This window comes from Oryza glaberrima, chromosome 12 (assembly GCF_000147395.1).
Source record: "Oryza glaberrima chromosome 12, OglaRS2, whole genome shotgun sequence".
Lineage (NCBI taxonomy): Eukaryota > Viridiplantae > Streptophyta > Magnoliopsida > Poales > Poaceae > Oryza > Oryza glaberrima.
The window spans coordinates 856,150-919,199 of NC_068337.1; the positions used below are offsets into that span (position 1 = coordinate 856,150).

Sequence of the window (63,050 nt, forward strand, 5' to 3'; positions counted from 1 at the left end):
ATCACTTCAAATGATAACTAGCTATAATACGGAGTAATTAGCTACTAGACTAGATCAGATTAGACAGTCCAGAAATTGTAGCTACTTACTGCTCAATTCTTTTGAGTCCTACAATAGTTGCCAAGCTTTACTCGATGTAATTGAACCCTTAAATATAATGCAACATAGAAAGCAGCCATCACAAATTCAGAATGAAGTGGCTAGTCTTGTTTCAAGAAAGATAACAATGAGAGGAGTAGTTGTATTGCCGTTTAGATCTTCAGAACATTCAATTATGCAAAAAAGAGATTTAATTTTGAAAATAAGAGATGGTCAACTGAAGGCTGAAGTAAGCTGAGTCTTTTCAAAAGAGAATTGTTGGTTCTTCAAGATGACAAACATGGCAGCTAAATACGCAATCAATACGGGCCGCCCGGTACAGATGAAATTCAGAACAACAATAATACCCATGTGTAGGGATAGAAGTGGTTGATGGGGAAATTGTTGTCAATTCACAAGTTGAATTGGTTTAGTCTTCCTAGTTAATCAATCAATTATTAGTTTAGCATTGTGCAAGTAGCTAGCAGCCATCAAGAAATAAGCTTAGCTAGATACACGACAGTCTTGGCAATTTTCATATACTAATTATAGTATTATGACGATCGATGCAGGTCGCAGTCCGTCCAACTATATTATATGGATACTCTAATTAATACTAACTTGGTCTATATTTACTCGTATTATTGTACGGGGGATGAGAAGGATGTGGTGGAATTTTTAGCATGAAAAAGAAGTTTAAGTTGGGAGGGATTAACTTACACAGATAAACACAAAGTATGAGATGATGGTTTGGACACAGACGTCAAAAAAGAACTGTTTATTGCTCGGTCTTGTTTGTAAATTGTGATTAAGATAGCCAGCTAATCGGTGAAGGTTGCCGGAGTTGATTAGCTATATATATGCATCAGTTTTCATTGCATTATTTTCCGTTAGTCTATAATTTTTTCCTACCATTTTTCTGCACCGCTTGGAGCCTGGACGTATTACCCGGAGTTATTTCTGTTCGGAATAAGTTCACCGGCCGTCCCTCAACTTTACACCGAGATTTTTTAGGTCCCTTAACCACAAAACCAGAAATCTCCACCCCTAAACTATACAAAACCGTTCACTCAAGGTCCCTAGACAGTATATACGAGTGGTTTTGCTGACGTGGCATCCTAGTCAGCAAAAAAAAATTAAAATTAATATGTGTGGCCCACATGTAAGTGAGACAATGGTGTGGGTCCCACATTTCTCTGTTTTTTTTCTTTTTCTCTTCTCTTCTCTCCGAAATCTCTCGAGTCTCGAGCAGGCGCAGCGACCGAGGGGGAGAGAGGTGGCCGGCGGCGGAGCGGGGACGGCGGCGGCGGGAGAGGGAGAGAGAGGCGGTCGACGCGACGGCGGTGGCGGGAAAGGAGGAGAGGTGGCGGCCGGCGCGACGGTGAGCTCGGCGTCGAAGATGTTCGAACGTGCCGGGTGCTCGACTACGGGCCCCGCCGCCGCCCGCCGGGCGAGCGGCGCGCTCTCCCTGTCGACCCTCTCTCCCTCCCCAAGGCGATGGGGCTGCTCCGCTGCCGAAAGAGCTGCTGCCTCCACTGGATGAACTACCTCAGCCCCGACCTCAAGTGCAGCAACTTCACCGACGACGACGACGAGCTCACCATCAAGCTCCACGCCCTTCTCGGCAACAAGTAAGCAAAACAAATTTCAACGTGTTGTCATCTACTCCGGTTAGCTCTTCTTGTGTTCTTGGTGCTGATTGATTGGTTCTGCAGGTGGAACACGCACATCAAGCGCAAGCTCATGAGCCAGGGCATCGATCCGCAGACACATCAGCCGGTTAGCGCCAGGACCAGCGTTGCCGCGGCAAGCGAGCTGACCACGACGGCCAGCATTGTCGGCTTCCCATCCCTGCAGGCGCCGGCGCCGGCGTGAGGGAGCTCGAGGAGGAAGGAGGGAAGGCTGGGAGGGGTCTTTCCTCGTAGTCGTCGTTGGCGGCGGAGGTGTCTCCGGCGGAGGCCGAGTCAGCGGCGGAGGTGAGCTTGAGCTCCGCATCGAGGAGCACCGCGAAGTCATCGCTGCCGCTTGACGACGACGGGGAGGACGGCGACGGCGACTTGGCGGCGGGGCTTATGGCCGAGGGCAAAGGGCGTGCTTTGGTCGGTTGGGGTGGGCTGGATGCGCCTCCGCGCTCGCCCACCTCCGCTCTGCTGCCACGCTCGCCCTCCGCCACTCCACCCGCCGCCGCGCTGGCTGACTAGGATGCCACGTCAGCGAAACCACCCATATATACTGCCTAGGGACCTTGAGTGAACGGTTTTGTATAGTTTAGGGGTGAAGATTTCTTGTTTTGTGGTTAAGGGATCTCAAAAAATCTCGCTGTTAAGTTGAGGGACCTCCGGTGAACTTATTCCTTTCTGTTCTAATTTCTAAATGGGCTTAAATGTACATGGTTTAAGTAGGAAAACGTGGTTTCCTTTCATTTGGGGCTCTTGCGATCCATAGGTAGGCGCCTAAGGCCTAGGCCCATCGCATAGAGGCCCAATTAAAGCCCAGGATATAGCCCACTCAGCCACATGGAAGTTTTGCAATTAGGATCCTTGATTCCTGAATTCCTGATGATGATAACTGATAAGGAATTTTGTAAATTGGACCCTATTTTGTACTTCAGTATTTACGGGCTGATTTGGTCTGTGGCCTAAATTAGACTTACCAATATTTACAATTTTAATAGTGTTTAGTGTCTATTCAATTTAAAGCCAAATTTTGGCATGCTTAAAAAAATGACAAAATTTGCTTCAGGACACTCAAAAGATGTGTAATTAGCCGTGGGACATCGTAAAAACGTAAATTGGCTGTAGGACACTGAAAAAAGTGATAATTAGTTACTAGACACCGAAGGCATTATTTTATTATTTCCAAACAACAGGGAGAGAGAAACAATCGTAAAAGACCAAATTGCCCTATGGGTCTAGCCAGGTCAATGATTATGTGGGTCAAGGATGTCAGCCTCTCTTCTATTTTCTTGTTCTCTTCCTCCCGACGAGACACACTGTGCTGCAGCGCCGCCGATGCCGTCCTTCTTCGTCACACCAACGCACGCCTCGCCGTCACGCGGTTCGTCTCCGTTGCATGAACGGAGCAGACACAACTTTGGGCGGGCCACATGACGACGAAGAACTGCTGCCCATCGGCTGTGCCTTGCACGGCACTGCACCGCGAGCTGCTGGCCACTAGCCGCTGCCTGCACCCACGCGCCCCTTCGCTGCCACAAGTTGCCGCAAGCTGCTGCACACCCAGCGCAACGCCATCTCGCACGGCCAGTGCACTACCTATCCGAGCAGCCCCGCACGACGCCGACCACCGTGCCTGCGCCACAGCACGGCCGTCGTCGCCAGCCACACCGCAATCGCGTCGCTTCCGCACCACGCCGCACTCGGGCCCGCAGTCGGCCGTGCCTGCACCCGAATCCAGCACCGGCAACCCCTTCCTCACCCAGGCATGGCCTCCGCGCACCCGTATCGTGCCGCTCGGCCGCGGTGCTCTTTTCTCGCGCGCACTGTCCTTCTCCGTCGCGCCGTCACGCAGCGTCGCTCCAGGTCCACCTTCTCGTTGTGCTGTGCCGCACTCTCCGCCTGCTCCCTCGCCACCGCCGCCGCGGACACCCGCGCTGCGCAGTAGCTCGACGTCAAGGACCAGAAACTGGAGCAAAACGACACGGGGGCATTTATGTACTTTTACCGTTCTTTTTCTTCCCGTTTCCATCAAAAATAATAAAATAATGTCACCGGTGTCTAGTAGCTAATTACCACTTTTTTCGGTGTCCTACAGACAATTCACGTTTTTACGGTGTCCTATGGCTAATTACACATTTTTTGAGTGTCCTATAGCAAATTTTGCCAAAAAAAATAGGCCATTTCAATAGTGAATTTAGGCTATTTTAGCTTCAATCCAAACACAACTTTGTCTTACCAAAATTAGTCATACCAAAACTTGCCAAAATTTAGTATTGATAAACTTTGGCCAGGCCTATTTTCAGTCCTTGTATTTGTATATCTTCTTCGGCTGCAGTCCTTCCTTCCCCGTCGGTGCCGCGCCATGTTGCTCGCGCCTTCTCCGCCGCCAAGACCAACCCTACCGCTTGCCTTCCGCCGCGCGCTCCTCCCCGTCTTCCCTGCCACCGAGGAACCCACCCCGCCTCTACTCTCTCGGCACCAAACCCTTCTACCCACCGCCCACAATTGGCCTTCTCACCCAGCTCAGGCGACAACTACGATTTTGGGGGTGAATGCCCGCATCCCATCTCTGCCTACTGTGGCATATAACAACAGTTTCTGTGTGCATCGGATTCATGAACCGTATAGGTAGGGTGGAGCAGATTCGACCTTGCCGGCGGTGCTCATCTTTTCCGGCGGATACACAGGTGGATGGAGAGAACGAACAGTAATGGAAGGAGTCTTTTTGGTGCTGCTACCTTTGGTGGGCAAGTACAAGAGCATGGGAACACTCACTCCATCCATCCAGGTACGTAATTACGATAGCTTTGTCTGATTTCTGAATAATTTTAGTAGTACCCACTATTCAGTACTGCTTTGACTATGCACGGGCCCTCACCTGATAACAATATATCATCTAGAATTGTACCTGCTAAAAGAAAATCATCACTTTTTTTTAATGTAAAGAAGAAAAACCATCTCGATAGGGACAATGGAGAAATAGAAATCGATTTTAACAGAACGTCGCAAATTTTGCACAAGTATTCCCCTGCCTGATTAAAAATCGCTGTGCTAAATAGTGAACAGTTCAACTCCAAGCTCTAGTGATTATTGTTGGAAGCGATGAAAATGAATGCAAGGGTGTCCCAACAATCTGGAGTATCTTTCTACTAGTTTATTTCCAACATATGTGTGTGCTGATTAATTGAGCAACCGTTTAAGCAGACAAAGATAAAACACTGAAGCTCTCTCATCCTTTTTTCCTGTATCTCTGTGTATACAGGATATCTTCCATCCATTGTCAACAAACACCTGTCTACTTGCACTCTAGCTAGCTACTATTGACCGATGAAAGGAAATTGGACTTGATACCAACATGCGTTACACGCTAGTGGTTGCGTTTGCATCCAGTATTGCCATCTCGTGCATGTGAAATTTAGATGAATGCACACACAAGTTCTTGCAACTGCCTTTTCAATTCATTTTAAAGAAGCAATCCATGAAATATATTGGTGACTGTGACTCTAGCTTTTCTCTTTCTTTTTTTTTTTTTGGGTGGGGGTCTGGGGGACTGTGACTCTAGCTATCAGTTGGTTGTATTACACTGGAGAAACAGTGTGGAGCTGGAAAATTATACAAGGGGAAAAATATATATGAAAAAAGATTTTACGCCTAAAATTGAAGGTTTGCATATATATGTCTTTTGTATCCACATTTCCACAATACCATTAATGTATTATTCAGAATTTCAAGTATTTTGCGTGATACAGAAATAACTGCCAAACTCACTCAGAATCACTTTTCCATATCCAGCACTGCATTGGCATTGCAACATATGTATCTACCACATAGGATTTCTAATTTGAGATATTAACTAGAAAAAATACCTGTGTGTTGCAACGGGTGAAGTCTATTTTAATCTTATTATTGTTATATGGTTTAGTTAGGATGAAATTCACTGTGGGGGTTCGCTTGGATATATATATTTTTAGAAAATCACGAGCTGCAGTTAGGAGTGCGATCACCTCAAGTTAGCATGCAAGTTTTTTTAAACAGATTTCTTATATGATTCCTTCTAGATTACCAAAAGTGAACGATCTTAAAAACCGACTCAAATACGGATATGTATTTTCAAAAGAAAAAGAACTTAAAAACCGACTCATACATGGATGACGTACCAAAATAGTGACAAAAACATCTTCAATTTTTATAATAGTAGAGATAGAGATAGAGAAGAGAAGAGATATAGATTAAAACCAAAACATAAAATTAAAACCGACTCAAACACGGATGACGAACCGCGGAAACATCTTCAATTTTTATAACCGACTCAAACACGAATGACGGACCGCGGAAACATCTTCAATTTTTATAATAGTAATAATAGATTATACACATGCTTCTTAATTTCAGGTTTACTTCTTAGTCATGAGCAAAATGCTATGTATTTTTACCAGGTCACAACTTATCATTACAGCACATCCTGGAAGAAACTCCAAGCTAGCTTATAGCTAACATCAAGTCATCATCCCCATATGCATATTGGACTGTGCTCACATCTTATTGAATCATCGAACGTCCAATGCTCAGAACCCAATGGTGAGTTCATAATAAACTCGAAGGCTCTCTCCAATTCAAAATCTATCAAATACTCTGGCATATTTTGTACCATACACAAGTTTTCAAATCTTTCATCTTGAACTTCATGGGCTTCGTGTTCAAGTGTAGGGCTATTGCATTCGTTTTGATTGATAGGTTCCATACTGTGATGGGCTGTGTCGACAACATATGGATTGGCTATGCCATCTCCCTTGCATGTGTGTTGGCCATAGTAGTCAACATTGAACAACTTTGATGTTCCATTTCCACTGGAATCCATTTGTTGCACTGTCTTTGTAGCAGGACAGCCTTGCACTTTACTATTGGCACACCTGTAGTAGCTCCTGCTTAAGAAAATGAGCTCATTAGATGTATATATTTTTCTGTTATATAAAACCAATATGCTTCGAGGAATGGAAATAAACAGGAGTTCATATGCTCATTTATACCTGGAATGTTTTGCTCTAGAGATCCATTTCTGACCATACTTCCTCCATTGATGTCCATCATTGTGAGGTGCTTGAGCCACAGTTGAACCTGTGTGTTCTGCATTCTTTCTATCATAATCAAGAGGATCAATCAAATTTCGTTAGCAATGAATGATAAGCTAGTGGACATTCCTCTAGTGGCATGTAATATATACATATACCTTCTCTTGCTAACACTTTCTTTGGCTTCCTCCTCCAAGTTGTGGTTGTCCATGCTATGCTTGTCACCTTTTCTCTTACCTCCAACAAGATTGGTCAGCTTGTTAGTGTCTCCACCAAGTTCTAGCATGGAGATAGCCTTATCTGAGCAACTCAATATATCTCCCAAGAGTTGAAGAGCAAGCTTAGCTTGTTCATTGTCGCTCGGAAGTATTGGCATGACCATGCCACGCAGCTCCACCATGAGAGCCTTTTGGTGCTCTATCATGTTGATCACTACTTGACAGTCACTATGACCAAAAGATTCAAGAATTTTCATCTTGTGAGTTTGTCTATTATGGAGATGTGGCTATGATAGTCAGGGCAGAAGGTGTTAGCTAACTGCAGCTTTAGGCATATATTTATACCGGTAGCAAGCAGCAGCACCATGATGGGAGGAATTGAGATTGTTCAAATGTTCTCACAACAAAAGTCTAGCGAAGTGAGGTCATTATCAAATACCAGTACAATTTTATGACTGAGAGCCAGATGTAACTCTAAAAAATTGCAAAAATGGGTTCTATTCTAGGATGTCTCTCCTGAGTTACATATATCTTATGTCAGAGCCTGCATCAGTGTTTTCTTTTATTAGTGAAAGTACCTAAAAGGTTAAGTTTTTGCTCAGAACTTCATCCTAAAAGAAGTTTGGAGAAAATTACTCCAGGAACATCGTAATCGAGTAGAGGAACAAACAAATTTCCCTTTTCCGGAACAAAGAAAATTTGTATTGTATATTAGGTGACTATAATCCCATTGAGATTGCATGTCTATTATATTTTCTTCTATGGAGTATTTAGCATATTATCACTGTGAAGAGGTGTATATAAACAATTGTAAACATAAATCCCAGCGGACCCAGCCCAAGAAAAAAAGCGATTTATCAATAACCTGAGCATATCATTAAAAAAAATATCTGTGTATGAAATTACAACATCCAACCATAACTGATAGGTGAAAAACGTTTCTGTTTGTACTTGATGATCAGGAGGATATGGATGGGGTCACTTGTGGCTAGGAATGATTCCTGTGATTGTTGGCTGACAGACCTAGTTACCATAATATAAATGTGCGAGCAGCTGCTTCATTCCACATCATATGTGGATGCAAAAAATTGCTCTGGTTTTCTGGTGGTTGTAGAGAGAAGATATATGGAGACCACAAATTGTCCCTCGTTACTGGTCCCTGAATAGGGACATGCTTGCTTTGACTCCAATGGAACGCAATCAATTGTTCCAACCGGCTGGCCAGCAGGTTCAATTTTAGTTTAACTCAAGCATGTTTGTTCTTTCCAATTAAAACACCTATCTGGTAATCTGGATCGAGTGGATTATTACTAGCTTGGTGAATCTGTTGGATTAATCTTGTGGAGCAAAGTAACGTGTATCTTAGCCTTGATTAATTGTGCCAATATTAACTTTAATCAAGCTATAGAGCAATGGCAGATCTTCTTGTAATATCTGTCCAAGCCAACCATCTAAGAAGGGGAAAAAATATAAAAGGGGAAATTCAATCCAGCTATGGCTTTATCTTTTGCTATTCTGTTTGTATGGAGAACTTGTAATAAATTATAGTAACAATATCTTTTCCTTATTTGAATTTAGTGACCGGGATGTTTTACTCCATCAAAAACACGGCGTGACCGTGCGAGTCAAGAAGGAACACGCCAATACCTTATGTTCAGTTTGACAGCACGCTCGGATGGATGTACTCCAGTACCGTGCCATTTTTTGTTTCCTGTAGTGTTCTGAGCAGCCGGTCGGCGACAAACATACACAGTCAAGGTGTTCTGCCGCTTCGTTCTGTCCGCCTAAGGTTCGGCATGTTCTGTTTCCTCTTTGGCTTCTGAAATTCTGAATTCTAGCTTGATAATTCAACTGAAAAGTCGATATCGATGTTACAGTCTTGGTGTTTATAGAAGAAAATTGCTCACCATGTTGTAGTTGTGAAATATGTGTGAAATCGATCTCCTATCATCAATGGTAGAATCAAATTTTCTCAAAGAGTTATAAACATTATGTAGTTATGTTCAGGGGTTCAGAGCGGCAGAGGATCTGTCAACAAAATTGAACAAGGTTAAGGTTAAGGTTAAGGTTGCAACTAAACCAGTCCAAGGGGCATATCTATAGTTTCGGGCTAGATGTTTCCTGCGTAGCCCAGATTGAGAAGAGCCCCTATCTCTCAAAAAAAAGGTGGCTCAAGGAATCCAGACACTAATACAGTACTATCACAAAGACATGGTGACGCTGCCTTGCATAAGCCACATGCCCAAAATCCTCAATCCAATTTGACAGTTTTATAAATTTCTTTCCATATATGATGGTATGATCGATGTCCAGCCGGGTCCATTGAATCACTATCAGAACCTGAATATTACCTATATATTAATTGTTAGGTTTAGTTGATGGGATCGATTATTTCTTCATTCTTGAATTGAATGGTCCAGTGGATGACCCATATACTGAGCTAGGTACAAATCATTGCGGTATTGATGATCTCACTATGTTTTACATATAATGTTTTGCATATAATAATGCCCATCAAATTGACAGGTAAAAACATAATGGAGCTGATTTTGAAAAGAGAACTACTGCCGGGCGAGGATGGTCTGGATGGATGGATCAACTTTGAAAAGAAATAAGATGTGTGTTAAACATCTCATTCTTTTGCTGATGCGCTGAAACGAGGTAAAGCTTGGATGCTCTTTTGTTAATTTCTTATAACTTTAGGAGAGGAGATATTTTCAAGACTCAAGAGCACCTGTAACTATGAAGATGCTTTAATTTTAGGTAGAAAAAACATCGACTTCTATCTTACGAATTCTGCTTGGGGTATATTTTATGCACTGAACAAAGAAAAAGTTTATTTTTACCGTGAACTTCAAAAACTGTACGAGTAATGCCTTAAAACCCTTTTCCATGATTGTTTCAACTGGCATAGAGATGGTTTTCACTGATATTTCTAGCAGGTCCCACATAGATAATTTCCATCTCCCTCCTAGCTAGTGGCTTAACTGGTATCTAGTCTCATAAGCATGTGCAGTAGTACACTTACAATGTGCTTAGTGAAGCTTCTCTTTGTGAGTCGGGTAATTTTACCATCCTTGATAAGGTACCAGGAGGTACCATATTTTCTAGTATAAAATTTGGTACCTCTAGATACTAAAAGTTTTAGTGTAAAATTTAGACACCTCCATGTATTTTTCTTCAAGGACAATGCAATTTCTCTTGTGAGTCAGTGTGACTTCTTGAAAAACTGATTCAACAAAGAGTGCTAAGGTACAGATCTGTGATCGTCACAAAATTCATACTGAAGCTAGATGGTCTAGCAATGTTTTTTTTTTTGAGATATAGTCTAGCAATGTTGATATGATATTCATATGGCTCGATCAAATTAAAAAACTGAACGAATATTATAAATGATAGACTACAACACGCTCAACCTTCAGCAGCAGAATAATGGAGGCATATATCGTCATCAGTACATATATTCATTAATATTTCTGGGTGTCCAAATAATTAAAGGTATGTCGAATACTAGAAAATATATGGCCGAGATATATGTAATACGATATTCACTTTTGCTTACTGCCTACTCCATTATATTTGTTGGCTGAAGGGGCATATTCAACAATGCAAATGGATGTAATAAACGTGGATGTAATAAACGCAGTCATTGTCTCTCTTAGATCCTGTCAGGTGTTTGGTGAAATGGCAGGTGATTTAGTAACTAATTGATCCATCCATAGTAAGCACCTCGTAGGCTAATGAGATTCTGTTAACTATTTATAGCAGATGAAATTTCCCCATCACAGAATCCAATTTGCACACTTGAATAAATATAGGGCACCATGATTTATGTACAACGTAAGTAGATGTGGGTGTCATGTCCAGACACTGGCCAGGTAGCTAGTATAATCTGTAGCTGCAACTTCAATTCTGCAAGTGCATATATTTATGTACAGAGTGCATGTTTAACTACAATACTAGTATATAAGCAGTGGATATAGATTCATGGTATTCAAGTGCATATGCGACAAACCTGTGGCGGCTGTGGGTCAGATCCCCTGCTTATTTAATCGCATATACGTCATTGTACAATAATTAATTAGTACATGGTGCTGATCAGCTAGCAGCAGCTAAAGCTGTTAACCACTGGTCGTTGTTGCTTGCTGTTAAGTGTGCACCTAATGCATGGTACTCTAATCATATGATTTCCCAAATAAGGTATTGTTATAGCGTCCTATAAACAGAGCACGATTAATTTATGCATGCCTGAAGAAGATAAGCAGTAGATCGATCTGGAGCAGGCAGCATCCGATGCACTCTGACTATTCCAAGAGATAAGACACTTCAATTGAATTAAGCTGATATATATAGTTTTTTTTAATCTAGATCTTTTATTCCGGTTGATTAATGCTGCTCTCTGAAGGAAAACAAAGCTTATTTGTGTTGTGTATCTACTAGTACGCTGATCAAACCGGCTACGAAGAAATAATTTTCAGTACTTGCAAAAGGGTATAGATAAATTTAACTCGTTTGTTGACGTGTTACAGATAGATCAGTTTAATTACAAAACTTTTTCAAGCCCACAGAGCATTTGTATCCATTTCCCAGTTGATATCCAAATCTAAAGGTGCATATGCAGTCATGTCGAACAACAAGACATCAGTGGTCAGTTCATCAGCAGCTGGCAGCATGTCAAGAAGCTTATTGCAATCCTCAACGACGACTGATGATGAACAGGTGACGGAGATGTTGCTGCACTGGCTGCTGTCACCGGCGTGTGCCGCAGCCTGCAGCTCGCTGCTGCTGCTGCCCGGACTCTGGCAATGGCTGTCGGTGCTAATCTGTGATGCTTCGACGACGACATGATCATCAGCTGATGCCGCAGGGCCCTTGCAGCAGGTGTGCTGGCCGTAGTAGACCACCGTGTACATGACGGGATGATCGCCATTGTAGCTGTTGGCATGGTGCAGGTCTTCTCGCTGCTGCACCGTCTTTGTAGCCTTGCACTTCTCTTCCTGCCTGTAGGTGCATCTGTAGTAGCTCCTGCTCAATTCAGATTGATGCAGATATATATATTAGTTGGTGTTTATACTGATTAGATCTTGATAACACGATTAATCAAGGGTGTAATTAATTGAATGAAACTATTGATTCATGAATGTCTGATTACATACCTTGGGTGTTTGGAGTTGTTGATGTGCTTCTGCCCGTATTTCCTCCATTGGTGGCCATCGTAGTGTGGCACTGGAGTTTCAAGCGACACCGAATCACCAAACCTCCTGTTGTTTGTAATTGATTGGAGATGATACAATCAGTAAAACCAAGAACAGAAATCGTTGATGAATTCAAATGTTTGTGAAACCAGAGGACTGAAAAACATGAGAAATGAAATTTATTTACAGAAGTAGATATAATTTGTACCTTCTCTTGTGTTGGCGAAGAGGCTTGGCGTTGTGATCCTCAGCTGCCTTGCTGCTGCAGTGATCATCATCATCAGAAGAAGAGGAAACAATCTTCCTGACTCTCCTTTTGTCATCAAGATGGCCATCATCATCATGCGGAGAATCAGAAGAGAGCTGAAGCTGTAGCTCAGAGATGGCTTTCCTGGAGCAGTCGAGGATGCCCTCCAACATCTGAGCGGCGAGGTCGCCTCGCTCGTCGGAGTGAAGCGCCGGCAACACGATGGCCCGGAGCTGCGTCACCAGAGACTGCCCCCTGGCTATCTCCCTCAACGCCGCCCGGTGGTCGCAGCAAACAGAAGAAGGATGCCATTGATCAGCAACTAGTGGCCTCTTGTTGCTGCTGTTCTTCATCTCCTTGATTCCTAATTAAGATATCAAGCTCTCTGATTAAGATAGCTGCTGTTCTTAATCGGTGCTAGCTAGATAGTTGTGGAAGAATTAATGGAAGCTGATTAAGGGAGATGATCACCTGGCTTTGCGGCAGTGTGGTTAATCAGGTTTGTCACAAGTGTGTACTTTAATGTGGCTATATATATACACACACGAGATATGCAGGATGATGGTGCGTGTATGCAGTGCTGTTCAATATGGCCCTACAATTACCTCAGCTAAGACAACTTGTACCCTAATATAATCGGCTCAGGCAACTGCAGGGGAAGATCGATAGATCTCATGGATTGATATGATGCATGTAGCACATGCTTATTGGACTATCAGTAGAATAAGTTGGACTTAGACTAATTTGCAAGTTGCAACCACTAGCTCTCTCTCTCTCTCTAGCTAGATTAATTAATATACATATATAGGAGAAGAAGAACCTTCATGCATCTTGCAGTGTGACGCATAAAAACTAAATTAAACTCCTACCACACGCATGCTGAATGGAGCTCATATATATGCATGGACTCAGTTTCTTCCTTAGTGCTAGCTTGATAGATCATCAGGTAGTACGTTCAACACCAAGTTCTAATTAATCACCTGAGCTTTTTACGCGGTTCAGTTTTAGACCACTAATTTGTCATGAATCACTACGCAGATTATACTCCAACCGTGTGGTATATATATAGTTTGCACCTAAACTACGTACTACTACTAATTACTCAATTCTCTACTAAAACTATACTAGCTACTACTAGTTACTAGAACTATACTAGCTACTAGTGAATTCTACAGTTGTATTCAACTCCACTCCACACATTGTACTACATAGTTGTCTATGTAGGATGGGAGTAAGTTTTCAGGATTAATTGGGCTGGTGGTAATTAAAATTTAAGACGAGTACACTGCACTTTTAAATGGTAAAACTTGCACAGTCTGCCCATCGATATGTTCACTGTCATGCCCACTGAATCAAGTTGACGTCACCACAATCTCGTCACCTAGACATATGCTGGCATAGTGGTATGCATGGTAAATTAATTCACAGTCCCTAGGTAGCCCCCTAATTATTTATGGGCCAGTAGCATTTAATTGAGAAACAGTAATTAGGGCCTCAGAACATGTACATCACTTTTAGCGGCTCTATATTTGATCTCACCACTATTTATTTTTCAGCTACCCAAATGTATTTCTTTTTCAGCTTCGGTTGAACAAAAACCGATACTAATAGGGGTTTTCCGACCTCCAAACATGCAAACACTCTCACAAGGACAAAAAGGCACATAAAAAAAACCTGCGACAGGAGGAGAACACAAGTTAGCATTCTCAAAGTCTGCTAATTAGACTTTTTTTTGCGTGAGCTAATTAAACTTTAATATTGAAAAATCAAAAAAATCTGGTACTTGATCGAAAGAAAAGGCATTTCTATACCCCTCTAAAAACCTATAGTGATGGTGATAGTAAATCCGTCACTCCATTTTGCTTTTGTAAATGTTACAAATTGTCCATTGATTTTTTAATATTATGAAATAGTCCAACATTTGATTCAAATAAGTGAATAACAGGTAATTAAATTAGCAAACAAGTCATACTACTATATTTGATAAACAAATATATTTTGTTGTGACATATTATGATATTTTATTCTTTTTGTTACATCAAAGCATTGGCATTTGCTAGGTATGTTAAGAGAAGGAATTTGATGGTCAAATATATGCAAGTATGTTACTCTCTAATCAAACCCTAAACAAGGAAGACATTAATCTGACACAAATTAAATATGTACTAACAAGTACTCCCTCCGTTTCATATTATAAGTTGCTTTAATTTTTTTCTAAGCCAAACTCATGTAATTTTGACCCAAGTTTTTAGAGAAATATAGTAACTCTTATATTATCAAATTAGCTTCATTAAAACTAAATGTAAATATATTTTAATAGTATATTTGTTTGATATTATTTTCTATGTTTTTATATAATTTGGTTAATAATAAAAAAATTGACTAAGAAAAAATTTAAAACGACTTATAATATAAATAATGAATAAGAGAGAATATGTTCTACGTGTACATTTGCTGGGTCAAAGAAGGAGAAGGTACGTGCTGTTCTAAAAAAAAAGAAAAAAAAAAGGTACATGCCAAGAGTTGATTCAACCAGAAGTCAAAGACAACGACAGGTGCAACAATCTTGAACACTTACATGCTCATACCAGTATGTTGGAACAAACAAAATAGGGTGTATATATGTTTGTTCTAAATCAAACCAAATTTAAGAAGAATATTAATAACCTAGCTAGCAGTCTTATTTTTCCTGTCTTTGTCCTTTGGCAATGGCCGCCTAGCCGGTTGCGTCGTGTAACTTAAACTCTGTTTTTTTTCTAATATATTGACGTATAATCCTTTTGTGTGTGTTTGCGAAAAAATTGTGACGTGAATATCTATATATTCTAGCTAGCCAATAATAATTAATTTAGTGCTGGTTGAGGCAACGGTGATTCCTGTTGGGAGGCTAACAGGCTATTAGACACATAGTTTAGCTTAGTTTTGTTTCTCTCACCTATCTCATAGGAGTCGCACTTAGTTTAGCCAGCTTTTTAGTGTCACGCTATACCCTCCTACCCCCGGCCTTAACCGCCTAAGCTATCGATGTATGCTACTCTTTTTCTAATATATTGACATATAAAGCTTTTACGCGTTCATGAAAAATAAGTTCTAATTGATTTGAATTAGATATATATGATGTGAATGTTGTCGATGTTTGAAGAAAACCCATAGAGGCACAGACGCAGTGAGTAGATAGATAATAGGAGTACAATATATGTGAGTTGTGCGTGTACATGTGTAGATCGTGCAGTTCATTGTTGGACTGCTCAGGGAGGGAACATACGATTGAGAATCCGATGGGTCCACACACAAATTAATTGATTAGTGGGCCGGGGGCATACGACTAATGAAATTGACACGTACGGCTAGCTAGCCGACTGTGGAGTACATGAACAAGTGAAATGGTAGAAAAGTCAAACGGTGGCGGATCTAGAAATATTTGCGAGCTGGACAAGTCTAATTAACAACGCCGACGGATATATAACAAATCCCAAATAACTCCATACACTATGCACCACATAACATTTTTTTATCGTATTCTAATTTAGAGGAAAACAATGGTTGTGTTTTTGCAGACTATGGTACTTAGTAATTTATTATCTTGAAAAGAAAAAAATATATATAATGGGTGCTAGAAAATTTACTTTGCCTTCAGGTTGCAAACGTCTAATAGCTTACACTCAAGTAACGAATAAAACGATCTAGTAAACAATCATGGTGCTTCAGGTTACTCTAGATGATTGTGTATGTAACATCTATTAACAGATTATTAAAACACACTTATATTGCTTCATGCTGGCTACTGCATGCTGTGGCTAAGCACCGTGATTTTAGAACTAATCTAATGATGCATGCGGCGCCGGAGCCCGGGCAGCTGCCTAGGGTCGCCGGGTCCTAACTCCGCCTATGAGATCAAATATAGTCCGTGTAAGATTAAGGGACTGTTTAGGGTAGTTTTACATTATGAGAAGCAGCTGTTTGGTAGCCAGCTTCTGAGAATCTGGAAAAGCTCTGAACCCAGCTTCTTCAGCTTCTGGTTTCTTAGTTTATTTTTCAGAATCTGTAACTACAGATTCTCAGTAGCTGTGAACTATTTGGGACAGCTTCTAGCAGAAGCAGCTTTTAGAAAAAGCTGCAGCTAGGACAAGCTCCCCCAACCAGGGCCTAAAGCTACTATATTTGTCCCAAAATATTATTATCTATAATACTATGGTATTACTGTTTAGATTCATCTATCGTTACAGGATAGTTCACATCCCAAGATTTCCAGACAGAGGGGACGAGACAAAATTAATTCTGCTGTGACAAGGAAGCTGCAACCTGCAATCGACAGCAAGGTGACGTCACGGGTGGTGATGTCATGGGCAAAATCGTGCTGCTCGTGTGTGAGAGTGACCGCTATATTGACAGGCATGCATATGCTTTTGTTTGACTGGCAGCTGCGCGCTTTTGTTTCGATCGATCTGTACTTCAGCCCGGCCGCATTTAATCCTTCACAATTAGTTTACTCCGTGTATCTTGATATAGAGTTTTAGTTGGGCTAATGGACTGGCTTCAAAACACAATTACTTGTTAGAGTGCAAATTCATGTGTATACATGAGTTCGCCCATCAATGTATAATGTAGTTGGTTAAGTGGTTTACATCCTAAATTAAGATGGCAATCTTTTCTGGGTGGTAGTTTTATGTTCGTCGGTTCAATTTCGTAGGAATAATTAAGTTTTGAATGCTTTAAGAGCTAACTCTTTTTTACGGGTAATTTTTAGAGGGACACACAAAACTCGTCAGTGGTGACTATTGCTTTAAAAAAAAGATAGTAATTGGGTGAAGCATGGCTGGCAAGCTTTTGGAGGCTAGAATGATGGAATTCTTCTCAAGAATTTGGATGGAACTTGAGGAAGATGTTGCAGGTTTAGTTTTACATGTTGAATGCTCTTCGATGTTTACCTTCAATTCTTGTTAGCTGTTTGAGTCTTAGAGCTCTTTTTATGATAGGGTGTTTTGGTGTGAAAATTGTGTAAGGTGTAAGCTTAGTTCTAGACACGATTTGTTCAGGCTGTGTACATCCAAGTTAGATGTAGGGGTCGGATTTCTAATTATTTTCAAAAGAAAAAAAAAAGAGTTGGTCCATCTGTTGGAATTAATGAATGGGCCTTAGCCCACTCGAAGATTAATTCTTTGGAAAATCACAAAAGCCCACCTCATGGGATGGCATGCATGTGGAGTTTAGTACCACCTTGCTTATTCTAGGAAAGGGGGACCTTCTTAAAAGGGAGGATGCCCTCCTAGCCACTTGAAGCATGTGTGGTGGAGAGAAGAGGGGGAACACGCGCGCGCGCTCGCTGGCCTGGCCGGGCCGGCGGCGCGCGTGCACGACGTACGCGTCGAATGGTCTGTCAAAATTGGTTCCTCACCTTGCGCAGATGCCAGCCTCCTTTTGCAGTTTTGTTTCCGAAAAATCCAGTGCGTCCAAACGGCGTGGAGTCCGGATAAGTTACGCGCAGTGGAGATAGCCGCCGCCTTCACGCAACACACGCGAAATCAATCTAGGGTTTGCCTCCTACTCTGTGCTGCGCCGTCGCTCGTAGGTTACTCCATCCCGCTCGCCGGCGTGCACCTGCGATCGGGAGAGCAGGTCTCCGGAACCTCTGCCTTCGACATCCTGCACCGGGAGAAGGCGCTTTGCGCGACTGCTCCCTGTTCGTCTTCGGTGCGTGCAAATGGCGTGGAGTCCGGATAAGTTACGCGCAATGGAGATAGCCGCCGCCTTCACGCAACACACGCGAAATCAATCTAGGGTTTGTCTCCTACTCTGTGCTGCGCTGTCGCTCGTAGATTACTCCATCCTGCTCGCCGGCATGCACCTGCGATCGGGAGAGTAGGTCTCCGGAACCTCTGCCTTCGACGTCCTGCACCGGGAGAAGGCGCTTTGCGCGACTGCTCCCTGTTCGTCCGCGACGGCTCGTCTTCCTCTTCGCTCGCGTGCTGCGTGCCTTCGTAGACGCCTGCGAAAAGTTTCGACCGAGCAGCCGGTCTTTCCGCCACCTCGGTACGTGTTCAATATGTTGCGCATGTTTGATCTATTCATGTTATACTGTGTAGTTTACATGTGTAGATCTAATGATGTGTTCATGCTAGTTTTTATCTTTAATATCATGATTTATTTATGGAATAGATTAAATCATTATATGTCTATAATCTCAACATCATCATGCAAAATTCATAAGCAACATCTAATACATATAGCAGAGATGTGTATGAGTGTATTTAGAAACTGAACAAATGGGTGATGTTAGCGCTGGATATGTCGATAAGCCCATCACCAACAAGAAGCAAATCGTCCACCCAATTCCCGTCCGCCGCGATGTGCAGCGGCGACCTGATGGGCCCGCTCATCAAGTCTATCTCCTGATCGGCACAAGTACTACTGTTACCACCATCAGAACCAGAGGTGGTCGTCGTCGCCGGAGTGTCCCAGCAGCAGTACTCTTCATCGGCGGCGATCATCTGTCGACGGCACGCGTAGGCGCCGTGCTGACCGCTCCAATTACCAGTCTCGCTACTAGTACTGCTAGTACTCGTCATCATCATATCCGACGACGACGATGTCGCCGCCGCCGCCGGTGATTGAGCAGCACAAGAAGAAGAGGCTGCAGGCGGGTGGTGGTTGTTGGTAGCACGGACGGTGGTGTCGAGGATGACCGGAGGCAGCGATGGTTCGATGGACTTGCAAGTATGCTCTGAGATGTAGGCCACCGTGTACCCTGCTGCTCCGCCGCCGCCATTGCGCTGCACCGTCTTCTTGGCGAGGCAGCCCTGGTTTGTGCTGTTGGTGCACCGGTAGTAGCTCCTGCATGCGTCCATCGATCTATGTTAATTACAGTAATTAATTAGTCACACATCCATATATCATTACAAACTTGCAACCTAGCTAATTACTATATGATCTTGCATTTTTCACTTCAGTTTTTCAGCTTTTATATGTGGATAATTAATTCTAGTGGAATCAATCACACATATGTAGGATCTGTTGTAACATACCCCAACAATGTGTATCGCGCGACGATGCGTGCAATTAATCATTCACCTAGTAATGGGCTTGTGGGCCCTACACGTACGTACTGTACGACCAATTCACAAAGGTTGCATGCATATGTTACGCGTATCCGAGTGAAAGGACTGATCGATTGTCTGCGCATGCCACGTCATAACCAAAAGGGCTTAATTTCTGATCTCTCGTGAGGCTTGTTTAGTTGATAAAATAAAATTATTTTGGTGTCACATCGAACGTTTGACCAGATGTCGGAAGGGGTTTTCGGACACGAATGAAAAAACTAATTTTATAACTCGCCTGGAAACTGCGAGATGAATCTTTTGAGCCTAATTAATCTGTCATTAGCACAAGTGGGTTACTGTAGCACTTATGGCTAATCATGACCTAATTAGGCTCAAAAGATTCGTCTCGCGTTTTACATGCAGACAATGTAATTAGTTTTTCTTTTTATCTATATTTAATGCTCTATATACGTGTCCAAAGATTTGATATGATGTTTTTAGAAAAAGTTTATGGGGAACTAAACAAGCCTATTTTGAGATAGATGGTCTCATTAATTTCTTGCATAGGGAGAGTTTCAAGGCTGCAGTTTCTTGATTTTATAACATTAATGATTCCATCTCAGAGCATGCTTGCAAGTCGGAACCGGCTGCTCTGACTTAGCTCGTTCTAAGTCAGAGGCGCACAGTAATCTGTCTTGTGCTACAGTGTTCTGACGTAGCACTGTAGCAACAGTGCTAAACAGTGCGATTTATGACACTGATGTAGCAGTAGTGACGATACATACATATGTAAATATGGAATGATATGGTACCTGGGGTACATGGCACCTTCAATTTGCTTCTGACCATACTTCCTCCATTGATACCCATCGAAATCTGGCACCGTCGTTACCATCGTTGATGTTGTCGTCTGCTGCTTCCTCCTGCTGCATATACATAACTAGCTAGATGTAATCAAAATTTCTAAATCCATGATGAACCGAACCGTTCGTGCATTATATTGATTATATTTGCTTTCAGAAATATAACAAAAAAGAAAGCAGGTGCGGTGTGCAGTGTTCTTGTTATTGATGGACACCTAGAAATTAATTAAGCTTGATGCATGGATATATTAATTAGCACCTTGTTTTGGTGAAATTAGGAAGAGGCTTGGCATTTGCATCGCCATGAACAGCTGCTGCTAGGACCTCCTGATCATCATCTGCCTGAAGCAGCTTGAGATTATCATTGTCGCGGCGGACTCTCTTCCTCCCCCGCCGCCGTCCTCCACCACCGGACACCGTCGTCGTCGTTGTCAGCCCTGGCGGCAAGCACTCGTCGTCGCCGGCGAGCGCAGTAGTAGAGTGGCTCGCGGGGGTGGTCGGAGACGGAGAAGGGAAGAGGAGGTGACGCAGCTCAGCCACGAGCTCCCTCTCCCTCCCCACCATCATCATGCAGTAGGCCTCCTCCATCGATCGATCGCCGCCGCTGCGTCGTCGTGTCGTCGTTGGATAATAATGGAGATCGATATCAATCGATTTCTCTAGCTGTAGCTGCTTGATTTGCTAGCTTTAAATTTGGCTGGAATATTTCTGATAATAGTACTTATTTTGGTTTGAATTTCTAGCTAGCTAGTATACGTGTTAGCTAGGTTTGGTGCTTGTAGTACGTATATATAGTTGCAGCAGCCATATCGATCCCGGCCAGCGGCCTGATCGATCGAGTGGTCCTGTAGCTGTCGTTCGGTTGTCGTTCCTCACGTGGCTGGTGTCTGCAGGCAGCTGCATGTATTATATTAGTTCATGCGCTAATTAGCTAACTTCTCCATAATATAATATATGGTGGTGTTTGAATCTCCTGAAGTTGAAGATAAAAATTAAGTACGTTTCACGCAAAATGAGGTGGTAATAACATGTGATTAATTGAGTTTTAATTATTAAAAACTTAAAAAATTGATTAATCTGATACTTCATTTCAGAACAACTTTTATATAGAAAGTTTTCGCACGAAATACACTGTTTAGCAGTTTGAAAAGTGTGCCACGAAAATCCAAAACTTTATCCACTTCTTTTCTCTCCTCCTTTTCTGCCAGCCGAGACATCAACTGCATGCATACCTGCTCACTGCTCACATGCATGCATGATCAACGATTAACATCTTAGGATCTTTCAAAAATCAATTAGCTGGCTAGTAACCAAGAAAACTAAAGTCTCGCTCTTTCAGTGAGTACAGGGAGTAATAAGCAAGCTAGTTTGGGCCTTTGAGTCAACTATTAAGTCTCTCCATCTCTTTCAAAATTTCAATAAGTCGTTCTTACAGGTACTGTGTGCTACCAGCTCCTACATTATGGTTATGGGTACACAGATCGACAGGTGAGGGCCACATAACCATGACGTCATGCCCCCTGACATAAGCTACCAGGCACAGTGCACATGCAACATGCCAATTGGCCGTCAATCTAGAGCTTTTCGGTCAAGACTTCCGTCCATACTCACGCCGTCCACAAAGACCTTGTATGGTCTTATAATATTAAAAAGAACATTTAATGCTGGTGTTTGAGTCAAATAGTAAATCTACATATAGCATAATAGTTAGTACTATATATATATATATATATATATATATATATATATATATATATATATATATATATATATGTTAATCAACTGTTTGGAATCTATTCAAATGGGTACTCCCTCCATCTCAAAATAAAAGTATTTTTAAATCTCGACACGGTCTCCAACATGCTACTTTAACTAACAATATCTACAAAAATAAAATATTTTAAATAAAAAGAGTTGCATATTATGATAGTTCGTTTAATGATAAATATAGTACATCAAGTTTAAGAAGATGGAGATGGATATGGAAAACATGATGGCGGTGGCATAGTCCTAATTTTGTAAATTTTTAATGGCACGGCTACGAATAGATAAATTGCAGTGGCATTTATCTGAATCGGCATATTTACAATGGCATGGATCCAATCAACCCATATTTGTTTTTTTTGAACGATACTCTAGCACGCTCTTGTGCTCTCTTCCTCCTAATTAGGCCACATACATTGGGTATGTATTCTATTGACATAAACCCACACACATCTAGAAGCATTATCGTATCAACTAATACATTTAACTTGGACTCCAGCATGAATATAAATTGGTATTTATTAATTTCAAATATTTAAATTATTGCATTAGATGGAGCTCCATCTAAAAAACCAATGTCCGAAGATAAATCTAGACAAGTCATTGCAGAAGTTGATTTTTTTTTTCTGGGATGGAGTAGACAGTAGTAGAAGTAATAATATTTGAGAGTATTCCTTCTATAATATTTTTGAATAATTTGAATAGTAGTCGGTTCACTAATTTTTTGAATAACTTTTATATGGTACCATATAAAAGTTCAAATATAGGCGACTTATATATATTTTTCGTGTGGGCTGAAGTCTGTGGCTGACGTGTTACTGTGTGCATGCATATGTGTCAATATCAATATGTCATGACAAGAATATATAATTAATGTTCACATGGAAATTATTTGCGTCCGATGGATATTTTGCCATCTGTCTATATGGTTAATTAATAAGGAAGACTAGAAAGCTGAAAACAATTTATGAATAGCACGTTCTCTGTTATATTCATGGTCAGCTAACCGGTCTATCACTCTCGATCGGTCAGTGTGATTCACGTACTAGTAGATCCACTAGCTAACTAGTTTTGTACTCCCTTCGTCCATAAAAGAATCAAACTAGAAGGGGATGTGACCCCTTCTAATTACTGGACACCCTCATATTCACATATACTATCTTAGGAGGGACCCTCCTAGATTGATTCTTTTTTGGACGAAAGGAGTATGCAGGTGAGGACCGAGGAAAGTAAAAGTCATGATATCGGAGCCGCCACGGAATGATTAAAAATCAATCAATCCCACTCCTTGTGTGTTAAGATAAGGAGAAAACTACAAATCGGATCAACTATTTTCTAAAAAAAAAATCAAAGATAGTCAGATCACCTAATAATACATTAAATTATATATATAATAAAATACACGTATTTAAATATTTAAAACAATTTATAAAACATAGTAAAAACATATGTTAAAACGGGTCGTTATCACGTATAAAACAATAAGTCTTAATGGTTCAAAACATGTACTTTTTATTAGTATATAATCCTGCGATATCTTATTGTAAAGATTAAATTACAATAAATAAAGTATGATCGGATTATAGATCGGATACCTAGTTTAGGAAAAAATATTTTAAGTATCCTTATAGGCATGCATGTGCATGATGGGGTGGAGAGGGAGTAAGTAGTATGGCAGGACGCAGGAGAGAGAGAGTGATGATAGGTACTACTTCTCTAGAGTTTAAATTTTATCTTAAAAAAAATCAACTTCTACCATCCTACATACTCTCAGCATGTAAAATGAGAACTTTTATTTCTTCAATACTCTTTACCTACCTATCACCATTACTACTTTTTTTCAATAATGAAGGGCATTTGGTCATTTTAACTCTCCACTAATTTTGCATTGAGATGCTAGGGTTGGATTTTATATAGGATAGAGAGAGTAGGTATGTGGCTTTGCTGGTCAATAATGAAACATTATGTTATACATGTATGATGGAAAGAAATACCCTATGAAACATTTAAATAATTTTGTGAAACACAGTAAAAACACAGGTTGATACATATTGCTATCACGTTTGAAAATTGAGTTTTAGCGTTTTGAAATATTTTTTATCAGAATATAATTATGTGATAGTTTATTGTAAAGATCTAACTATAACAAATATAATGATGTGATTGGATCATATATCGGATAAATAATTTAGAAGAAAAAATATTTTTAAAGATTACTACATGCATACATACATGGATAGGGTAAAGAGAAAAAAAGAGTAAGATAATAATAGAGAATTGGTGGTTGCATGGAGTGTCCCCACCGATCAGCGTTCTCCATCTCTATATGCATGGATATTAATTGGGCCATAAAGATTTTACGGAACTATTATAGAAATTAGTTTCATCTTTTTATTGATTACTCCAAAGATCCATCGTACGGGAGTCTTACATATGCATGATGTGTACATCTACATCGTATTTCAACTATTATAATAGTATGCTTTTTCTTTAAAAAAAGAATTATAGAGAATGAAAGCAACGACAGCCATATCCCCATATTATATTCCACAATCTCAGTCCACTATTATAATAGTATGTTTTTCTTTAAAAAAAAGAAAAAGAGATCGGTAGTTCTTTCAAATCTGGATACAAGACACAGTCAGCTTACCAGTTTTAATCATAAACCCTATGGGCTAGATGCAACATGTGACAGTACACTGTGCCCAACAAAAGACTAAGGCTACTTTCCTATGTGCTGGATGGGAACTCGTTCTCTACGCACGTAAAACGGAGCGGTCTATTAACGTGTGATTAATTAATTAGTATTAGCTAATTTTTTTTAAAAATGGATTAATTTGATTTTTTAAGCAACTTTTGTATAGAATCTTTTTTGGTAAAAAACACACCGTTTAGGAGTTTGAAAAGCGTGCACGCGGAAAACGAGGGAGAGAGGTTGGGATTAAGTGATGCCGAACACAGCCTAAGGCCTCTTTAATTTGGAATGGAGGCATTCACAAGAATTTGGGAGGAAATGAATTGTTTTCTTGTAAATATCTTGTGAAATTTCTGCTTTCCAAACTAATCCTAAACTTTATAACACAAGCCAAATAATCAACAACAGTATGGCACCCAGTAGGCACTGGCCCATATGGCCTATGGAGTGAGGCAAGCGTTGGATTATTCTGGCCTTGTCAACTCTCGTTGTTATTCTTGTGCGATCACACGGAGCTCGATCAGGGCGCTGCTCTCCGGCGGCAACAACGACGAATCCTGGTGGAGCTCTGCCAAGCTTGTGGGCCCAAGAGGGAAGAAGAGAGAGAATGGCATCCATCTTGGTACTTATGTGGATGTTACATTAGCACAAGTTGACCGGTGAATGTGGGTTCGGTAGTTGAGGAATGGAAATCGAACACGAGCAACTACTAGGGAGTAATGTAGACTTTTCTGCTTTGTAATGCATGAGATTAATTGGGCCTGACCTGCTTTGAGGAATTTCATCCACAGTGATCTCGGCCCACTACATTAGACCGGTACTATAAATACATCCAACTATATTTCCCTGAAAACATAATGTTGATTGATTGTTTCTGAGCACTAATGGCAAAACATTTTTTGCGATGAGAAATTATGTATGGAAAATTTAAACAAAAATTTGGAAGCCTAATTCTCCATCGATCATCCGCTCTCGCTGCTGCACCGGCAATGGAAAATTAGGCAGCTAAAACTAATAGTAAGAGAGACGAGAATCATTTCCCAGCAAAGTATATGTTATCAGTGTACAATGCCACCGGAAACCACTAGGAATGCCTGACTGTTTGCTGTCAACAGCATGCCTAACCCGGCACAATCACATAGAAAAATCTGGTCCAATATGTAGTATCCATATCCAATTTACAAAATTACAATGATGAGCGACAGCAAAAGATGCATCTCATAGTCTCATGCAAAGACAAACCACATGGTCCGTTACACCTAACAAATAATGGTTTACATTCAGAGTTGTTGTCTTCTTGTGCTGTCCAACTTACTCACACAAAACATCATAAGCACTCATTGTGCCGCTCTATTTGGTGTCTGCAAATGCCTCCAATGTATACAAAATTACAAAGTTAAGAAACACCATGTATTAACAAACATCTGGCAATAACTGTTATACAATCTTATCCCACCAAATATACACAACTTTACAACAAGAATAACGAATTACTGTACCTTGATTGAAGAATGACTAACCAAAGAACTTCAGAATTAAAATCCCAAAATCTTCTGAAAGACAAAAAAATATAATAACTTGCAGGCAAGGTGTCCATTTCTTGTACATAATCACAAAATTGCTGATCCTTCCTATCCTGCTTGGTAGGAATCAAAAGGCTACATAAGTATCTCACAAATTCTTTCTTCTGGATACTCTGTTTGATACTGGCACCATGGATTCAAAACTGTCATATCCATCGTCAAATGCTCTGCTCCGCCGTAACAACTGGCTTGCTGAATCATACCCCATGAGCCGATGAAGTGCCGAGTCTGACACCTTTTTTCCACTTCCTGATGCAGCAACAGCTGCTCTAGTTCTACCAGAGAAGCTTCTTGAGATTGAAGCTCCACATTCTTCACTTATGCTCACAGGATCCCCTCGTGAGCATTCAGCAGAAAAAGAATAGCCACCCTCCATACCAACAACACTATTGTGGACAGGCTTGTTTGGTTTTCGATTTACTTCCTTATTACTGAGCTTTGCATCTTCACTATTTGTAGCAGGAAATGATAACATAAGGGCCTTGGAGCACCGACCGCACTGGAACTTAGCGATCTTCTTTTTCGATATATAGATGTCTGATGGCACTTGAACCAAATTGAAACAGCCATTGCAGATGGTAAATGGGGAAGCACCAGACAGAGACCGCAGAATGCTTTTCCTCACTGCACGTTTCTGCTCCTTGTAGCTCGAGCGAAGTGACTCGTGTTCAAGAACCGTACTTCCCGCATATGAGGACTGATAATATGAATTAAACTCCCATGCACTGCAGTTATATGGGATATGGGGTTGCCCATGTCCACAATGATAGTGCGAATGAGTTGGGGAGAACGGATCTGGTGGTGGGTACCTTGGTGGATTTCCTTGATCATAATAGGAATCGATAATATCAGAATCCAGGATAGAATCACCATCAAAACCACAAGGATGTTGTTCAAGGTGTCTGTAGCTAATCTGCTCCTGAAGGAGTCCAGGGCCTTTGTTCTTGTACCTATTTTCCAAACCTTTCTGGCTAGAAAGCCTATTTAACTGATCTCTTAGATCATCCATCTTCCTCAGGCGCTCAAGTCGATCAATTTTCTTGAATCTGTTTGATCTATTATGTTCCAGGTCACCATGACTTGGAGAGCCACTTGAAAGAGAACTTGAGGTCCCATCCATTTGAGACTCGATAAAATTTTGGATTGATCGGAAGTCTACAGAATCAAGTGAAAATCCTTGACAGAGTTCTCTACCTCTATGTATGTTAGATTTTTCTTCTTTTCTCCCATCACAGCTAGGTGGTAATATGGCACAAAATTTATCGTTTGACAAATTTGAAAGAACAGCAGCAATTCCACTGTTTGCTTCAGCATGGTTAGCCATGTTGGTTTCTTCTAGATGCCCCTCATCCTTTTCTGCCATGTTAACAGCAGCCAGCTCACATTGTTGGAAACTTTGTCCAGATTTGAGAAGCCCGTCATCTGATGGCAATATTCTTTCTTCATATGAATTAGCACCACCTGCATCCAAAGTGTCCTCGCCGCCCTTATCCAAAATGAGGTTTTCCTTATCATCCTCATTCAAAATGTGGTTTTCTTTACCATCCTCGTCCAAAATGTGGTTTTGTTTACCATCCACGTCCAAAATGTGACTTTCTTTACCATCCACGTCCAAAATGTGACTTTCTTTACCATCCTCCTCCAAAATGTGATTTTCTTTACTGACCTCATCCAAAATAGGCTTTTCTATGTCATTGAGGGAGACCATAATATTTTGGTCTAGTGGTTCTTCAGCATCACTGAAAGACATCTCTAATTCTTCGATTAACCGGCCATGAGGATCAGTTCGAGGGCCATTATTCATTTTGCTCCCCAATGAAAATCTGCAGCTGCCCATTTGAGAACGTAAAGCATCATTAAGTTCACTGTTTTCTGCTATATCGACAAACTCTTCTTCGTCGTCACTGAGTGAAAGAGACCTCACCAATTCTTCAATCAGATCTTCATGTGATTCAACATGAAAACCTTCATATAGCTGAACCCTTTCTTTTGTGCCAACAGAAATGTTATCAGGTTGGCAAATCGCAACTATCTCTTGTGAGTCCAGATTAGCATCGCTAAGTGTACACTTCCCCTCAGCTGCACTCTGTACTTCTGTAAAATTATTATCAGAACCAGCTCCATCCATGTGGACCATGCTTTGGGTGGTAGCAACTTCATTGCTGATGCTCCCATCATCCGTAAAGGAACCTTTTTCATTTCCATCGGTTTCAACATTCTCTACTTTCCTCACTAAATCAAGAGTTGAATTAGACACAGTGACTTTATCTTCATCATTTATGCCTTCAGTCCTCACATCATGATTGCTGGCATCCCCATCAAATAAGGAACACTCGATGTTAACATGCTCATTGGAGTCGATACTATTGCTAGTGGACACAGTTTTTTCCTCGCTAGCAAAGGTAATCTTCTCCTGCACCACACCAGGTTGTGCATTGGAGGATGGTGAAATTTTCTGCCCATCTGTACAGATCAATTTGTTGTTCTGAGAATCCCCTGTTGAAATATTTGAAAATTCATTGTGCTCACCAGATTCTGCATTAGTATTAGTTGCTGGCGCGACTCGATTTTTCGCTGCACAGTAGATACCACTAGTCATCAAAACTGTACATGAGAAACAGAAATATATGTAACGAGGAAACTGAAAGGAAGACTAAATGATTGTTACCTCTAAGAACAGTACCACAGCCACCACACTGGTAGACAGCAATGGTTGGGTACTCCACAAGAAGCTGGAGGCATCCTGGGCATCTGACGAAACGAAGCTTAGGAGCTTCCATGGAAATGTTGTTTCTTGGGCAACTGGTCAAATATAGGAACTAGATGCAGTTGGGCAAAATGGTAACCACCATTGTTGAGTTACTGATCCAATGCATGGAGTTTGCTCGAATGATTGGATTACAGGAACTCCATGGTAATGGAATGGTCGTGCTTCTTACATGCTAGGCGCAGCTATCTACACAGGCAACAAGATAAATTCTTGAGTGGATCACATGAGGAACACCACAGCGATAGTATGGTCTAGAAAATAAAATAAAATAAAAACAATTATTTTGGGGGATCAATTAGTCCACAGAAACTAATCTGGATTAAGTTGACGGATCAATAATGATTGTCAACTGAGGCCAGAAATCAGCAAGCATTTCGCAACCGCAAAGATAGGCAATACATGGATTAATTAAGTTGATGGAAAGATCTAGAGGAAGTGTTATTTGAGGTTCAGGGGGGATGAAAGCAGATGCGAGAAAGAGGGGGGGGGGGGGGGGGGGGGGAATCGCACCTTTCTTGCGCAGATCCTCCGGAACTGGTCATTCAAGACTGGATCATCCTTTGCCTCCTTCTGTTGGGCGGGCGAGTCCTCAAAGAAAGAGGCAAGAACCAACAGTGGCAAGGTGAGGAAAAGAAGTGGATTTTCGTGGGGGCGGGGCGCACAGGGAAGGGAAGCAAAGCAGAGCAGAGCAGGAGGACTAGGAAGGAGGAAGAGAAGAGAAGGTTAATTTACCATTACCAGGGACCATTAATGGGCAGGCCAAAGTTAGGAGAAACGAGGAGCAGTCAGCCCAGCCACAGCCAGCGTGGTAGTATTGGAGAGGAGGGCTGCTTGTTCTTGTTCGTGTCGTACTCGTGTGTGTTCTTCTTTGTGTGGGGAATGCAAAGGAAAGAGACAGCTCTCTCTCTCTCTCTCATCTCAAGTCTCAACTGTAGATGGATTTGGACTTGATAAAAGATGATTAGTAGCCCAGGCGTGGGCATTAGTTAGTACAGTGGGTAAGTAACCTGCGCACTGGTGCGCTGTGGCCGTGGGTATCAGGCACCAGTCAAAGTTGAGAAACAATACTACAAGAAGAAAAATCTCAAGGTTTCGTTTGTTCGGTTGGAAAAAAATCTTAACTTTCCAACGTTGATGATGCCTTGCCTTGTTGACTAGGCAGTCAAGCTCAATTCCATTGGTGGACATGACAGCCATTTTTTTGTTTTTTAATCGGCTATTTCTAGATTTCAAGTCTAGATAAGTGGTTCTGCGCAAAAACGAAAATCTAGACGTGGATCAATTTTAGCAAAAGAAAAAGTATTATTACTCCCTCCATTTTTAATATACGATATCGTTAACTTTTTAGATATATTTTACAATTCATCTTATATGTAATTATTATTTATTTTGTTCTGACTTAATTTATCGTTAAAGTTTTTATAAACATGAATTATGACTTATTTTTTTTATATTTGCAAAAAAATTAAATAAATGAATGGTCAAACATATTATTTTTGAAAGTCAATGACGTTATATATAAAGAGATAGATGTAGTATTATCTTGTATACGGCCCCATCTTTTCGCTTATGCTTATACTTATCAGCCAAAATTTGAATTTTCAACCTTAAATTTAAAGTTGATTTTGAGGTTTTTCCATTGAAGAAATTTGAATTTTTAACCTTAAATTCAAAGTTGATTTTGAGGTTTTTTTTCATTGAAGTTTATTTTTCAGCTTTGGTTTTTAGATTGCTAAGAACACTGTATAAATGTTTTATTCACAAATTATTTTTTATTTGTAAAAATGTCGTTTCGCTTATGCTTAAAATAAGCCAAACGATGGCTTCCTTAGTTTCACAATAATTAAGCGGAGAAGTACATTTGATGACAGAATTAATCGACCGGGTTGGTGTCAGTTGGTTTGAAGGATTAAACAAGTTCACCTTTGTAGGAGCGAGTAATCCATAAGCAAAATGGTAAGAGAAACAAAAGGTAAAGAAGATTACTAGAGCATTAATGGGTAGCTCAAGTTGGTCTATCTGGTAAGGACTAAATGAGGATTGATCAGATTGAGAATTGGAGGAGAGAAAATTAAATGAGAAGATTGGACCAGGAAAATGGAGAAGACAAGGAGAGGTATTATTGGGGATGAGACAAAACGCGATGCTCATGAATGGCCATCAGTTTTCTCTATGCGGTTCAAAGGACACAAACATCTCACAGTTAAGTTCACTCAACAGTAGCAAAATTCCTACTCTTTTTAGCAGGTAAGCACACGTGCTGATTCCTATGGACAATTGGACATGGTAGACCTGTTGCTCCTTGTTCTCTTCTTGGTCACAGATCGATTGAATGATTGATAGGTTGTTGCTTGGGCTTGGCCTCCTTTTTATCAAAAAGAAGAAGATAGGTTGTTGCCGACACTAAATTTTGTACAAGTTGTGGGAGAATAATGCGTTTCATTAAGTTTGTGTACGTACTGTTCACGTCCTTAACCATCTCTAGCTTCTCAAGATTTTGGTGAGCTTGACGTTTCAACCATCCATCCGACGATAGCTAGTTCATGCCCACCTTTTGGTTGCAGAGGAAATTAATTTTATTTCAGTGAGTACTACTTATCTAGCTAGTTCATGTCAAATATGTACTCCTTCCATCCTAAAATATAAGCATTTTTAGCTCTGAATCTGGACACACTTAATAACTAAAAGTTGCTATATTTTAGGACGGAGGTAGTATACATCAGTACATGTTTAATGTCTCTGAAATGAAATGGGCCTAATTTGGCCCTTCTCATTCCAGCCTCAAATTGCTGACCAAGCCAAGCCCATTAAACCCTATCAGGCCGAATGGGCCAAAGACAATTACTAGTTTATTACTACTAGATCAAACGAATAAGTTCAGTCTAGGTCTCTTTTGACAGCGAGTTCGATTTTCGTTCTTAAACCATAATACCAAATACAACAGGTCCTCAACTATTAAAACCTAATACCAAATACAACCCAAATACAACATGTCCTCAATTGTTAAAACCGGTGCAATATAGGTCCCAAGGTGGTTTCAACCGGCGTGGCGCTTATATGACTAATTTGACTCGGTTTTCATCTGACGTGTCACATGAAATAAAATATGACAATTTAAAAATTAAAACAAAATATATGGACCCATATGTCAGTCAAACAATGAGATTAAAAAATAGTAGTGAGACCCACATGTCAGTGGACCCCACTTCCTCCACCTCATCCTCTCTCTTCTCTATCTCCTCCCCTTCTCCCTTTTTTCCCTTCTTCTTCCCCGGATGTGGCCGGTGGGTGGTGGCATTTCCTTCCCCTTCTCCCCTCTTCCTCCCCAGATGCGGTCGGCGGCGGATGTCAATCTCGAGCATCGTCACCGTCACCCTCCAGCACAACCCCTCCCTCTCCCTTGGCCGCGCACAGCTGACAGTGGCTATTGTAGGTGACAGGCGAGGAGGGGGTAGCTAAGGAGGAGGCCAAGCGGAGCTCGCAAAGGAGAAGGAAGGTGTGTCGGAGGCCGAATCAGAACTTCACTGGTCCAGCCTCTTCGCGCGTTGCACTGCCCGCCACTACTGAGCCACGGGCGACACGCTTGCCTGTCTGCTTCCAGCCCGTGCACGAGGAGCCCCAACGTACAGCGAGCTCCGAGCGAGGAGAGGGAAGAGAGGGTAGGAGCGGTGCGTGTCCTTGTTGTCGTCGTTGTTGCCGCCGTGGCTGCATGGCGTGGAGGTGGAGGCGAAGGGGGAGGAGGGCGATGCGTCAGAGTTGCGCTTCGCGGGATAGTTGTCCGAGCTACCAAGGACCTTCGAGGTGATGACCATGGTCGCCGCTCTCCAACACTCTCACTGTTGTGCTCAAGCGGGCGCATACACGTACCACCGCCGCACCAGCAGCGGCTGCGTCGAGGCAAAGCATCGGCTTCGAGACGAAGAGGGAGAAAAGAGAAGAGGGATGTGTCGCTTACATGTGAGGCCAGAGCGGCTCGGCCTCATAGCCGCGTGGTCGCTGGCAATGGCGTCATCATCAACAATGGCTCCAGCCTGCCCCCTTTGTCATCCTCCTCAGTCCTCATCGACATGGACGCCCTCTCCGTCTAGGTGAAGAGAACGAGAGATAGATGAAGAGAGTGAGAGGAGTGAAGAGGCCCTGATACGTGGGGTTCACGTTAGCTCAACGCTGTTGACTCGGGTCAAATTGCCACATCGGACAAAACCACTCTGTATACTGTTATGGGACCTATATTGCACTGGTTTTGAGAAATCCGTTGTATCTGGTATTACGGTTCAAGAACGAAAATCGAACTTGCTATCAAATTAAGGGACCAAAAATTAACTTATTCCTATATCATGATCAATCATCAGGACATGCATGTTGGGCTAAACTTGAGCCAACTTTCGGCCATGTCTCGTGTTTCTTGCAGTTTTTCTTCTTCTCGATGAGATGATGAAACAATGTTCAAAGTCAAGACGCAAGATCCGTTTATCTCGTTGCATCGTCGCCATCTGATATAAACGATGAAATGACGCAGTGTCAACGTCTCAGTAGTAAGCAGGTAGGATGTATATACGTGCAAGAAAGAGCAAGTTTGACAAAACCAAACCAGCTCTACTGTATTTCATAGTAGGAGGAAAGAAAAAGCAAGGACCTTGCCGGCCGCGTCCAGCTGCTGCAAGCTCTCCATAAACACAAACGCTAGTAGTATTTTATACCTCGGAATTGCAGGTTATATCCATATCTTATTTGGAATAATTCAATCTTTTTTTTGTGTAATATGCTTATTATATGCTCCCTCAATTCAGGGGTAGATCTGCTGGTTGACTTTGCAGGAACAGGAAAAAAAAAACTAAGCTCTACACTCTGCTAGCCCTGAGTTGACACAAGGTAAATTCTTAATCCTTTTTTCTTACAAATGAATCAATCAATGTGAATTGGCGAAATCTCCAATCAAAGGTGACCAAGAAAGAAGGTAAAAATTAAACGGATACCAAAGTTTAGATTGGGCTTCAAAACCGTAAGTTTATAGTCATACTACTACCTAACAAAAGTTTGACAAAAATTTTCAGAATATACAATAACATAAGTACGTGTTTGGTTCAGAAGCACCATCTAATATGCAGGCGATGTTTGGCAGCTAAGGCCGTATTTAGTTGTTTAGCCAAAATTTGTTTTAAGTATACGGACATATATTTAAATTATTAAACGTAGATTAATAACAAAATGAATTACAGATTTCACATGTAAACTATGAGACGGATTTATTAAGTTTAAATAATCTGTCATTAGTAAATATTTATTGTAGAATCACATTGTCAAATCATGACACAATTAGGTTCAAAAGATTCATCTCGCAATTTACATCTAAACTGTGCAATTGTTTTTTTTTTCGTCCACATTTAATGCTCCATGCATGTGCCTAAATATTTGATGTGACATTTTTGACTAAAAATTTTTGGGATCTAAACACACCCTAAATCAAATCCATGGCAGCCAGCTTGCATATCTTGTCATTTAAAAGTGTCTTGATTTCATGACGTACTACGTGTATAAAGTTATAAACAGCACAGGAGTAGAGACACAGGAGCAAACAATCAAGCGTGTCAGGTTGCGACTTGTGACAAACATGCATACGGACGCAGGCGACGACTTTTCCGAGAGTTGCAGGAGCACGGAGCACTTCGTCCTTGTGCACGGCGCCGGCCATGGCGCCTGGTGCTGGTTCAGGCTCCTCTGCCTGCTCCAAGACTCCGGCCACCGTGTCTCCGCCGTCGACCTCGCCGGCGCGGCCGGCAGCCTCGTCGATCCCAACGACGTCCGCTCTTTCGACGACTACAACGCGCCGCTCCTTGACCTCATGGCCAGCTTACCGGCCGGCGACAAGGTAGGTGATTCAGATTATGGTTCACTGTTTTCCCTTCAGAAAAAAAAAATGATTATGGTTCACTGTTCCATCAACATCTTTTACTCAAAGTCCAACTTCAGATCAATATGTTTTACGTCAGTGGTCAACCATTTAACCTGATGCACACTTCTCTTCTTTGTCAGGTAATTTTGGTTGGACACAGTGCAGGAGGTCTAAGCGTTGTCCATGCAATGCATTTGTTTGGGGACAGAATTAAGCAGGCAATCTTCATCGCAGCAACCATGCTTCAGTTCGGCTACCAAACTGAACAAGACATCAAAGATGTGATTCATCTTTCCACTTTGCAATGACTACAGTAGAAGCATTTGTATGTCCTTCATTGAAAAAATTGAGTAGAAAATTAACAGGGTGTACCTGATTTATCCGAGCATGGAGATGTGTATGACCTGACATTTGGTCTAGGAGCTGATCATCCGCCTACAGCTGTGGAATTAAGAAAGGAGTTCCAACGCATGATTCTCTATCAACAAAGCCCCCAAGAGGTACTACTGTAAGCAGCATGGTCTCTTCTGAATAAATCTTGTTGCACAAGGATTGCCTGCTTACTGTTTCTTCAGGACTCTGCACTTGCTTCCATTCTACTCCGGCCATGGCCAACGGCGCTCAGCACGGCCAGATTCACCGGCGACGATGGAGGAGTTGAGAGCTTCATCGACAGGGTCCGCCGCGTCTACATAAAGACGGAGAACGACCGGATGGTGCAGCCGGAGCAACAGGAGGCAATGATCCGCCGGTGGCCGCCAAGCAAGGTGATGGTCATGGACACCGACCACAGCCCCTTCTTTTCCGCGCCGGAGCTTCTCTTCAACCTCATCCTTAAGTCGCTGTGACCGCACCATGCATATTCACATTCCAAGCTAGAAGACGCTTCTCTCCTGCATGATGTACCTGCTGATCGCCAACGACTTCCTTGATTCTACAATATGTGCTGTGTGTTTATACATGTAAGATTAGACAGTTACCAAGCAAATCAACAAGGGTCTAGTGTTTTTCTTCCGCCTCAAAATATACGCTCAAATCAGTGTACATTAACAGGACCTATATCACATGGAAAATATGAATACAGGAATAATAACAGGATATATATTCCGCGGAGTTTTTTTTTTTTAGTAAAGTGCATTGGCGGTCATTAATCTTATAGGGTTGTGTCATATAGATCCCTAGACTCTCAAAATGCATATCCAGATCTCAGAACTTGTCAAAATGTATCATCTAGGTCCCAAATCGACACATCCCCTCTAGGATCCTACGTGGCGCTGATATGGCATGCCACATGGACCGATGGACGTGACGTGTCCTTTTCTTTTTCTTCTTTCTTTTTCTTTTTCTTTTCCGTTTTCTTCTTATTCTTCTTTTTTTCCTTTCTTCTGCTCAAGTCACAAAGAAAGGAGAATAAAGGGGGAAAAAGAGAAGAAAAAAGAAAAGGAAAAAATTTAAATGGGTCCTATTTGTCAGTCAAAATAATACCACGTCATGTCCGTGTGACATACCACATCAACGCCACGTAGGATCCTGAAGTGGTTGTGGCGATTTGGGACCTAGATGACACACTATGACAAGTTTTGGGACTTGGATATGCATTTTGAGAGTTTAGGGACCTAGATGGCACACCCCTACAAGTTTAAGGACCGCCCATACACTTTACTCAAGAGAGAGAGAGAGAGAGAGAATACCTCCTCCGATAAGTTAGTTCGTCCATCAGGGAAAAAGGCCAAACACCAAGCGCAATGCAGGGAGAAAAACAAGCTGGCCCACAAGCTATTTCTTGCATCATATAACATATTTTCAGCCATTTCACATGCCAGAAATGTAGACATCTCCTATGAGACAATCATTTAAAATAGAACCCACTGGACGACCTGCTTGGTTTGGCATTTGGAATTGACAGCGCAAATGTAGTTGTCCTGGAGGATATCAATCAAATAATCCCCCTCCATCCTTCAGTAATTGGCCTCCAAACACAGAGCCCGAATGAGCATGGCAAGGGAGCACTTTGTGCTTGTTCATGGAGAAGGGCATGGATCCTGGTGTTGGTTCAAGCTTCGTTGGCTCCTTGAGAGCTCTGGTTACCAAGTAACATGCATAGACCTTGCTGGAGCTGGTGTTGACCCTACCGACCCCAACACAGTTCGATCATTTGAGCAGTATGACAAGCCGCTCCTGGACCTCATCTCAGCCATACCAGAGGATGAGAAGGTATATCTCTTGTGTGTTCATGCAATTTACATTAATTTATAAGACCGTCCAGTTCAACCTAAGTGGCATGTTATTACTGCTAGCATACCACCACATTTCCATGGAAATGATCAAAAGATAATTGCTCCATGCATTTTTCAGTAAAATGGAGATATTGGACTAAATGAAAGGCCACAGTTATGCTAGTTTCAGGTGGAACTTGTTTGTATTAAATCTCAGTGCTCTTTGCATTTACAACAACGATGAATCAAAGACCTTATAGAGAACAGATCTACATTGATTCATACCTTCACCTGAAGTGGTAAAATTTATGTTGATTAGAAATTCACTACACATTCAATTCTGATGCCTACAAAATGCTAAGGTAGTCTCGAAGCTACATAAGGAAAAACTATCAAAGTTGCAACATGTTAATTGCAGATACAGATCAAAGGTACTTTTGGTTACCTAGCTAACTCAACTCAATCTAATTTCAGGTGATTTTGGTTGGACATGGTTCAGGAGGGTTGAGTCTTATTCATGCAATGCACCAATTCGTTGACAGGATTAGACAAGCAATTTTTGTGGCAGCTACGATGCTACCATTTGGACTTCAAACTGACGAAGATAAGAAAGATGTGATGTTCATAAGCATAATTTTTGTGTTTCTTTATTCAATATTCTGTTATTTTCAATCGCATATCATAATTATAAGCTCATATGTATAACTAAAGGCAACCTCTGAATAATAATGTTTAACAGGGTTTACCAACATTGCCTGAGAATGAGATCAATTTGATATTCGGCACAGGAGCAGATGATCCTCCAACAACTGCTGTCCTGAGACCAGAATTCCAGAGAGAGAGATTATCCCAACAGAGTCCTGAAGAGGTATTATACCATATGGCTATACCATAATGTGTTTTAGAGGATTGAGAAGCAAGAATAGAAAAATATCTAAGGGTGCTAGTGCACATACTCAGCATAGGTGGCACTGGGCAATGTGCCTCAAAAACATAATTACTGATTTTGTCAACGCAATCTGAGCCTGGTATTATCATAATACATTATAGCTAATTCCTGGAAAAAATATTATTATTCCCCATTCCAATCTCTTGAGAAACCAATTCCTCAACAACTAAACATCATAGTAAAATGAAGAAGAAAACAATGATTACAGATATACTTATACATACCTGTTTTTATCTGGTCAGGAATCAGTACTCGCTTCAATGCTGATGCGTCCATGGCCTGTGACAGCTATTAGCACTGCAAGCTTTGAAGGAGATGATGAGAGACTAAATCGAATCAAACGGGTTTTCATAAAGACAGAACGTGACCATATGCTGAACCCTCAGCAGCAAGATTCCATGATCAAGAAGTGGCCACCCAGTGAGGTTTTGGAAATAGATACGGATCATAGCCCCTTTTTTTCAGCACCAGAACAACTCTTTAATCTAATAGTCAAATCCCTATGATGTAAATCTGCATACAACTCAAACATCCAAGGAGACTTCTCCAAATTATTGTACCATTGCATATACACAACAACTTTAAACTGATTTAGAGCCACATCTTTGTGAATCATGCTCCTCAGGAGATCATGGCATGTCTGCATGGTATAAGGGTGGCAGATTGCAAGCAAAGCAAAGTTAATGAAAAACAATTGCACTCTAATCAGCACATCATTAAAAAGTAAAATATATATAGTTGTCAGTACAAACAACAATTTTGAGGCTACTTAAGTGCATAATGGAACGAAGGAATTGCATTTAAACATCGAATATTTATCTTTCATTTGCATGACATCATGCTGTCCTGTAAAAATGGAAGACCGGCACTAGGGCCTTACAAGTTAAAATTAAAACATTTGTTCGACTTTACAGAAATGGTCTTTGCTTTACAAATATAGTAAAACAGACACTATCATATACTACCTCCGTTTCAGGTTATAAGACTTTCTAGCATTGTCCCATTCATATAGATGTTAATGAATAGACACACACATATGTCTAGATTTATTAACATGTATATGAATGTGGACAATGCTAGAAAGTCTTATAATATGAAACGGAGGAAGTACAAAGAAGGGAAACACCACTTTGAGTCTCAACATTCCAGACACCTTAAGTGATTTGCAAGTAAGCTTAATGTGGATGGTGATTTTGCAAAAATAACTGCATAACCATCATCCATGTGCTCTGCTCCTTCAGGGAAAAGCTGCCAAAGAAGGCAACCTCCTCCAATCACTCCTTCCTTCCAAGAACTCAAGAAAATTCTGTAAACTGTCTTCATGAAATCTTCACGGAATTCATTGCCAAACTTCCCATCCTTAACTGATACCCCAAACTCCCCAACCACAATTGGCATCCCAAGTAAATTGGCTGCATCATGAATATGTTGTTGCATCCATTTATCCACAAATTGAAGGTGATTTTCCTTTATCGAGTGAGGCAGCCTAGGAAAAGATCTCAGTCCAGTTATGATATTTTTTAGGCAGTCCACTCATGATAATAGACTACGTTTCAATAATGCACTAAATTCATCTTTCATGGCTGCTCAACTATGTAACTATAAGAACATGGAATTGGGTGCGAGGATTTACCAAGTGTCAGAGTAAACATGAATAGACGCCAGGTCAATTCTAGGTGCTTGATGGTTCCTGATGAAGTCTGTTCCAGCATGCCCTGAATACTCATCTGGGTTAACAGGCAGAAGTTCTGGAGTGGATAGGCCATAAAAGCCTTCAATACCAATCTCCAAGAGATGCACAAGGTCTATACTCTTCACATAAGATGCCATCTCTTCTATCCATGCCTACAACAAACCCTTATCCTCAAAATGCGTTGCAGCCAAACAGAATATAGAAGACCCGAAATTTTACCCAAAAACACAGAATGTAATGAAGACCTGCAAAGTATCTCCAGATGGATCTGAAGGGCAGCGTGGCTCATTAATTAGCTCCCAGGCAAGAATAGTAGGATCATCTTTGTAGGTTTCATTCGTAACCGTGTTTATTCTTGTCACAACAGCTTAAAAGAATGATGTTAAAATTGTGTCATGTGTACAATGATACAATCCAATGAAAATTAGTAGTTGTTGCCCGTCATTTTATACAGGGATAATACGAGCAGAACATTTACCTCAACAAAAGCTTTGTAGTAGCTCTTAATTGTTGGGTCAAAGAAGAAGTCATCTTCAGAAGTAAGATCTAGACCAGCCTCTTTTCCCCATCTCACATATTGTGCCTTGCCTCCATAATCTTCCCAGTTGTTACAAAGTGACAGTATCAACCTCATGTTATGCCTTTTTGCCTCGCTAACCACAAAGTCTAAAGCCTGAAAAAAAAATGGCATGGAAACTAGTAGATGTAAGTAATGTGAAGCAAAAAAAGAAAAGAAAAGAAAAGAAAAAAGGCAGAGACCAAAGGTTTTAAAGCAGTGCAGAGAATTTGGCACCGGCAATCTATGATAGGCATCCAGTTGGGAAAAAGGGAGTAACTTTTAGAACGAGCAACATGAAAACTTCTCCTGCATGCAAACGAGACAAGCATTTCATCAAATGCCTGCCGCGCACAACACAAGACTGCTGAAATCTAAGGGCAAGACATAGAATTGTCTGATGATCTAACATGCACGACAAGTGCATCTCGACCACGCATTTCATCAAACACCTGGCGTGCTGCCCGCGCACACGCCAAGGAGAATGAGGTACCATGCACCATGTTATAATTAGCTCACCTGGAAGACATCCTCGTCGTAGTGGAAGGGTACGGTCTGCAGCGCGCGGTAACCGCCGTCACTAAAGGCCCAGGTGCGGCAGACGTTGAGGCCGGCCTCGGCGGCCTCGGCGATGGCGGCGGTGACCCGCGGGCGCGTGGCTTGGTCAGCGGCGAATGACATGAGCCAGTAGGTGTTGAAGCCGTGGATGATGAAGGGGCGGCCGGAGGCCCAGAGCTGAGTTCCGCTGCGCTCCACCATTGTCCAGTGGTGGTGGTGGTGGTGGTGGTGGTGGTGGGCGTCTTCCATGTCGGAGGCGAGGGCGAGGAGGAGGAGGAGCAGGTGGTGGTGGAGGGGAAGGCGAGGCGTCGCGGCGCTCCAGCTCGGCGGGATGGGGCACATGCCCATCGCACGGGCATTCATGTGCATGTGCGCTTCCATTTTCAACGTCGGTGGTCAACGCCACAGCCGACTTCACCGCTCTTATGGTGAGTATGAGACCGACACGTGGGTCCCACTGCGCGCCGCACCCGGAAAGCTTGAGACGGCGTCACTCATGGCGACTGCAGCGGTGGACGCATGAGAAGCCGGACGTGTATGGTGTTCTCCGGCGAAGGCTGGTGCGTCCCAACGCCGGCGAGGTTCGCCGCCACTGGTCGCTGCCGTGGAAAAAGAGAGAGACGGGGAAGAAGATGACGGTACGGTAAGTTTCAGGAGGGGTTATATAATGCCCACACAAGGGCCCCACCTGTCATTCACACTATTACATATATTTGTTCGTGATACGCTTATCTTCCTCGATAGCGTAATATCAGTTCCCGTTTTGCTCTGCTCGCTCTCTACTCTGTTTCGCCTGTCGTAACCGCCGGTGTGATAAAGGTACATACGGAGTAGTTCAATTTAGAGGAAGTGAAAAAGGATTAATTGTTTTGACTTTTGACCAATCCAATCCAAGCATTAGTTCGTTTTTGCGGACACAAACTTACAATTTACAGTAGACTACACAAGAACAGTCATGTTTCTTGCGAATAACCAATCAATCAATATACACTTATTGACAACACATATATGTAGCTAGCACGAGATGACATGGATCATCTCAACACTAAGCTAGCCTAGCTAATGGAGAACCTCCTCCTCTTGGGCTTGACGGAATTCATGGCGCCCGTCTTCCCGTCGACGATGCCCGACGTGTCCTTGCCCCAGATGCCGGCCTTGAACGGGTTCAGCCGGCTCAACGTCCGCAACCACAAGCTCGCTATCCCACCCTTCTTCCCCCTCGATGACGGCCCCTTGCTCTGCTGCATCCCCGACACGTACGCCCGCATCCGCGCCAGCTCCGACCGCAGCGCCTCGTTCTCCCTCGCCAGTGACGCCTCCTCCTTCGCCTGCTCCCGCGCCGACCCCGCCGCCGACGACCTCATCACTCCATTCCCATACGCGTCCCACCCGCCGCCGCTGCGGAGCTTGAGCTGGTCGTAGTAGAGCGCGCTCAGCACGGCCTGCAGCGGGAGCCGATTGTTCTGCGACGCGTGGAGGCGACCCTGGTACGACAGCTTCAGCGGGTCCATGACACTGCACACCTTCTCCCTCTCCATCTCGTCCAGCGCCGGGTGCGCCTTCAGGTAGATGTCGACGGCGCGGTACAGGCCGTCGTGCGTTGCCCGCGCCTCCTTCGGCACCGCGCCGGCGAGCCCCACGAACTTGGAGATCGGCAGCGACTCCTCCGTCGCGATCTCCGCCGCGACCTCGTCCACGGTCTTCGCCACCGTCTGCATCGCGCCACCGTGCAGTGATGTAACCTCACCTCAGATATAGTGAAGATATTTTGCTGGCTGGCGCCCGTGGTTTTTTTCTCTCCTATTTTGGGAGGGTTTTCCACGTTAAATCTCGTGTCTTTTGTGATTGATCTATTGTTTTTTATCGTTTGTTCGCCTATCGTTTCCTAACATTATCAAGGTTTGCAGTACAGTTAGCTTACCTTCAGGTATATGTCAATGGCACGGTAGAGTCCGTCATCAACAATTCTCGCATAGTCCGGTAAGAGTTCGATGAGAGCCATAAACTTCTGCAGTTTCAGATATGGATCTGGTGCTATTTCTGCAAGGTAACCATCCATCAGTCTTCCAACCTTCAGAACCGAGCTGTGGCTCGGAGACTTTAGTCCATCATCAGACTCATATCCGCAAGGTGATAAGTTCCCTGAATCATCTTCCTCTATCCTTTGCAAGAAGTTCACCAATATGCGATGGACAGTGTCGACATCAAACATCGAGTCGCTCGTCTGCGTTGCAGGGATCAGAAGATCATCAAGTGATGCCATCTCAAGCTGAAGTCCAATCCTTTTCTCAACTTCAATCCTATAATCTAGTCCTGCATCAACTTCTATTGCCATTCTCAGCATGCCAAACAAGAATGACAAGGTAACCGATGTGATCTTTTCTGTTGCCAACAGATCAATGAGCGTCTCCACAATCACTCGTTGGTTGTCTCCAACAAGAGGACCTGAGTCCCATACATGGCGCCTTTCGATACCCTTCAGAGCTGTTTGAGCATAGTGCACAATGGATGTGCCAATACTCTCTGGCCTCACCCCAGTTCTTCTCATTGCGACGATAACACGCTGATAATAGTCAATTCTTAGTGCAGAAAGATCCTCAACCCACCAATCTTGACAATGCATGCGCAACTTTCCTGATCCGACATCACATTCCAAATGAGCCAAGCCTGAAACCAGCTGCTCCTTGCTTGCATTCATCGCAATTGCATCGACGCACATGTCTACAAGTCCGACGTCTTCCACTGTTGGATCCAATCCATCACAAGCACATAGGACTTCTAGGGATTTATCAAGGTTCTTGACTACAATCTCATTCAAGTATGTCTCCGTCCGAACAATGAGATTCTCCTCTTGGTACTCTTCTGTCATTTCCAAATACTCTGCAATGCACCGGAGATGAGCCACATTGACAGTATTAATTTCAAAATTACTCCCATAACAGAACTTGGCAGCAAGTTCAAATGCTAAAGCTCCCCCTGGTACATTTACTAGCTCCAACTTTGAGAGATCTGGATCCTTGGATTCAGCTACCATTCTTCGTATTCTTCCACACCTAGAGACTAGAGGGAACTGCAAAATTGGTACAGAAGTATACTATGATCCCATTTTGCAACTTTACTTCAGACTATATAATCTTATATTAATTATGCAGAGATAAATATGAAATACATTTTCCTTGCTAATACCTTCCTATGAAAGCTCCTTTTCACAAAAAAAAAAACCTCCATATGAAAGCTCAAAAAGCATTACTAATGTACAAAAGAACATATACAACCCTGATTTTCCCGTTAACCAATTACTGCTTTGTCTCCAATTACACACTCTTATATTGACTAACACCTTCAGCCTATATGATCAGAAATCCCTGTCGACCCCCACTAAGAAAGATATATGCCTTTTGCAGAGCGCTACATTTAAGAAATTGTGAATATTGAACACTAACCTACAGTACAAAAAATTATATGCTTGTATAATTATCACATCAGTAAGGATATACATTATGATTTTTATGTCCCCAAATTGTAATAAGGTGTTCACTTCAATCACATTGGTTCTCATGTTAAGCAAATTAATATGGAAGTCCTACTCCACTTATAACATTGTCAGGTAATTAATCTTCCTGCAAAGACAATCCAACTGCCCAACTGAGCAATAGCCCCCCAAAATATACTTGGCAGGCTTGTGCAGTAGTTGATGACTAATGATAAAAAAAAATGCAACAGAAAAAATGACAGGCTACAGAGAATGGGTAAGATGAAGCTATTGAAATAGATAAGGCACCTTGTGTAGTAGAAAAGATTGTCCATCCACCGATACTGTTAAATCTCCAGCAACATCAGAAAATATCCTGCACAACAAGGAACATTCTTGAAGTTTTAGACACCAAGAACTGCATTTGCATTTGCAGCATGTGAATATCAAGTTTGATATGCTTCTCATGGTAGTTTTGCTACACTCTTCTGGGAACACATAAGAATTGATCACATCCCTTTTTACAGAGGAATGGAACAAAGCCATGGTAACTGCTACAGAAATCACATAGCTGGTGCAGATTATTTCAGTCCACTAAGACATACTACCAATGTAGGTTCCAATCACAATTCACAAATCAATCAAACATTTCGTCCAAACAAATCACATAAGAAGTAGATCCTTTGAGTTAAATTGCTAACGTTTGCAATTTTTTTCTCCCAAAATTGACTGCATTTTCTTTTAGGAAAGAGAGACAGAGAAGGGGGGAAAAAACCTTCATTGACTTGTTCAGAGGTTGAGAACCAGATGCAGCATAAGAAAGAGAATGCTGAGGTAGGGACCTGAATCTAGACAAGTGACGGGACGAGATAAAAAAAAAAAAGTGCAGACGTTTTGTGATGCCCGGGACCATCCGATATTCCGATGAACATTTTTAAGGCTTGCCATTGCTTTCTTCAGTAATACAGGGGATAACTTCAGATGTCATCTGATAATCTGAACTCTGAAGGTAGCATTTGCGAGAAACCAGTATTTCAGCGGGTTCGGAGAAATGAACTCCGACCCCCACCTCCCGATTCCAGTATTTCAGGGGTTCGGAGAATTCGACTCCAACCCCCTGTTATTTTTCAAGGGATTTGGAGAATTAAACTCCGACCCCACTTGGCCGAGCTCGAACACCTCCGGCGTGGCGGGGCTGAGATTCTCCTACCACCATTACACAAGGCAAGTGACCCTCTCCAATCTCCTCTCCTCATGGAGTGGCTGCACCTGCACCTGCACCTGCACTGCAGCCAGCAGGGTCTATGCCTTTCTCTGCTTCTTTCAGAGTCCCAGAGAAATGTAACATGAACAATCCAAACTTGCGCAGCAAAATGAACAAAAACTAGTTGCAACTGATCTGAACTGACAAAGGACAAGTTTTTGCCAAAACTAGCAAACTATAGGAACACCAGCATGCACTCGCCATTGCATTTTGTGCAAAAGAATAAACCGCGGCAAAACCACACCCGAGCTCAGAAATGGAAGGGAAAGGAACAGCATTGGTACAAGTTACCTCCTGCTGATGGGGTTGCAGAAGCGCGGCGAGGCGGCGAGCTTGGCGGCGGAGAAGGGGAACGACGCAGGGCTGTCGCTGGCCAGCCCCATTGCTCAGCCTCAGATACCAAACCCTCCTGCTTCTTCTTTCCCTTCCCTTTGTGTAGAAAAGAAAAGCTCTGGGCAATGGCGGAGCGGCGATGAGTGAGGACGAAACAAAAGAATAACGGATGTGTGGCCTGCCATCATTAAGATACTAGTAATATTTTAAACAAATCATTAAGATACTAATAATTCAATTCAATGACAGACATTCTTCCAAAAATCCATTCTTTAATTCTTTCGTCTACTTTTCTTCTTGCACATTGCACATTTGCCAAATTTGCCAATAGGCCCCCCTGTCTGGCTGTCTCTGCTTTCCCTTTCTTCTACAGGCCACTCAGCTGCATGACTGCATGTCTGCAGATAGGAAGAATTGCATCTTTCAAGGTGTAAATTAGCAAAGAGGGTCTGTGTGTTGGATTAGCTGAGAAAGTGACACTGATGGAGGAACAGTTGGCTGACTAGGGGACAAAGGCTGGTCTACTGTCAGCTTGTGGATGCTTCAAGAATTCAGTCTTCATCTTATGTGGCCATACTACTATTGCCATTGCTTCTTTTTTTTTTTTTGGTATTTTGGATGTATCACATACTAACATTTATTCTTTCTTTTCTCCTTAACAACTAAATTATGGCTCCCAAGTATGTTATGCTCTGTATCTGTTTTAGGAGGTGAAATTTCACAATGTTTCAAGTGCCATGTAACTCTAGAAAATCCATGCTACTGCAATATGTAGCAGCATGCAGTAGAGAGTGGAGAGAGGAGTGGGGTTGAAGGCTGTCGGTGAAGGAAATGATTCGGATGCTTTGGCTGCCATGGCTCCTTGTCCACTGATCTACTCGGACTAGAGTAGAGAGAATGGACAGCTCTAACTTTTCTTCCTTTGGCTTTTGCTTTTGCTTTTGCAGAGAGGATATCGAGGAGAAGAGCTACTAGCTTTGATCGGGCTTTGTTTGGTCAGGTCCACCATGAGAAAGCCACAAGACAACCCGACTCGATTACTCAGCAGCCTATACTGCTTGTTCATACTCCATTGCCGGTCAGAAGCACGAACCGTGCCATTGATCATTTCCTCTCACAGATTCTTTGCATTCATGCTTGGCTGCCTACAGATTTTGCACATCAAGCAAGCATCCAGGCTACTGTTGCGCTCGTGCAAAACTTACCCTGTCATTTGATCATCGAGAATACATATGATCCAAGCAGTGATTATGATTCACTTGATCATCAGTCTCTCTGTCCGTGTGTGTTATTTCCCTCCCTCCAAACTTTCTTTGTGAAAAATTTCTTTTCAGAGATGAGATAGATCAAATGGGGAAAGGACAGCAAAGTAAAATGCAAATGTGCTAAAGCTTTGAGCTGTTTTTGCTGCTGATTGATCGATGCTTTCAAATTCCTTTCTGAAAAGCAATTTACATTTGCTACAAATACTAATAGCGCTCTGTGAGGGTCATAGCTCTTTTAGGGCCTGTTCACTTTGATGCCATTTTCAACCTTACCAAATTTTGGTAAAGTTACTAAAAAAATAGCTACATTTAGTTTGCTACCAAATTTTGATAACTATATAAAATATCCTACCACAATTTTGGTAAGTTGCCAAAATTTTGACAACTATGCCAAACTTTTGGCTATGCCAAAATTCGGTAAGGTTTTTTTTAGCATCAAAGTGAACACGTCTATGGCTGGCACCATGTAATATCACAAACTGCATATACTACTATAACATGCCTGCGCGTGGTTGACTGTCTCCTTGGCATGCAGGCACAAGTTGATCATGGCAGTGGGGAGTAAAATGTTAGTGGGCTGGACACGTTGAGACATGTTGGCACAAAATTCGATGAAAGTAAGAGCATATTCAGTAGTATATTATAAGGAAATGTGTAAATTACTTTATAAACTATTGCGACGATACGAATTACTCCTCTAAATTACAAAACTAAATATTTTTCACCCTTAATTTTTTATACCAGATATTCTTCTACCTTTATAAGAATGACAAAATAAAAAAATATCTCGATGTATTTCTAGCCTGTTCCATTCCTTCAAAATTGATATTACTCTACTATGCAAGAAAAGGGGGTCGAAGCGTGGAAGCTTCATGTGTATCGTCTTTACATGCACGGTATAAAGTTAGTAGTATAGATTTGAGCTGCATGCTTTAACGACCTCGAAATTGGATCAAAGGCTTGCTTTCACTATCTACTCTTGCATAGTAGTATGTGATTAATTGCACTTTTGTGTAGCTCGGGATCTGAGATTATATATAGTTTTTCTGTATGTAGTGCAGTCGTTCATGCAGTACCGCGTGTGTATAGGAGAAAATCGGTGCATCCATTGGCGTGCATATGTCCTAGAATTTACGTATATTACAGTGAAATTGGTTACTTTTGCCTAGATGTACATTCAGAAATCCATTCTTTGTCACAGCTTATAATCTTATCAAAATTAGGGAACGGAGTCCTATAGACATCAGATAACTTCTCCTAGTAAATATCTAGCCCTCTCTTTTCACACCATCGATTCAATCTTATCCTCTCCATTATCTCTTCTCTTAATTTCCTCTCCACACGCGCACACACACACACTCTCACTACTACCCTCATGAGCACGGAGGCAACGATGGCGGCCGGCCGTGCGGGGTGGCACGTCGGGCATTGAGGAAGCTGCCGTCATCGCCGCCGCCGTTGCTGCTGGTGTAGGTGTGGGCGGAGTAGAGAAGATCGTGAAGCTATTTATGGGGTAGGTGCCTGAGCACATGATGAAGGTGAAGCTGCTCACCATGTTCCAGGAGGTGGCCATCGTCGGCAAGGTCACCGTCATCAAGGACAAGGCCTCTTGTGGTGTGGATCTGTACACCCAGATTTAGGCTTGTGACTCTCGAGCTCTTACATTGGCTTGTTTCTAAGGTTTAATTTGGGGTTTTCTACATGTTCTAAGGGTGTTTCTACAGTTATGATGACTTTTTTCTGGAAACAGTTTCCTTTATTGATTTTTATTGAGCTCTCTGTTGATTTTTCTTGAGTTTTCTCTTGATACATAGATATCCTTTTGGATATTCCAGTGATATTCTAATAGTATCATGATACTCTAGTATATCACGTTGATGATATCATGATACTCAAGTATCATACATGATACCTAACGATATCATAGGTGATACCTATACAATTATCAGGCATGGTACCTAGGTACCCGATACCTGCTACCTAGGTACTAGGTATCGGATCTAGTACCTATAGGTATCAGGTCTGGTATCTCAGGTATTTGGTATCAAGTTGAGGAGAGAAGGGATCATGTCGTTGCCTTTTGGCTGCCAGCGATCGACATGCCATTGGCTCTTCTTCTCTTCCTCTCCTTGATGTCTCCCTCATTCCTTGCAGAGTTGCAGTTGATGTGGCTAAGCGAGGAAGCAAGGGGGAGCGTTGCTGCTTCATTGTGTTACACGTAGTTGCTTAGGCAGGTAGAGAAAATAGAAGGGTTCATTAAAGGGTATCATTATAATGCTATTCCGTACTGTAGCAGACCTCCAAAATTTAATAACACCAAAATTCGAAATATTATAAATCACATATAACAAAATAGGACTTGAACTACTCCTATTAGCAACGGTCTAAGCCTAGCTAAATAATTGAAAGGAATAAGTTCACTTGCGGTCTCTCAATTTATCGCCGAGTTCGAAATTCGTCCCTTGAGCATAAAACCAGGTACAACTTATCCCTCAACTGTGCAATGAAAAATGCAAGCACGATTTGGGGAGAGGTTTTTTCTCTATTGTAATAAGGAATAATTATCTACTCCATCCGACTAGTTCCCCTTTAGCAAAGAAAAATAGACATGATGTCACTTTATTTTATCGCATTGGCGGGTTGGATTGCTCGTGTGTCCACGGGACAAATCCCATTTGAAATGGATGGTGTGAGTTTGTCAAATGCTCGACAAGCCGCTAAAACCGTGCAAATAACGTCCCTCGGCAGTATTGTGTCTGGTTTTAGCTGACGTGGCGCATACGTGGCTCATTTAACGAGGTCTTCGTTCCACGTGCATTGACGTGACACTTATTTGATCTTGGAAAAATAATTAAAACCATAGGACCCACATGTCAGCTATACAAGAAATACAAAATGGTGGAGCCACATATCATCCTCACTCCTCCATCTTCTCTATCCCTCTCTCTCTCTCTCTCTTCTTCCAGCAGCACGGCGCCGCTGGAAAACCGCCTTCGCCGCCTCGGCCTCGAGCGCGTCCCGGGCGTGGTCCTCCTCGAGCTCCGCGAGGCGTGTGGCCGGCACCGGCGGAGCAAAGGAGTCATTAGGGAGCTCTCGCTTGCCTCCGCAAAGCCCTCGCCTCGCGCCGCGGTGGCGGCGGCTGCGACGGCATCGTCGTTCGCGTACTCCGCTTCGTCGCTGCAGCGGCATCGTCGCCCGCGTCCTCTGCCCCGTCGCTGTGGGGGAGGAGGAGGAGGAGGAGGAGGGTGGGGGTGGTGCGCTCCGCCGTGCCCGGGATCGCCGCGGCGGGGCTGCACAACTACGTCGCCGGCTGCGACGACCCCACCAAACTGGAGAGCAGCGAGGTGGAGGCCATCGTGAGCGAGTGTTGGATTTGCAGATTGCTCGTCTGTACTTGCTGCATTTGGTTGTGTGATTTTTGTTTTTACTCATTTACTTCTGAAACTCCCATTTGCTGTTGGAATGCTAGTAAAATTTTTGTTCTAGCTTGTTTGTGCAAATTGCCATGCCTATAAAATTAAAATTATAATTCACATATTGAATGTGTCTCTCTTACTCCGTCAAATAATTCCTTTTACTATCAATTATTCTTAGATACGGCGTTAGCACACAAGATGCCCTCTGCCCGGCCCGCCACTGTTCCGCCTTCTTGCAGAGTTGCATTGCAGGGGTAGAGAGAAGAGATAGGTGTGAGAATGACATGTGGGTCCCACGGTTTTAATTATTTTTCTAAGATCAAATTGCCACATCAACACCACGTCAATGCCACGTTAGCTAAAACTGGGCACAATACTGCCGAGGGATCTCGTTTGCACTGTTTTGTAAGTTGGGGAATGTGTTGTACCTGGTTTTACGCTCAAGAGACGAATTTCGAACTCGACGATAAATTAAGGGACCTTAAGTGAACTTATTCCTAATTGAAAAGGACGTACTCCAGTTTCGGCCCACTAGGAAATTATGGGAAGCAAGTCTTATGGCGCAGAAAAGAATTGGGCTCATGGCAACTATGATAATCTAGGGCTCCATCATTATCATTAACTAAGTTAATTAAATGCACAACTACACCGAGTCCACGATCCGCACTGTCTTGTTGCCACTAGTTGTGGACCACTCCACCTACACCCTCCATTTGTATTAAAAACCGTACAATACCTGGGCATTAATAGTTTCAGATAGACTAATTTCAAAACAATTGTCTCATCACACATGCTGATCATGACTAATCTCCTAACAACCTCATAATCTTCAATCCGACGTTCAGTTCATACTACTACCATTGTTAGTCAACGATTTATCAAATGCATATAATCTACCTACCAAGTACCAACCAGTACATATGGTAACCTTACTCTTCAAAAATTATCAGAAGCAGGCTAACGCCTTTTCTATTTGAATCTTGATGGAAACAGTAGCTCTGAAGCTGTGCCACTATCCTGCTACCCAATGGTTTTACAGTCGCTCCAACAAAACGTGTCAAACCAGCTGCAGTGGTTAATTAACACACAAAAACAACAGCTCATACTCCAACACCTGATTTAACTAAACAAGCACTCCAGTACAGCATTACAAAGCGAATGCAACCAGTCACATTAGAAAACACGCATAATCATGAGGAAATAGGCGGCCACATGATCTATGAGCTGTGATCAGTTTGTGTGACAGCAAAAGATTCTGCTTAGCTGAGACGCACCACCTTCAAAAATTACCTGACACAAAACACAAAAACTACCAGCACAATCAAGTAATTATACGTTCAGTTCAGTTCAGCCATACATTCTTATCTCCCATTACACAAAACACTCCCTCTCTAGCCAGCTGCTGGTTTCTCCAGCCAAACAAGAGGCTTGGCACACTTGTTTTCCCTAGGTCCCTAAGCATTTTGTTTGATCCATTTCAGCTGGCTGGCTGGCATATCTGGCTGGACCTGCCCTTCAGTTGTAAGGCTATCAAAGATGCCACTCACATGTGTGCAGGGCTAGCTAATTACCCTAGACACATGCTTGTCAAAGCAGCAAGTGTTACTAGTTTACTACTACAGGTTGCTTCTGCCAAACACTACAATATCACCACAGTACAGTACAGCTAAAAGGAACTTTCAGAGAATGTGGGCACCTAATTTGAATTGGGAACTGGATTCCATCAATACAAGACAATCTACAAGCAACAGCTAAATTCTTCATGCTAGCATGATGTCCAACATAAATTTCAAGATGCAAAAAGAGCAGCTCACGCCCCCTAAAAATTCAGAGCATTATCCAGAACTCATTTGACAGATTATACATGCGCTCTTTTGATGTGCTTCGCTTTTATGACACATTTTGAGCTACAAAACTACAATCGAGTTCAGTATATTTTCCTCTTTCATAGTTCAGTGAGGTGGGCACAGGATGGACAATAAGAAACAAATGAATTATGTAACATATTGCCACTAATTTATACAGATAGAACGCATATTGTCTTCCTCATTGATCATCCAAATCCCTAATGACACCTCTACGCTTGACAAAAGTAGACCAACCGAAATTAAACCAAGGAAAAAGATACAGACTTATTCATTTTGCTACCAGAGCTTTCTTCAATCCCTCTGTTTAATTCATCGCCTGCCATCAGATTATACTTATAATAACCTTATTTTTCTGTTTCAAATGCTTAAATTCAAGCTGCTAAAAGAGAAATATGATCAACAGAAACTCAGGCCAGCAGGAACTAAAAGGATATCATATTAGTTCTGAAGAATAATTCTGATAAGTATCGTGTTTAGACTTCTAATATTTCTTTAGAGATTGGCCATAATGTCTGACCTAGAAGAAGATAACTAGGAAGAATATGATGGAAATTTGTCACAGCATACAGACTGGTGGTTAAAACAAGCAAGGATGAAATCTAATTTATCAGACTAGTCATCAAATCAATTAAACAACTAAACATGTACAATTGTACCTTACAAGGTCTCTAAACATGAGGAGCCAAAATACACAAAAACGAAATCGCTTAAGCTTGAACGAATTTCACTGAAGTAGCAAAATGAAATGCACAATAAAATTCCCTCACCTTTATTGCCAAGCCCATATCCTTTTGAATACAGCAATCCAAAAAATAAGGGATTCCAAATCTGACACAACAACCATTTCTTCCCCATTGCTTGCTTGGAGATGAAAAGAGCTCCCCACTATGAACATGGCAATTATGAACATCAACATGAGCCATTGCAGAACAAATAACCCTCCAAACAAAACTGTTAAAAGAATGTGTTAAGTCTCATGAGCCAAGACTATGCCCTACATCTAGCAATTTGTGCCGCACTCATTGATATGGAACACTTGTTGCCTCATCCGACCGAAGAGCAATCCCATGCTTGCCAGCATAACTGGTTACCCTTGTTGCCTGAATTCCGCTGAAATGTCAAGAAAACATCTATGCAACATACTCGCTCTCAATCACCGGTTGTGTTCTTGTCCCCAGTGCTACAGGCGCTTGTGACCTCCCAACCTGTGCCATACGCAATGTCTCCCCAGTCTCTGCATTCTGTTCCATCAGTTCCAATTTCTTATCTCTTTTGTACCTTGCCAAACAAACCACAAGCGACGCCAACAGGACCAATGCTATGACGCCCCCAACCACGCCAACAGCAATCTTCCACCCCTTGGAGCTGCCCTTAGAACGACCTGTAGGAGTCGGTATTGGCGGTGTAATGTTGCCTGAAGGCACTGGACCAGGAGGAATCGCGCTAGAGTTCACCACTATCGAGAAATGCCCTCGGCGGTACGTCGAGCACACATTGCTTGCCTCTAAGTCCCGGAATTGTGGCACACCATCCAAATCAAACCACACGCACCGAGGAGCTGGACCGCCTGCCGGCACCGATCTAACATCACTGAAATTTATAGAAATTGGGCTCCCGGAGGCGACAAAGCTCAGCTCCTGCAACCCCACCGCCGACAAGTTGGCCGCGTCGTAGAGAAGCAGCCCGAGCACCGGCGAGAGGTATGTGTACCCGGGCAGCGGGTAGTAGTGGTCAGACCAATTGCCGATATTGTGGTAGACGAGCACCACCCTCTCGACGTACGGCTGCACGACGATGCCGGTGGGGACGGTGAAGTCGAAGTAGTCGGAGAAACCTTTCCTCCGCAGGCTGCCGCTGCGAAGGCGGACCGCGGACAGGGCGACGCCGGTGAGGTTGGCCGGGACGGTGGCGTTGTAAACAATGCCAGTGTGCGGGTGCACGAAGGCCCGGTACGCGTGGTCCTGCAGCATTGCGTCCAGGGCCCTCGCCGGCGACGACGCCTGCGCCGCCACCCGGGAAGTGGCCAAGAAGAGCAGGTGGAGGAGGCAGACGCAGGCCAAGAAATCCATCCTCCTGCAGGGGGATCAGGGGGAGTGGAGCAGCAGCAGCCAGGAGCTGAAGAAGAAGAAGAAGAAGAGTAGATCAGGAGGAGGATCTCCTCCTCATCTACGACCGCCGGTGACGGAATCTCCACCACTTAAGTCGGGGCAGCAAGGACGAGATTTGGGGCGGAAAATGCTGGGACCAAGCACCACCAAGGACGCGCATTTACTCCCTGAACAACACAAGGGCGAGCTAGCTCCCAGTCCCAGTCTCTCCCTCCAAAGAGAAGACTTTAGCAGCAAAAGAGCAATGGCGATGGAAGCGAGGCACGGACAGATAGGACCGAGTCCAAGATATGGTGGGAGAGGGAGAGGGAGAGGAAGACAAATCGGGAGGAAACAATGCAAAAAACCAAGATTGGATTGGAAATGGATAGAGGAAGTGAAGAATTGGGAGGGAACGAATCAATCTTGGAGAAATCCAATCCAAGCAAGCGGGCAAGCTGGCTGCCACAGAATTTGGGGAGGGATTAACGCGCCCCACGAATGATTGCGACAACCAAGACGAGGACTTGGAGAGAAGGAGGAGGGGTTTGGGGATTTGTGGAGAGAGAGAGAAAGGCTTTAGAAAGGAAGGAGATGATGGTGAGGGCTTCTATGTGAATTGCACATTTTTATGAGGGGGTTATATGGAAATGTTTAGGTTGTGTTTCCGGGTAAAAGACACGGGATTACAGTTGGCACACCGCCCACCAGAATTTACTGCTTTGTCCCTGGCCTGGACGGCTGAGTTGTGGGTCCAAGCTGTCGGTCTGTGTGCGCTTTTGGCGACGTGTCCTCTTTTCTAACGTTTCGATTCTTCCGAGGGGCTTTTGTGCAACTGAAGCTTCTCCCTAGTCCCTATTCTGCAAGGTGAGAGGGTGCTTGATGTAAAAAGTCCTCAGAGGCTGACCTGTAGGGCCCACCTGCAACTTCAAGGCGTCCAGCAAAGCAAGAGCTTTTCCAACGACCAGTGAGAATGATACCGAACCAGAACAATAATCTCTTTTCCAACGTTAACTGTCGAGCTCAGGGGCTTTTCCAAAACCAAAACAAACAAAAAAATAAAAGTGGTTCCACGTGGCAAAGAAGCTCATCATCTTCTTGTGCGGTTGGTTCTTGATCAGCACTCGGAAAAGATTGTGTGATTGGCACTGCTCTTATTTGTTTCTTTGCCGCGTGAGAGTTGAGATTTGTATATTTGCTCAAGAGTGAAGCGCATTGGTGCATTATCATGGCGATGAGATGATGTCTTATATGTGACGCAATCAACTTGTCATCATCTCTTCCTTCCATCTTGCTCGTGTCTTTGGTTTCATCTGTCTAGTGCTAGGCGGATCTAGGAATATTTAATTGGAGGTGTTGAACAAACTATATAAAATTATAGCCTCCTCTTTTAATAGATGTATGAAAAAAAAAATTAGTGCGAGCTTTTAATCGGGGCTCCTCACCCATAGTTACAACGTCGGTAGCGAGGGCTCGAGACCCCACCGCCCCTACAATGGATCACCAATAGCTACTAATAAACAATAATACTGTTCACTTCGTATCCAAGGGATCAAAAGAAGACAGCACTAGACGCTACCAAATGGATATGCGCATTTATATACGTGAAGTGATGATTGGGCTCATTTTGGAACATGATTCATAATCCAGTTGGCTAGAAACAATGACTAATCACGCACTCATCACTGACTAAAAACTTTATAACCCACTTACACCATATGTGACAAAATGCTCACACCAATAACCTGGTCGAATGCACAAATTAACTAATCGAAGCGTCCGGCCATTACAGCTTCTAATTAAGCGGAAGACACTAGCTCCGATACAAACGATAAATAATTTTAGGTAATTTGTACTCTTTGAATTCTAAATCCAAGTAATTGGCTAAGACTTATAGGCAATAGCTTAAACAATAGTTAGTGCTACAATATTGTAATTGCAAGAATGGGCCGCTCTAGCTAGGTGGTTTTCCATATTTTGTTTTCCGGAGACTTTGCAGCGAAGACTTTTATTGCTGACTCTAGTTTATCCTCTACAGTGGGCCTGTTCGGCAGCCCGTTTTCGCAGCTGTTTGGGCTGTGCTGCACAGCCCAGCCGTTCGGCTGTGGGAATGGTTGCAGCCCACTCTCCTGTAGAGAAAGATTTCTCACGAAAAGAAAAAGAAAAAAGGTGCGACTCTTCTCGTTCCCATCTCCCATCGCGTCGCCCAAACTCCGCCCCTCTCTGCCGCAGCGCCGCGCCTTCTCTCCCATCGCCATACTCTACCGAGGGCGTCTCGATCCCCTCCGCCTTCTCTCCCGTCCTCCTCCCACCGAGCCGCGGCGTGCCTTCCGGATCCCCTCCGTCTTCTCTCCCATCCTCCTCCCGGCGAGCCGCACCGTGCCTTCAATATCCCACCCGACGCCACCCCTTCCCATCCCCTTCCTTCCTGCCCTCCCACCACTCCCGATCTGATCGATTAAATCCAATAGGATGTGAAGTTCATCCTGATTCGACGGTGGGGGTTGAGGGGAGGGGAAGCTCATCAGTCGACTGGAGTTCACCTCATTAGGGTTTGGTTGTTGAGGGGATAGAGTGCAGCCAAGGGGACACATCCCGTCGGGCAAGACCCACGCTGTGTCTCCAGTGACGTCTTCTCCCCCAGATCCATCCAGGTCTGGCAGTAAGGAGGTAAGAATCATCTCCCATTAGTGATTTTTGATCTTGCATTTTTAGGGTATTTGTGAATGGCACCATTCGCCATGTCAACTCGGCCCGAAGGGCACCTTGCACAGGCATACGAACCGCTGATTTGATTCTTGGACATTTGTAGGACCGCAGCCAGAACCGCTGGCACGTAACCTCAGACGACATGGCACCACGGAGCGGTTGGCACTTGTAAGGTCACAGGAGCGACTTGTAAGAAGGAATCCCCAATCTGAACAAACGATCTCCCTCCCCTCGTCGTCATCGTCATCGTCATGGTCTCCACCTGAAGCCGCACGATACAATCTGCGTACAACTCCTGCACGGCAGAACCGACTCAAGGCAAGCATTGTTTTCTCATATTAGTTATTAGTGCGAAAAATGTTTCGCATACCTGCAACTTGATGTTAGTACAGTGTTTAAGATCTCAAAAACTCCTAAGTTGGACTACATGTAATGCAAAATTACACACAGATGGGTGGTGGTCGCGCCTATTGGGACAAAGCCCTCACAAAGATATTCCTAGACTTATGCATTGCTGAGAAGATAAAGCGCAATTACAACAAGAAGGGTCTTACCAACATAGGTTGGCAGAATTTATATCGCAATTTCAGAGAACAAACAGGCAAGAACTTTGACAGTAAACAGCTTCAAAACAAGTTTAGCACCATGAAGAGACAATACAAGCTATGGAAGAGCCTAAAGAATATGAGCGGAGGTGGGTGGGACAATAATTCTGGCACCATAAGGTGCGATGATGACTGGTGGGAAGACCGTATAGAGGTAACTACATGTGAATATTGATTTTACTACTAAACTAATATTGAGTTTTTATTGTTGTCTCGTCAAGCTTACATTGTCCATATCTGACTTGTAGGAGAATAGGGATGCCGGACAGTTCCGTGGAAAGCCGCTTGAACATGAGGATGAGCTAACTACTCTTTTTGGCTGCATGGACACCGAAGAAGGTACAATGTTGTGCGTAGGTGGTATTGGCGAGAGAACACCAAGCGGTGGAAGCGACGACAACCTTACTCCGATGTCAAACGATAATGTCGGCCTGTCTAGTGCTGGCCGTGTGGCTCAAAGGGTAGGGAAGGAGCAGGTGGTTGACAGCCCACCACCCAAGAAGAGTAAGAATATGGAGTACTATGTAGGGTGCATATCAGAGAGTATGCTCGAAAGGAGCAGGAATGAAAGCAGTGTGCTCAGGGGAGAGCAAGATGAGATGAAAGAATTGCTGCGACTTGTAGAAGAGGATGGTGTAGCTCAAGGATCTGAGTTGTATTTCATAGCTACTGATCTATTTAGGTCAGCTGCACGACGGGCAGCTTTTAGGTGTATTTACCCTGCAGAGAATCGCAAAGCATGGCTCCGATGGACTTGGGACAATGCTAGGAAAAAGTGATACCAGTCCATGCTTCCACTTAACTACACCGGTTGTCACGCACGGTGTTTGATTGTATATACCCATCGCCAACATGACGTGGCATTATGTAATCGGTTGTTTGACCTTGGCATACTCTTATGTTATGCATTAGGACCTTATTTGCTTTGCTATTTTATCATATAAATTTGTATCAGTCAGCTTGTCTTTTCGTATAGATCTACTTGCCCTTTCTTTATTCTTTTTTTTACTTGAAAATTGAATAACCATGTTGCATCCTCACCTACTGTAGAACAATGGAAAAATGCACTATACTGGTTTTGTACATGCATTCATTTTGTAATTGACATTGTAATTCTATAAGTTGCAGGCCTCACTGATGAAGAGGTGCTAAAGGATAGGCAAGGAGGTCAATACTAGGTAAAAGGCACTATGATATATGCGAAACCATATTTTTTTTGTTGAATCTCAAAGATAGTACGTTTCTTGCAGAATGTCAACCTCCGAAACTTCAAGCAGCACAAGCTCCTCAGCTGCCCATTTGGATGATGGGTGGTCTACCTGGTGGGACATGGGTGCAACCGTCGGTGTGCTAGCAGCAGTAGCATCAACAAGCTCAAGTGGTTGTGGAGCGCAAGATGCTCCCTTGCCCTTCAAGGAGGTGACGGGTCGTCAATGGGTAGATCTCAATCTTGCCGACAGTAACAAGTGCTACACAAATTTCCGTCTCCGGCCAACTGCATTCCATTTGCTGCATAGAACACTAATTGCCAACCATCGTCTAAAATCCACACGTCAATGTGAGTCGATTGAAGCCTTAGGGATGTTCTTGTGGGCTTGTGGCACAAGACAATGTCAAAGATTTGTTATTTTGCTGGCAGACCTTCCATTATCAGCCCTGTAAGAAATTCAACTGTATTTTATCTTGCTCTATATTTGTTTATTGTCATCCTTCCTGACAATTATCAACTGGTTGCAGCAACATTGAAAACAATCGCTTCAGTGGTTATGTGCCAGGAACTTTTGAGTCCATTCCTAAGTTGAGGTATTCAGTTCTGCTTAATAACCCACTTTTCTTTACGTAGGATATTTATGCATACATGTTGCCTTGACTTCATATCTAGTTGAAATAACTGGCTAATCTAACATTACAGGATTGATGGGAACCAGTTTCAACCAGGTTGTACAGTTTTTGTGCTCATTGTTGGCTTGGTTCTGAAAAGCTGCACATACATTCCTAAGAGCACCTCTAACAATGCCAAATCTCCACCTGCCAATGCGGAAAAAGGTAGCACTGGAACTTTATTAGTTTAAGCATAACCGCTTTATGCAATTGTAGTTAATGGCTAGACATATTCTATATATTCTTGTTCGTCACCTAATATTCATCGTTGTGTTAGGATCTGTATATAATATCCAATCATGTATATATATCTTGTTCTCCATTCCTGCATGTTGCATTATTGGATAGACTTACATTCTTTCATATAACTGAAATTCATACATATCATTTTACAGTCCCTAAAGCAAATGAGGTCTTGTACTCTTGGAATTCTCTTATGAATGACTGTGAGACTTCCTCTAGTGATGTCATTAAGCCTGAAAGAGCTATGACAGCAAAAGTTTGGGCCAGGACATCCAAAAACTTTCTAACTGCAAAACAGTTTCAAGCTGTTGACATCTTGGCAGCTACCAGCAACTTCAGTAAAGAATGCTTTGTTGGTGAAGAGTAGAACATCAACCGGAGTGTGAACCTCAAGAAATATTTTGATCTGCAGATGCTCGTGAAGAATTTGGTGCATCGTCTGCCCCTCCACAAGCTCCTCGAGCACCCTTGGATATGAATACCTTCCAATGCATGACATAGTATAACAAAATGTCTTTATATTGTTTTTCTTCTTTTGTAGTTCCCATCAATGCCTTATGTCTGTATCAGTAAAAACATTTTGGCGCCAGATAAATGATTCCCGCCAGTTTTGAATGTGAACAAATTTAGCATTTTTGTAGGCAGCTGTTTTGTCTTGTTGCAGTTAGAAACGTGGCTGTTGGATGGCTGCTCAGCCACTGTAGCCGCTGCTGCATCTACTGTAGTCGCTGCTGCAGCGCAGCTGCAGTGCTGCAGCAGCCAGTGCCACCGAACAGGCCCAGTGTCTTGTGCATCGATCGTACTTTACGGACGAACGGAGTAGTACATTACTATCAGAGGAGGTCAACTTAAATTACAAAACACAAGTCAATGCCATTGATGAAACCTAATTATTGCAAGAAAGTACTAATTCTAAACATTAACAATGCTCTTGATAATGACAGATTGAGTAAAGGAGCTGGTCCCACTTTGCCTCGCGCCCGTGAAGAACTATTTATGCAATTAATTTAACAAATGATGTCTATATGAGGATGACAACGAGCTCAAAATCATCTGCAATAGGAAGAATATGAATTTATCAAAAACAGTATTCACAAGTGAATGATGGGTTCTTCTATATAAACGAAAATGCTATACGTACGACTTGAGTGTCCGACCGGCGTACAACTGCGTATTACACGACGTCAAGAGCTGTGCTGCTGCTGCTGTTCCGTCGTACGCCGTCAAGTATTGTGCCGCTCAGCCGTTTCGTCGTACGCCGATCGGATGACACAGTCGTACGTATAGCAGTGTTCCTGTATAAATTCAGACATTAGACAGTAAATTACTATCCCAACCAGCACCTTAATTTGTACGTAAATACAACCATAGTGGTCCAGAACATGCAGGAGAAGGTTTGATAGTTGTGTTATTGCAATCATCAATGTGCAATACATTTGATCCCCAATGCGTGGACTTATGGGTGCAATCTATGGGTACTACTAGCTACCAGGGTGGTCAATCAAAATTTGTCATGTTCTTGGCCGGCCTCACACATGCATACATGCTGGCAAGGACCATTGTCCTCTTGTTCTTTCTGAGAGTCATAAATATGTACTGATGTACACAAGCTAGCTTAGGCCACAAAATTAATGAGGAGAATTCAGAAACCATTATGCTCTTCAAAATTGCTTTTATTTCCCCTACTTGATCAAGACAGTACGTTTTAAGCAGTGAATGAGAAATGTCCAAGAGTCTTCTGGCTAGCTTCACAGGGTGATGTGCTAGACGGTTTGGGTTCGAAGCCTCACTCCTTCTAATTATTTCTAATTATTTGATATTAGGTTATTCCCTAATATTCACATCTTTTCATTTTAAGCAGTGAATATACGAGGGGTGAAAATGGTCAGAACATAGGCATAACCATTTCCATAGTCATTTCATTTTTCTCAGAAATGGAATTAAAAAGGTAGAGCCGAAAATAAAAATACCGGGAATATTAGGAAATCACAAGCAGAATGACAGAATTTCATTTTCTCTCGGAAATGGAATTAAAAAGGTAGAGCCGAAAATAAAAATACCAGGAATATTAATTAGGAAATCACAAGCAGAATGACAGAGTCATGCTGGTATTGATCATAAACCGTGTCAAAAACATTAAACCGTAAAATCACATTTGTAATTTATTGTGACTATATAATATGACCACGTAAATTCAAGCTCACACCTATGTAAATTACAAACCTTCTCCTTTAGCTATATATTTGGTTGAGGAGTCAATGGACCTCTAAACTATAAGCCAAATAGAGACATTGACCATAGATAATATGTTATTTTTAGAAATACGGTATTTACTGTATTATACAAATGGTAATTTCCACATAAATATGATAAATAAAAATAAGGAAACAGAAGGTACAATAGCAAAATTGTTTTCGTATTGTTTACCACTTATATTTATATTTTTATTGGTTATTGTTTCAAAATAGTTCATCGGATAGAACATCGGGAACTAGCCTCGGCCGGTCAGAAATTTCCAATACTATTTTCATCCCATGCAACACAGCACGCTATGATCCTTTTGATGGCAGACATAGCGAAGGAACTTGCTAACACAAACTGCAAAATCCTTTTGTGTACGTAGTGAAGTTGGGATTAAGCAGGTGACTATGTTCTTCTTGGCAAGCCTAGCTAAATTAGTTAGCATGGCGTACTGAAAGTCTGAAGGAAAACCAACGGGAAGTGTTCTACAGTGGTTTGATTTCGCAACGGATATGATATTCCTCACCTAACAAATGCAAGCATATATACTCTACAGTGGTCTCGTCTCGATCGATCGATCCCCTGGATGTGCTGAATGTCGGCAAA

The 63,050-nt window shown here is 42.5% G+C and overlaps 11 protein-coding genes across 18 annotated transcripts; 4 read left to right on the plus strand and 7 right to left on the minus strand.

The window, feature by feature from the left end:
* Positions 1 to 1,575: 1,575 nt before the first annotated feature.
* Positions 1,576 to 1,953, plus strand: LOC127757317 (transcription repressor MYB6-like). The gene is made up of 2 exons (XM_052282820.1): positions 1,576 to 1,709; positions 1,794 to 1,953. Exons 1-2 carry the CDS (start codon positions 1,576 to 1,578, stop codon positions 1,951 to 1,953), a joined length of 294 nt encoding a protein of 97 aa, XP_052138780.1.
* Positions 1,954 to 3,184: 1,231 nt separating this feature from the next.
* LOC127757307 (leucine-rich repeat extensin-like protein 5) lies at positions 3,185 to 11,670 on the plus strand. 4 transcript variants are annotated; one of them, XR_008013412.1, is made up of 7 exons: positions 4,078 to 4,302; positions 4,442 to 4,542; positions 6,191 to 6,332; positions 8,004 to 8,269; positions 8,620 to 8,830; positions 9,568 to 9,702; positions 10,441 to 11,533. XR_008013412.1 is itself a non-coding variant. In XM_052282810.1 (2 exons), exons 1-2 carry the CDS (start codon positions 3,185 to 3,187, stop codon positions 8,655 to 8,657), a joined length of 603 nt encoding a protein of 200 aa, XP_052138770.1. In that variant the 3' UTR covers positions 8,658 to 8,832. The 4 variants fall into 4 exon arrangements, 1 of the variants encoding a protein (XP_052138770.1); XR_008013411.1 differs by having other exon boundaries at positions 4,079 to 4,542; positions 10,441 to 11,670; XR_008013413.1 differs by lacking the exon at positions 8,004 to 8,269 and having other exon boundaries at positions 4,076 to 4,542.
* Positions 6,131 to 7,370, minus strand: LOC127757304 (probable WRKY transcription factor 46). Its single transcript, XM_052282806.1, has 3 exons — positions 6,982 to 7,370; positions 6,782 to 6,889; positions 6,131 to 6,676 (listed from the first exon to the last, which is right to left on the minus strand). The coding sequence occupies exons 1-3, from the start codon at positions 7,296 to 7,298 to the stop codon at positions 6,259 to 6,261; spliced, it is 843 nt and encodes a 280-aa protein (XP_052138766.1). The 5' UTR covers positions 7,299 to 7,370; the 3' UTR covers positions 6,131 to 6,258.
* Positions 11,536 to 13,218, minus strand: LOC127757303 (WRKY DNA-binding transcription factor 70-like). Its single transcript, XM_052282805.1, has 4 exons — positions 12,955 to 13,218; positions 12,445 to 12,847; positions 12,198 to 12,302; positions 11,536 to 12,066 (listed from the first exon to the last, which is right to left on the minus strand). The coding sequence occupies exons 2-4, from the start codon at positions 12,834 to 12,836 to the stop codon at positions 11,598 to 11,600; spliced, it is 966 nt and encodes a 321-aa protein (XP_052138765.1). The 5' UTR covers positions 12,837 to 12,847; positions 12,955 to 13,218; the 3' UTR covers positions 11,536 to 11,597.
* A 5,423-nt stretch (positions 13,219 to 18,641) lies between these two features.
* Positions 18,642 to 21,119, minus strand: LOC127757764 (WRKY transcription factor 44-like). Of its 4 annotated transcripts, none has more exons than XM_052283339.1 (3): positions 20,643 to 21,119; positions 20,333 to 20,443; positions 18,642 to 19,332 (listed from the first exon to the last, which is right to left on the minus strand). In XM_052283339.1, the coding sequence occupies exons 1-3, from the start codon at positions 20,969 to 20,971 to the stop codon at positions 18,732 to 18,734; spliced, it is 1,041 nt and encodes a 346-aa protein (XP_052139299.1). In that variant the 5' UTR covers positions 20,972 to 21,119; the 3' UTR covers positions 18,642 to 18,731. The 4 variants fall into 4 exon arrangements, with proteins under 4 accessions (XP_052139299.1, XP_052139302.1, XP_052139298.1 ...); XM_052283342.1 differs by having other exon boundaries at positions 18,643 to 19,314; XM_052283338.1 differs by having other exon boundaries at positions 18,643 to 19,332; positions 20,333 to 20,446.
* Positions 21,120 to 25,836: 4,717 nt separating this feature from the next.
* Positions 25,837 to 30,087, minus strand: LOC127757602 (uncharacterized). 2 transcript variants are annotated; one of them, XR_008013494.1, is made up of 4 exons: positions 29,706 to 30,087; positions 29,094 to 29,381; positions 26,342 to 28,999; positions 25,837 to 26,203 (listed from the first exon to the last, which is right to left on the minus strand). XR_008013494.1 is itself a non-coding variant. In XM_052283147.1 (3 exons), exons 2-3 carry the CDS (start codon positions 29,203 to 29,205, stop codon positions 26,514 to 26,516), a joined length of 2,598 nt encoding a protein of 865 aa, XP_052139107.1. In that variant the 5' UTR covers positions 29,206 to 29,381; positions 29,706 to 30,087; the 3' UTR covers positions 26,239 to 26,513. The 2 variants fall into 2 exon arrangements, 1 of the variants encoding a protein (XP_052139107.1); XM_052283147.1 differs by lacking the exon at positions 25,837 to 26,203 and having other exon boundaries at positions 26,239 to 28,999.
* A 4,626-nt stretch (positions 30,088 to 34,713) lies between these two features.
* LOC127757741 (methylesterase 17-like) lies at positions 34,714 to 36,194 on the plus strand. The gene is made up of 4 exons (XM_052283307.1): positions 34,714 to 35,064; positions 35,229 to 35,369; positions 35,454 to 35,588; positions 35,664 to 36,194. Exons 1-4 carry the CDS (start codon positions 34,714 to 34,716, stop codon positions 35,934 to 35,936), a joined length of 900 nt encoding a protein of 299 aa, XP_052139267.1. The 3' UTR covers positions 35,937 to 36,194.
* Positions 36,195 to 36,935: 741 nt separating this feature from the next.
* LOC127757531 (methylesterase 17-like) lies at positions 36,936 to 39,136 on the plus strand. The gene is made up of 4 exons (XM_052283061.1): positions 36,936 to 37,302; positions 37,779 to 37,919; positions 38,044 to 38,172; positions 38,496 to 39,136. The coding sequence occupies exons 1-4, from the start codon at positions 37,078 to 37,080 to the stop codon at positions 38,757 to 38,759; spliced, it is 759 nt and encodes a 252-aa protein (XP_052139021.1). The 5' UTR covers positions 36,936 to 37,077; the 3' UTR covers positions 38,760 to 39,136.
* On the minus strand, positions 39,047 to 41,441 carry LOC127757532 (mannan endo-1,4-beta-mannosidase 8). The gene is made up of 5 exons (XM_052283063.1): positions 41,022 to 41,441; positions 40,427 to 40,619; positions 40,192 to 40,316; positions 39,887 to 40,098; positions 39,047 to 39,739 (listed from the first exon to the last, which is right to left on the minus strand). The coding sequence occupies exons 1-5, from the start codon at positions 41,439 to 41,441 to the stop codon at positions 39,391 to 39,393; spliced, it is 1,299 nt and encodes a 432-aa protein (XP_052139023.1). The 3' UTR covers positions 39,047 to 39,390.
* A 484-nt stretch (positions 41,442 to 41,925) lies between these two features.
* On the minus strand, positions 41,926 to 46,248 carry LOC127757530 (BTB/POZ domain-containing protein At3g08570-like). The gene is made up of 4 exons (XM_052283060.1): positions 46,088 to 46,248; positions 44,842 to 44,908; positions 42,982 to 44,130; positions 41,926 to 42,772 (listed from the first exon to the last, which is right to left on the minus strand). Exons 1-4 carry the CDS (start codon positions 46,177 to 46,179, stop codon positions 42,116 to 42,118), a joined length of 1,965 nt encoding a protein of 654 aa, XP_052139020.1. The 5' UTR covers positions 46,180 to 46,248; the 3' UTR covers positions 41,926 to 42,115.
* Positions 46,249 to 51,012: 4,764 nt separating this feature from the next.
* LOC127758203 (uncharacterized) lies at positions 51,013 to 55,318 on the minus strand. The gene has a single exon (XM_052283824.1). The coding sequence runs from the start codon at positions 54,745 to 54,747 to the stop codon at positions 53,809 to 53,811; it is 939 nt and encodes a 312-aa protein (XP_052139784.1). The 5' UTR covers positions 54,748 to 55,318; the 3' UTR covers positions 51,013 to 53,808.
* Positions 55,319 to 63,050: the final 7,732 nt, after the last annotated feature.

Coding starts and splice junctions, on each gene's coding strand:
- LOC127757317 (XM_052282820.1), top strand. CDS start 1,576: ATGGGGCTGCTCCGCTGCCGAAAGAGCTGCTGCCTCCACTGGATGAAC. Junction 1,710..1,793: donor CACGCCCTTCTCGGCAACAA/GTAAGCAAAACA, acceptor TTGGTTCTGCAG/GTGGAACACGCACATCAAGC.
- LOC127757307 (XM_052282810.1), top strand. CDS start 3,185: ATGACGACGAAGAACTGCTGCCCATCGGCTGTGCCTTGCACGGCACTG. Junction 3,750..8,619: donor AACGACACGGGGGCATTTAT/GTACTTTTACCG, acceptor ATTTGAATTTAG/TGACCGGGATGTTTTACTCC.
- LOC127757304 (XM_052282806.1), bottom strand. CDS start 7,298: ATGAAAATTCTTGAATCTTTTGGTCATAGTGACTGTCAAGTAGTGATC. Junction 6,890..6,981: donor GAAAGTGTTAGCAAGAGAAG/GTATATGTATAT, acceptor TGATTATGATAG/AAAGAATGCAGAACACACAG. Junction 6,677..6,781: donor TCTAGAGCAAAACATTCCAG/GTATAAATGAGC, acceptor TTTCTTAAGCAG/GAGCTACTACAGGTGTGCCA.
- LOC127757303 (XM_052282805.1), bottom strand. CDS start 12,836: ATGAAGAACAGCAGCAACAAGAGGCCACTAGTTGCTGATCAATGGCAT. Junction 12,303..12,444: donor CTTCGCCAACACAAGAGAAG/GTACAAATTATA, acceptor TACAAACAACAG/GAGGTTTGGTGATTCGGTGT. Junction 12,067..12,197: donor AACAACTCCAAACACCCAAG/GTATGTAATCAG, acceptor TGAATTGAGCAG/GAGCTACTACAGATGCACCT.
- LOC127757764 (XM_052283338.1), bottom strand. CDS start 20,971: ATGGAGGAGGCCTACTGCATGATGATGGTGGGGAGGGAGAGGGAGCTC. Junction 20,447..20,642: donor CCTAATTTCACCAAAACAAG/GTGCTAATTAAT, acceptor ATGTATATGCAG/CAGGAGGAAGCAGCAGACGA. Junction 19,333..20,332: donor GAAGGTGCCATGTACCCCAG/GTACCATATCAT, acceptor TAATTAACATAG/ATCGATGGACGCATGCAGGA.
- LOC127757602 (XM_052283147.1), bottom strand. CDS start 29,205: ATGGAAGCTCCTAAGCTTCGTTTCGTCAGATGCCCAGGATGCCTCCAG. Junction 29,000..29,093: donor CTGTGGTACTGTTCTTAGAG/GTAACAATCATT, acceptor TCTACTGTGCAG/CGAAAAATCGAGTCGCGCCA.
- LOC127757741 (XM_052283307.1), top strand. CDS start 34,714: ATGACGTACTACGTGTATAAAGTTATAAACAGCACAGGAGTAGAGACA. Junction 35,370..35,453: donor CTGAACAAGACATCAAAGAT/GTGATTCATCTT, acceptor GAAAATTAACAG/GGTGTACCTGATTTATCCGA. Junction 35,589..35,663: donor ATCAACAAAGCCCCCAAGAG/GTACTACTGTAA, acceptor CTGTTTCTTCAG/GACTCTGCACTTGCTTCCAT.
- LOC127757531 (XM_052283061.1), top strand. CDS start 37,078: ATGAGCATGGCAAGGGAGCACTTTGTGCTTGTTCATGGAGAAGGGCAT. Junction 37,303..37,778: donor CCATACCAGAGGATGAGAAG/GTATATCTCTTG, acceptor ATCTAATTTCAG/GTGATTTTGGTTGGACATGG. Junction 38,173..38,495: donor CCCAACAGAGTCCTGAAGAG/GTATTATACCAT, acceptor TTATCTGGTCAG/GAATCAGTACTCGCTTCAAT.
- LOC127757532 (XM_052283063.1), bottom strand. CDS start 41,441: ATGGAAGCGCACATGCACATGAATGCCCGTGCGATGGGCATGTGCCCC. Junction 40,620..41,021: donor ACGACGAGGATGTCTTCCAG/GTGAGCTAATTA, acceptor TTTTTTTTTCAG/GCTTTAGACTTTGTGGTTAG. Junction 40,317..40,426: donor CTACTACAAAGCTTTTGTTG/AGGTAAATGTTC, acceptor CATCATTCTTTT/AAGCTGTTGTGACAAGAATA.
- LOC127757530 (XM_052283060.1), bottom strand. CDS start 46,179: ATGGGGCTGGCCAGCGACAGCCCTGCGTCGTTCCCCTTCTCCGCCGCC. Junction 44,131..44,841: donor AATCTTTTCTACTACACAAG/GTGCCTTATCTA, acceptor CCAATTTTGCAG/TTCCCTCTAGTCTCTAGGTG. Junction 42,773..42,981: donor CCATTGACATATACCTGAAG/GTAAGCTAACTG, acceptor GGCGCGATGCAG/ACGGTGGCGAAGACCGTGGA.
- LOC127758203 (XM_052283824.1), bottom strand. CDS start 54,747: ATGGATTTCTTGGCCTGCGTCTGCCTCCTCCACCTGCTCTTCTTGGCC.